Here is a 72,089-nt window from a genome sequence, read left to right as displayed (position 1 = left end):
TTACATATTATGTATATATTGTACATTAACAAAATGCGTTTCCAAGGAAACGTCCCAAGCAGGGCAATATTGCATCAAATCCAGTTCGTAGATATAGGAACTCGAAATTTTATCAAACCAATTCCGTGTCTTTTTGAATAGGGGGAGATATCCTTGTTTGAGTAGGTACTCGTTCCCATGCTGCGGAGCTGTATGACGTATACACATTTTCGACCGGAAATTGTAGATACATACCCGCTAATGGTAGTTCTAGAGAGGCCATGATGACGATAATTAAACTGACGGTAAATCGACCAGAATATCCGAGCAAACATCTTACTGTCATCGTTAACATCGTACACTGGGTTCATCGGATTTACCTTCCTGCTGAAAAATTGCACAAAAACATTATATTCACCTTGCGTAGACAAAAACAACAACAAAACAACATCGATCATTGGAAACGATCATTGAAATCATCAAATCTTTTCTCCGAAGATTCAGAATAACACCCAAAACTGTTGGTAACTATAAAACATGACAAAATACGTAAAACACGAATATTGCCTTATAGTATCGACGAATGTATGATTTGATATATTATCATGGACCAATAATGAAAATTTATCAAATTGAAAATAAGACTGAATTGAAATGAATTTGATTACGATGCGAACCCCAAAATTCACAAATGTCATTGATATTTGAAACAACGAACGCTGATGACGTGGGGCATCTCGACTCGCTCAGTGGACTATAGTGTTATCAACGTGTATAAAAACATTATTGTAGTGGTTTTTACGGCGTCAGTAAGATGATACCTTGTTCTCTTAATAAGCTCGAACGTTCGTGCGAATCCCCAAAAGCCCATCGTAACTACGATAGGCGCTTTTATCTTTCGATAAGGCAACAGTTCATCCAATTACTGAATTTTGGAAAAAAAAGATTCTTCCAGTTTTATAAGAAATACTTGTAATCAGAGATTTATACCGGGTACTGTTAGTTGTTAGTGAATAAAGTCACCACACTTGACTGGTTGCGACTAGTCACTACACAGACCAGACTCAGGTAGTCACTTGGATTCGGTAGCGCGCTGGACTAGCATAATAATGAGTTCCCGTGGATTCGAATCAGCTACGTGGTGCTATTTTCAGCGCGGGAAGAGCAGTGATTCGAGCGATTATTGTTTCATTTGTGTATAAATAGAAAACATTATTGGTGGAAAATGTCCTTTCTCTGTATTTTGAAGTCTCGTTAAAAGCTTGCCTATGATATTGACCTGTTTTAGTCAGTAATCTAAGATTATGTAATACTCCCGCAATATGACATCCAATTGAATATGTAGCGTATAGATATGCCTGGAATAATGTCCATGGTTACATTGATCGTCGATGAGAGGCCGGGGAGATGTTATTGTCTAGTTTAGAGATATATCAATCCCCGAGTCGAGAATATTTGATCTGAAAATAGATTATTCCCAGGTACGGTGGGGCGCGGGGCGGGGAGAGGATGTACTGTGATCCGATTATATACGTAAGGCTCCGATAAAATCACTGCCGTGCGTCGTTCTTTTTGTAAATGTTTAGGAATCATTATCCACAAAAAATCAACACAGTTTGTACAGTGCGTGAAATATCGTCTGGTTTACATCACGAAAACTGTGTTATAAAAATATCAATTTTACGCTATATCGTCAAGAGGTGGATGGATCAGGATTTTGGCTAATGAGCGAGAAAGGATAGCTGGGGTGAAATATGGTTGTGAGGGATATAGCGGTATAGGAATGATATAGAGGGTAACCTGATTATTGAATTCCAATGCGACCATCTGCCATTTAGACAGCAGACCCTACGTATAGAATTATACAACTGTATCTGATTGTATCATGTTTAAATTGAATTCATTCACTTTCATGATTATCGAAGAGACCGATGTCTAACCACTCGCGCTGGTACAGAGACCGAACCCCTGCTTATTCTTCACTTGCAGTGTGGTACAGAAACTGACTTCTAACCTCCATTCGCAGTGGTACAGAGTGGTACACAGTTCTAGGCCTACAGTAGTGCAGGGGTATAGGTCCGTTGGCTAGGGAAACCACTGATACAGGGGGGGGGGGTGGAAGCCTCTTCGACTCTTGACATTTTAACAATCCTGGGCCCTCTCTTAGTATAGTTGGTTCGGTTTACTGGTTTTGAATAGGCTGACCGACTCTTCCATCAGTCACCGTAGTGACATTGATTAGTCCGGGGTATCAAGCCTTCCGGGACGGATAGGTCGAAATTATCCCGTAGTATAATCGCTGATTTTCCATGCCCCCCACCCCCACACCGTCGATACAGAGCTCATACCTTGACCTGCTGTTCACACTCACAAGGGAGATACAGTCAGTTTGTTTATCATCAATCATTTACTAAATTAACCATCGACACATCATTCATTCATTCACGCTGATCTATCCCCATCTACTTTAACAACTCGATTCTCGCATTTCCTCGCCGTTTTCTCCCCCAGCGAGTTTTTGTTCTCAATTATCTCGGGAACTGTTGAAAATCCGCAGTCGTGTTTGTTTTAAACGATGCAGTAATCCACCGGCGTTCAAGGCTGTTGACATTTTGATTGGTTGAAAATGAGAACTATATAAGGGCAATAAACATCAACTCCATCTATATGCGCAGTAGATACTGCGGGGTACGAGATATAGAAATATTGATTGTATGCGATGTGGATCCAATTTCATGAAAAAATAAGGTTAAGCTTGAAACGGTTAAGTTCGAATTCATGTATGTAAATATTGAAAACAGGAAGGAAGCACTCAACACCAAATATACTTTAGTTTTACCCGTAATTAGATTCTATGTTCCGTGACAAGTGTTTAGTCTGGGTGATCTAGTATTTTCGATCAGCTATCCAGTCTTTATTTCAAGTTTGATTACAGAAGTTCTGCATTAATGCATACAATTTGCCAAGTAAAGTATGATTTAGGGAACGATGATAGGATTTTGACGCAAAGCCACATCAAACTATAACAACGCTGGCGACACCCTGAAATTGTGTGTGAATGAAAAACTGTTATTGGATGACCTTTGGTGATTCTTGTTGAAATAGTACTCGATCAGAAGCAGCAGCAGCAGCAGCAGTAGCAGCAGCAGCAGCAGCAGCAGCAGCAGCAGCAGCAGCGGCGGCGGCGGATGCCATTTTATACAGAGCGATAGCGTATAAACTGTGAATGTCTCGTCTATAATATTCACTCATAGATTGTTATCATCACATCAAACAGCGAATAGTCACGGCTTCAATTATTATGAAGTGTCAGCGGAAGTTGAAAGATGATTGTTATTGAATCATGGGTAGATTAACACGCGAGATAAAAAAATGAATTCAATTCAATTCAGATTTTATTAGCCGGTTAAAACTCCCGGGTACAGTGGTTTCCCGACGAAACTTTAAAAACAATAGAATATGTTTTTAAATGATTATTTCATTAGTATATGATATACTAATGAAAAGATTTTTGAGGGTTTTAGTTTTCACTGATGCGCTTACAAATCAGGACGTATCTTGAGATTTGGCCAATTTCGGCACAGCGCTGCATGGCTGACCTTAAAGTTGCACAGAGTCATCATCAGCAAAAAGTATGAAATATCAAATCAATCGTCGATGCAACTTAAGCTTATCTTAAGTCTAGGTCCAGGTTCAAATACCCATGATACAGGGCAGATGCAGCAGGTCCGACCTGTCGACCTTGGTTGGACCAATAATTCGTAATTCCAAAATTCCCAAATCAGTTCCACCCAAACTCGTATTTCCAATTCCCACTCACGCAGAAATGTGCATTTATCGTAAAAATTCCCCTCCCATTACCGAGCGTCGCTCTTTCGGTGCTCGATGATGACACCTCCGACCTTTAAAAAAGAAAGTTCCACTAATCCCCTGGGCCCAGTTGCACAGTCGTGACTTAAGTCCAAAAGTGGTCTTAAATTTCACGACTGATCTTAAGTTGTTACATTGGCTATAGAACTAAAGTTGGTCTTAGATTTTTCTTAAGTCTAAGCCATGACTACGCAAATGGCCCCTGGTCGTACAAATCTCAAGCTGCTTTTGCAGGCGCTGTGCGACGTATCCAGGTATAAGGCCTCATTGTTTGCAGGCCCTACAGCATTGAAGGCACAAAGCCTATTACGGGCTTTTTGGTTTCCCCAAGAAAATATGGGAAAATGACCATTTTCTGACTGACAATCCCAAATAATTTGCAACAGCCCTGTGATAATCAATGGTGATCACAAAATTTAGCGGAATTGGACGCTTGTGTTGTTAGTTAATAGATTTACCCTTACAAAACTGGGTTTAACCAATGAATTTTTGGTTTAACTGATATCTAAAATGGGCTTAGTTCCTCGTCGTTGAAGCGTTTAACCGCGTACTCGATGTGTGACTCTGGTGCAACTATAAATCTGTATGTAAATATATTCTAATCACAATCAGCTGCGGGAAGATTATTGCTGATTTTTACGATCTTATTGGCTTTGATTGTTCGTCGATAGGAATGTTTGATAAAAGCGATATTACATGAAACACGATGTGAATAATAGAAATAGCGTCGATACGAGCGCGGATTGAGCGGCGAACAAGGGCTCACACAGGAGAACAGAGAGGCTGGGGATCGAGAAAGGAGAGAGACGGCTTAGAGGGGCGGCAAGAGAAAGCACTGTGGAGGAACAGCGAGGAGGGGGAGTTAGGGATGGGAGAACAAAGACCGAAATGGTTTGGAGAGAGACTTGTGAGGGGAGAAATAGACGGAGATCCGAGACTGCAATCGACGTACCAAACGCGGGAAGAACTTAGCAGTCTCGCCATACCAAAAACATCTATCAAAAATTCCGTCAGGTATCGATTTGGGTCATCAGATCGCATTACTACGAAATGATCGAAACGTTTTCCACTGAAAATGAATGCCGGCGCAAGAAATGCAATTTCAATCTTACATGTTCGCTTCTTCTGCTCAAAACGCCGCCGTCTCGCTAGCGTTCAACTCTCCTCGGCTGGAGGCTCGAACTCGAGTCGAAAAGGACGTCACTCGGGTGGAACCCGAGCAAGTTTGATTGTCGCTCGAGCTACTCGGGTCGGACTCAAAGTCCGAATCAAACTGAACCAGTTTCGGATCCCTGCGGAGGGAGGCGGTTGTACGTATGCATGAGCGGGGGGGGGGGGTGTTATATGGCTGGAGAATCTGTATTTCTCGTTATCACCGACGACAAATCACAAGAAACATTCCTACAGCGCGGTTATATATGTTTATATGTTTAATATAGCGCGGACACCTGTTTTATATCGATATCGCCTATTTCAGATTATATGATTTATGAGACGCTATTATTGGGTTTCTTCGATATAAATCTATTTGCATAGTGGACGACCAGTCGGTCCGCGCTGTTAGTACACACGATGGTGGATGCCCCGGGCTGCACTGTCAGTACACGATGATGGACGCCCCCGGCTGTGTATATTACTCGATAATCGTTTTCTCCGGTTGTTATAAAATATACTGTGAATCCAGTAGTATAACGCAGTAACGCCTGGAGTAGAGATTAACGCGACCCCCACTAGGGATCGGGTTAATACTATATTTATCCTGTCATTTCGATTCGTCTCCAATATTGACGAGGGAATCACTCGGCTATCATCAGTGGGAGGAATCAACTGGAATCAGCGCTCGAGTGATAACTATAAGAGTTCTATACACGAAAACCATCGTGGTATTGATTTAAAACCGTTAGTGATGGATAGAAACTAGTGCTGATCCCGTTACAAACTACCTATTTAGCTACTCCCTCCCCACACCTACACTCCATCGGGCCTCTGCCTTTTAACCCCTCTCTACACTACAACCTTTTGCACTCTCTCCCAACATGAACATGGTCAGATCTTAGGAATAGGAACTGCAGCCCACGAATATATATGTATTTCATTCCTACGAAATCTGGAACTCAAAGCAAGATTACCGCAATATTATGACCCCCTGCTCAGGGCCGTACCTAGCATTTGAATTTTAGGGGTGGCAAAGAAATCCGAAAAAGATATGATAATACAATAATATGTTCAAAATGGGAACTTTTTCTAACATCTGGGTATAGCAACTGCCGCCCCTCCCCCACCCCTGTCACTTGTTAAATACAGCCCCGCGCTGAGGAAGAGAGCGATGTTGAACACGATGCAACTGATTAAGAAAATTGAAAATTGATGATATCCCAATATGGCAATAAATCACAGCCATCACGTGTCTATAATTTGCACGATATTAAGATTACAGATTTCGTCATAGATGTCGCAGATTTAGCCGTTAAACTCACCGCACTATATTCCGCTGGTGTCATAACTAATTTGCAGCTCTAATAGCTGAGGAAATCCCCGCTGACTTCAGTTTTGATAACCGCAGTTACCGCCGAGAGCCTTAAGAACGTTTTCAATCGGAAAATTGCGTTTTCTGCGGTTGCGACTCGGGTTACAATATCAAAATCAATCTCAACTCAAATTATAAATTATGTATTTCGTTCTAACAGAACGCGATATAGTGATAGTGATAGCCGTGATAGTGATGATCGTGGTGATGATAGTCGTGATACTGATTTTGAAATATCAATTTCGTATTTCAGATAATCTCGATATTTGATAAAGACTTGAATAGTAAAATGAGGATGGGAAGTTTGAACGTCCTGCAACTAGAACTAAATTTTAATACATTTGAATATTTCATCATATCGTGTAAAATGGAATTCATGTTAATTAGTTCATAGATGATAAGTACCACTAATATATATATATATATATATATATATTTTTTCAAATAGCCGGAAAAGAGCTATAACGGGTTTTCTGCATAGCTGCCCCCTTTGAACTGAAGGAGATCAAAGAAATTGAAATAAAATTTTTTGTCGGTGATTTGAACCTGATATGAACATTGTTACAGATACTCACGTCAATCTAATTTAGTTTGAGGTGATTTTCATTTGAAAACTTGTTTTGATTGGAGAATGCGGAATATTTACGTCGGGACCGGACCGATTCAAATTAATCAAACAGTTATATCACTCAAAGCCTCTGCTTCAGATCGACTGAAGCAGAGGCACATCCTGCAAATTGCATTTGAGGCTTCATAACGCATCCTGGAAATAGGCGTGTCCAAAAACCCGACCCGGCGATCTAAAAATTCATGATATCGTTGTTGAATCTCAAGATCGATTGGTACGTACTGTTGCGTAGGTAAATGGAGTTCATTAACACGCCCCAACAAGTCCTACAATCCAGTCGGTGTTATCATTGGAAATGTCTTGTGAGATTAATTCAAAGGTCAGTGCTAAAAAGGTATTCCCGCGTTCAGACGGAACATCATATTTCTTTCAGTACTGGAAGTGCGTTTGTCAAACCTGAATTGTCGAATTTGATTTAATGAACGAGTAAATAGTGGAAAATGACAATGATGATAAGAAATATATTGCTGCAAAGTAACAATAACGGGTTTTCTTCATTAGGATTTTTCTAAGTAACATAAAGATACTTTTTCCGCGATATGTAGGTGACACTTCAACCATTAAAATTACCTGTCGACCGAAATTTGCAGTCAAAATCCATTCATTTTCAATGAAATTTGAACTTGATTTTTATGCGTCCAAATCCAAAAGTTACCAAACAAGTCATCGGATAGACATGAGATTGACCTTCTTACTCAGTGTTTAGTATAGATTTCACTGAAAATTGATTCATTCATGGGAAAAGTCGATTAGAATTTGATTGAAGGAAATTGAGGCGTGGTAACCTAGTGCCACTAGCGATCCTTGCGGATTAACGCCGAATCCTCGCTACGGCACCTAATGACGTCAATTCAAAAGCGGGGTACCCATATTGGACTCCATAGGGCCCGAAGAGAGCGTCAACTTTTAAATGAACTTCGATTTGTTATGAATAACTCCGGTACAACACCATCGCTTGCCAGGGTTTGATTGGGACCCGCTGGAGCTCGCATCAATCTACGAGCAATTATCTAACGTTAGATAATATCTCGTAGCATCAATACAAACCCGGGCCGCAAACCCTTCATTGGTGTATTACGGACGGGTTCCCGCTCAGCGCCCGACAGTCTATATATCTAGCCAATCAAATGCGTTTTTACCGGCACGATGTTTGCCTATAAATGCCACGTATCTGATTGACTAGATATATAGACCGGTGGCGCAGACCGGGAACCCGTCCGCCCAAGACATCTTGGGCGATGTAATAGACCAATGAAGGGTTTGCTGCCAGGGATAGCATCGACGTGAGCTCCAGCGCGCGGCATTCAAACCCTGGCAAGCGAGGATGCCTTCCTAACGCAAAGCTGAAAACTAACAATTTTTGGAAAATTAATTTTTCGTTGCCAAATTTTCGGAAGAATAATTCACGATTCACCCGAGTAAATGAACAGATTAGCCGAGAATAGAAATTCCTGCAAGTTATTTATAAGGTCTTGCATTTGTCTCACGCAACTCGGTATGAGCGGAGGAGGATGAATAGATAACATGTATCAGCTCCGTAAAAGTATGATCGATACAATGATACCCCAACAAAATAGAACCAGCGATTCAAGTGCTCTGATGTGGATATTCTCGGAGCCACCCCCACTCTCGTTCTACCAGTTGAGTTGCAAATTGCGTCTCTGTCGTCACATACGATCGATAATCTCGGACCCTTCGATTCGAATTCTGAAATCTAAGGGTCTGTTATTCGAATATAAGTTGAACAAAATGAAGAAAGAGGGGTAATTTCTATTGATCGCCGGATCGGTACCTGCATATTTTGAATTGGTTCTAATGAGCAGATAACCCTAAAAAGATTCATCTGGCGACATCTGTTGTTATGTCGCTACTGTGAAACTAGCTAGGAGTGCAATTTCAGCATTTCAGGTCTCGCTCTATTCATATTGTCCATCGTACACTAGCTTTTTACACGGCCAAGAATCTCTGAAAAACCTGCTCTCGCGCTCTCCTTCTCTCTCGAGTCTTGTTTGACATTCATGACATTTTTGCGACGACAACGACTAAAGAAAATCAATGACATGTCGCTAAGAATAGACACGTACATATTGGTTGATATGGTTCATGCACTGTTGCTTTCTCCACAAGCTGCTGAATCGCGCGATCAAAAGATGTGTCATTCATCACCGCAACCGCAGCCGTAGCTCAGCAATGTTTGTAGAGGAGCGGGCAGTATAGAATCGCTCCAGGCCGCAGCGACACGCAGGCTTAAATAGAACTGCGTTAATTGACCGCAGTTAATTGAATAGCTTTGTAACGGAATTACATTATCGGATGTGAAGCAGGGAAATTATAGCTGGGTCGAATCAGTGTGACACAATCCAGTCGTGTCTGATACAGACTACACTCCTCACCCTCTGACACTCTTATATTCGATATTTACCGTGTATTATGCGTAGGATGTGTAAGCAACGGATTCACGCACATCCCCTCCCATATACGCATCCCCAACAGTTACGCCCTCCCAAGAAATTTCTGAGATGATGAACTATGTATACCGTATGTCATAAGAACTATTATTAAAATCAAAAATATGTAACAGGTCATTTTATGACTTCATCTCTGCATATACATTTTTTTCTGAAGTGGCTAGAGGGAGAGTGTTATAGCATGTACACGACCATAACTGATCCTAGATCAACATACCCCCTCTCACCTCCCCCTCTCTCCCTCCCTCCCTCCCTCCCTCTCGTCGTCGTCTATCCGTCTCCTCACAAAACTGTTCTGTCAATACTGTACCACGTATATCTGTAATTTTTTTATCAGCTCAGTCTCTTCTTTCTACGGTTTATATTATCGGTAAATAGGGAATTCGCCGGAAACGCCGGAGTTATTTGACGATGTACAGCAGGGATCGTTTTTGATTCCAAGAATCCGCTTTCACTTCACCAGATTAGACCGCCATTCCACATTAAAGGTGAACATCGCGTGAAATGTAGATCTTTCACACAAAAATTAATGCGAAATCGTTTTTATTGTGTTGGTGTTCTTTAATCGAATCGAACAAGAGCATCTTAAAACGGCGGCCATCTTTAATTGCGCAAGATTTGACTACAATCGTTTGCTTCGCTTGATCCGACATTTACCCATCGATATATACTTGTAAAAGTAAACACGAAAACTTATTTGAAAGTTTGGAAAAAACAAATATATATCACGTAATATTGTCGACAAATGAATGATATCATAATTTCATAGTATAAATCATATGTTATAAAGGATCAATGAAGTTACTTTGGATTGAATACGTCGATAATTGAATTGAATTGATGCGCAACCAGTCAAGCCCCTATATATATTGACGACGTTATAGGGGGCATTGTCAAAAATCATTTTAAAGATTGATCAAAAATAAGATAAGAGCTATGAAATGAATTAAATTTAGAAAGAGACGCCAAAATCAATAATCATAATTGCTATTTTGAAACGCTTATATCGATGACGTAGTGCACGTCGACTCACACAGAAATCCTTTCGTAACGCATTAGGTATCAATGTGTCTAAACATCATTGTAACGGTTTTTATGGCGTCAAAAAACTTATGTCCATATTCGTAGTTATCGGTGCATTCGAGTCTCGCATACACACGACAGTGGCTCTGCGTGTAGCTGGGTCTCTAACACGAGAAATAAATAGCGAGAAAATAATAAAACCACCATCATCCTCTCATATAACTCGGTGCGCGCTGGATAATTATGTGAAATTATCCGTCGACAACTTATTCCTGAATATCTCTAGATAATTCTCATACTTTCATCTAAATGCACTTGTCACATGGTTTATTCGTCTGACAGCCGAATCACGCTGCCTACGCAACTCTTTCAGTGTCATTATCTCAGCTGAGGCCACTTAACACACAGGTGACCTTTTACAGATCGTCGTTATACTAACACAGCCTCAGAGTTTCATGGCCATTTTCAAAATCACTACAAAATTGTCGCATTGCTTTGTCAAAGTTCAAATTTATGAGTGTGTATTATCATATTTCTCAGACCTGTCAGGTCAATACGAATTCATTCCTTTCGTTAGAAAAAAGCATCATTTTTAACGTCTTCCAATTGAATGATTTACTCAGTTCAGTTTCAGTGTACGAACTGTATAATAAAATCTACGAGGCTTCTTACTCAAGTTCAAGTCGAAAGATGAAACAAGTAACGATTTAATGGAGATTCATTCAACGACGAATCCAACGCATACCAGAAAAATCTTTAGAAACGTTTTTGAAATTTCAATGAACCAGAGTTCGGGAAAGTGAAATATGCCTTACATATAGTTTCTCTCTGCAGGCTTCAGTTCCATTAAGAAGTTTAAACTTAAAACGGTTTACGTTGTACTTTACAAGCTGTTTCATATTAAGTGGTCATTTTGTATTTTGATGAATGGATAAAACAGTTGACAATTGAAATATGAAACAGGTGCATCGCTTTGTTTTTGCAAATTCGAAATTTCTTATGACAGCTAAACCAAAGTTTTCAGTTTAACCGGGCCCGTTCTACGTTCCGCGATCGTCAACTCTATCCATTCTGTGACGTTCCCTAGATTCATTGCGATCACTAATCAATTCATCATAGACAACTCTGGCTGAATATCGTCCTCTTTCTGTGTGTATAAGTGTGTATAAGAGATAAATAGACTGAATGCGGCTAAAGAACTGAAGCAATTTATAGAAGTTTTTCTGGGATGTTATTTCAGTAAATATTCCTGTAATACCCGCGTGTAGCCGGTGCAGTAATTGGTTTTATCGTCTACTGTTTGATGTGCGTACAAATCAGAAAAGAAACACATTTGTATAAAACCCGGATCCAGTTTCGCAGTTCTGAGTTGAAATAAGTTCATTTCAAATGATTCACCCCGGAGTCAAATTCTAACCGAAAATTGTGGAACTTACCAGGGAAGTCTCAACGCACTTCCCTGTTCAAACTAAGGTCAAAGTTGGTCGAGTTTGTTTTTCTGCACTGGAATGAGGAATTTTGATCGGAAATGCTGTCCCCCACAGTTGAAACTACAGCCCAAATTTAGTCAAATTACTCGACATTTGAAAGATGCTTCTTCCTCAGGCCCAGGTTTCGCCAGGTTCATTGCACTCTAGGGGCTAATAAGTGAAACTCTTGATCGAGCGTAAATCAATAATCATAGATCTATTATACTCGTGGAAGTTGATATGATAACTGGACGAGGTCAACGCTTACTGGTCAACTCAGAAGACCGCGGCACGAATCGATATCAATTTCGGGGAAATTGATATTCTTCTTGGGGAGTTTACAGATATATCTGATCCTCAACTCGACATCCGGTAAAATCGGTGAAATATTTAAAGTCAAGACTCAACCGAGTAGGGTGTTATTGTACACACACTATTCTGACCATGCACCGAGTCCAACATACCCCATCTTCTAACCCCTCTCCGCGATGAAGGCGTTCACACTAGATCCTGGACTCATCTGGTACGGAATAAGCCAGAATAAAGCGACTATTCGGTGCCCACTTTCCGCCGAAGTGAGTAATGTTTTCAAGATTGCGCTTTATGCTCCGAATTCTATGTACCAAATTTGGAACCGGCCTGGATCGGTCTTTTAGGTCGGTCCAAATTGGATCGGTCTAAAATGGAACAGGTTTTTTTTGCCAGTGTGGACGTTTGGTCCGTGCTAAATTGGGTGAACGAAAAGAATGGGCAAGGTATTTACTTAAGAAAAATGGCCACGGATAAAATGGCCAAGGAAAACTGGCCAGGCCAAATTTAGACCGTTCTGAATATAAGCGTAGTGTGAACGCGGCTATAATCTTCGTTATCGTTTATATTTCCAATACATTCTTACCCTGTCCTTCCAAATGGTATTTTAACATGCGTATGCAACTACTATTAAGTTCCTTGCTGACGAGAGCGAAATGCGTTCGTCGCCGCTGTCTAATGGTATCTTCGTTCTATATTTATAGTCGCTGTGTTAAAACAACGGTTTTTTCACGCCGTAAAAACCCTCTAGTATGCGTTGAATAAGGAGTTCCGTGTGAGTCGATGAACACTACGTCATCGATATTGGCGTTTCAAAACAACAATGACAATTGTGAATTTTTGCGTTGATTTTGTGATTTAATATATTTCATAACTCTTATCTTATTTTTTCATAGGTCTTTATGAACAATTTTTGAGATGATGCGCACTACGTCATCAATATATCTGTCCTAGACTGGTTGCCGGTTTATTGAATTCAATTGTTGATACATTTAGATTAAGAATAACTTTATTGATCCTTAATATGATATAATTCATACACGTATTATATCATTTATTGTCGACAATATTAAGCAATAACATATTTTATTTTTTCAAGGCTTCGATAAACGTTCAAGTTAGTCTTCTCGTTGAGTCTTTGACGCACGTGAATAAGCTATACGAATGTAGGTAAAAATTTCCCGGAATATGATGTCCCTGGAAAGATTGTCCCTTAAGGTAGCAGAAATATCCCAGCCTATCATTACCAATTAAGTAAATTTCACATCAAAATAACACAGAACAAACTTGGTAATTGTGTAAATTGCACACTAACCATAAAACCATAAAAGGAAAGAATTCATTGAGTGACCATGAGAATTAAAGGCCTAAAATGTTGCATTGAATAATTTTGCCTACATGAGAATGTAAGCTCATTACAAGATACGTCAAATTTAAGAAGATTTTACGATTGTGCAGTTGCTAAATCGCATATCACTAATCGAGAAAATTATGAAAAGTTATAAAGTAAATGCACAGTTACTTCCCGGGACATTTTTACCGTATACCATAAGCTACAGCCATTTCATTCATTATCGCCATCATGCTTTTGTAACAAACAAGTGTGTATACAGTGTACGTGTTGTGTATATCGTGTTTTCGGTACACACCGTGATTGAGAAAATATGGCGGCGGTTGCGGCGACGACGCGTAATTATTGCCTGCAGTAAGTCCTGCTTGATTTGTGTTATCAGTAACGAAATTAGCGACAAATGACACAAAAGACACTGACCAGCAACGGAGAGTGACCAGCAGCGGAGACTGACCAGAAGCGGAAGGGCGTATTGATACTCGATAGACACACACAGACGGACACTAGACGAGTCTATAATGAAGCCCTCAGGCGCAGTTCCGGTCACTATTAATGGACAATAATCACAGACTCGTGTAAACCGGTTCATTAGTAACAATCACCAGAAACCTTCGCTGTAAAGTGGCCTACTCAACCTTAACTCGTCGACCAAGCGAGTAAGAATCGCATCCGTATCACACAACCAGCATTTGCTCACCACAAATGACAAAGGATCGATACTATATAATAGAATAGAATAGAATAGAATATATTTTATTGCTCACAAAAGTATATTTGCTTAGAGCAAAAAGACAATACAACACAATACAATACAATATCAGAACAATATCAGAAACAAATTCTGTTGTATTTTGGATAGGTGATAACCAAGGCTAATATATATCCAAGATTACACTACACAGTTAATGTGTGACAAGATTAATACAGCAATGTTATTCAAAATATCTGAGACCTCTTCGTAGAAATAAGGCAAGCTTTCGGAGTTTTACATCTGATTTTGCATGTTGAGATATATAAGCAACAAAGAAATACTAAGTTGTATGAATTGATGCATGTAAGGGAGGTAATTCCGAGATTCTCAAGATTCTCTTGAGACTCAATGGTAGTTTATCCTACATTGTATAGCCCCAGGAAGAGTGCAGTATATTTAATCAAATAGTAAGAGATAGAGAGAGGGAGAGAGAGGGGAAGAGGGAGGGGAAAGAGAAGAGAGGACCTTCAGTTCCAATGATACTGAGGCGAACTCGACATAACAGCTAAATTTGGATATAACGCTATTTACACAGAAAATTTTAGTTTAAATATCAAACGACTGAATATCATATATCATCTAAACCTTTCTGTGAACCTGAATCTATTTCCCACCGGTTTTATAGAATTTATAACAGTAATCCGATAGTCTGGAATATTCGATCCTACCCCAGGGTTTAAGATCAGTTTAGAAATTTGAAATAAACGATGTTATTTATACTATAACCTATTCTCACCAGACTAAGATCTAATGATTAATGCCTAATGATTAGAAGTCTAATGGACTTCGTGACACTAAAACATTATAAGCGAAGTCTTAAAACTGACAGAACAATTAGATATATCCGGCCACACTGCGCACGCGCGGGTAATGATACAATCTTTGACTAATGCTCACAATAATTTTTTAAAAAATCATCACAAATATCAAAAATTCGATATGTAATTCAATTAGGGGTTGTCATCAGGGCGAATATTTAGAAATGAGTGCCGAATTATTTTGTAAACTGGACATAACTCGAAGGAATTCGTTTTTCATATTTTGAAGTTAACATCAATGAGTAAAACTGCCTTAAAGGCACTAGGCTGCTGCTGTTGTCGTTGCTCTTATTACTCATAACCTGCGAAGAAGCATCAGGCTGCCGCGATTTACAAGAGTTGACATCAAGAACTCCCAGCAGAGACACATGGATGACATACAGCGTGTCCAGCAGAACTGGACTACACCAGATATCAGCCTTACATTACGCATAGTTGAAAGCCAATCAAATGTGTCTCGTTGATTCAGCAGCAGAGATCAGCAACGCGTAATCTTTACTGTAACTAAATAGAAATCCATGGAGTGCCGTTTAATTGAAGAGTAAGAGTAGACAGTAGTTCGAACAGTCGCACTGTGATTGAATATAGAATAGACAAACCGAACAACACGATATACACCACTGGTCCTGGCGGCCGATATCACGCCATTCGTGGCAAAAATGACACCACCTGGCGGTCGAAATAGTGACTCTCGTCACACCACCTAGTGACTCACATCATGCCATCTGGTGATTGATATCATGCCGCTTGATTGCAGTATATCCTAACATGTAAGATTTTTAGAACTTTTCTAGAAATCGCTAATACGTATATTCAGCCACATACGTATGGCTAGATACGTACGAAACACCTCAATCAGTGAGGTTCCATCATTAGTGAGCTCCGAACAGAAACAGCTCGATCAGTTTTTGAAATGCTCCACGTAGAATGAATAAGGTGTTCAATACAGCAGTAATTACAGCAGCAACCGCAGTTGCCGGGTAAAGAAACGGATTAGAGCGCGTGTAGAGCTAGTTACCTCTCGGGGGTCTTAACCGTAATTTACAAAACCACTACTTATCCTCATCAGGTGAAGTGTTACTTAAAAACACAGACAGGAAATCAGAGAGAGAATCTAGGCGTATAGAACCCCAGGGGACAGTGTGTATTATAGTTAACGTGTAAACCCCCTGAGTGATGAGCGAGCTTCAATTGAATCCTCGCTAATTGGAATTTGAGGCAAACCATTCCACACTTCACAACCACATCGATCAGCGCTCTCTTACCGCGGCACGAATTAAAAACTTCCTCTCGGTGACAAATTACATCTAAATTCATCGTATAAATAATCTGCGTACATACATATATACACGCGTATGAACCATAATACAATATACTGTGAACGTTGTGCTTGATTTTATCATACAGTTATTCGAACTAAAATTATTGTTTTTGGAATATAACAGAAAACAACTGGCTTATTAAATGATTATATCTTAATCAAGCTGTTATCATAGTTTACTTTGATTGCATTTTGTGTGTTAAGGGTTGACTGTGAGCATATTATTTTCTTTATTGCATTTCTCTTTTTTTCTTTTCTCTTTTGAGGGACCTGTTTTATACAAACTATTCCTTAGTTTCTACAGGCCCCTCCAGGTCTAATTTACTGTATTTTGTATTATGCTTTGTACACTATGCTGTAAATTATATTTGAAAAATAAAGTGTTCAAATCAAATCAAACGTGTACATAGATGTATTCATTTTACTTTAAAAATGTGCATATGAATTTATACATTTATATAATTCTACGCATAGTTATGTTAGAATGTCCATATAGATCTAATATGTATACAATTAGATATACAAATGATATGAAGTGCATGAATTTTATACATTTGCATAGGTTCGGACTATTTTTCAATCTGCCAATCACGTAGATCCAACAGCGTTCTCGTCTCTTCTGCCCGGATAATCGTTTGATAATTGTTTCAGAATAAAGACCTCTTGCGCATGTTGTAAGTCGCCAATAATGGAATCGGTTACTTTCTCTTTAGTTTACAGACGGATTTAACGCGGCTGAGACGCTGAGAGGAGGGAGGGTAAACGGTTACATGCCTAGAAACTGTATCAGCAGCACACGCTTCTACCTGACAGTTTACTGACAGTACGTGGCATTTAGTGACATGTCACGGCCAGACTCTCATTATATTGAAATCTGCGAAAACAATTCATTACTAATACAATAATCCCCTGTGACGTCATCGTGAGCCACTTTGCGAGATAATAGGTCGATACAGTATTTATTTAGCAACTCGCCCTTCATTTCGTACCCTTCCTCCCTATTAGGAAGGGGGTGTACGGAATAATCTCACAGCGGAAACCGACCGTCGAGAAAACTTGACCATTTCCTGTAGAAAAATGATTGCAGTTTGTCAGAGAGCGGATGATTGATGTAACTCCGAACACACCGCTACAATAACCCCCGCTACACAGTAACACTGGTACAGTAACCCCGTTACAGTAACCCAACAAACACGGTCACTGTAACCCCAAACACCTGAAGATATATCTAAAATCTTCAGCACGTCAAACACAGCTATATAGAGAGATAGATTGCAGTTTTATGAGGAATACGATTAATCTTAATCGTAGATTAATAGGCATTCCATTCCCTGGCGCAGTAACTGAGGACAATCTATTCACGGCTCTCAAACGGTAATTTATTTGAATTTGTATGACGGGACGCCTATATTTACCTGAGAAATTTTAACCGAAAATGAACTACAGATATCATTAACATTTTATTAGCACATTTTCAAAAACTGATCCAGAATGAGTAGTCTGAACAGGGAGAGGACCCCCTCCCCCACCACCACTGTACCCCAGGTTTAATGAACCGAGTTAGCTGTTAATATAACTGTCAACCCGAACACAATTTCTGGGATATTGTTTTCCTTTGATGTAATATGATATAAGAGATTAATGATGAATTGATGGTTTTGTAAGTCGACGCCCAACCAATATTCCAGTTAGTCACCAATATGTATATATATGTACAATAAACACCGAGCAGTACCTCAGCTCCATAAACTAGCGCAACATTCAGTAATACTCATTTAGTATGAACAGTTTTGGGCGTTAATAAGGTTATAATGTTCGAACGGGTTCGGATGTAATGAAGGTTATAAAGCTATGTAAGAGTTGGCAAAGTGTTGAATTACGGATGAATATTTACCGAGAAGGCGCAAGAGCGACTGGTGTCAATTGAATTAACATGACGTCACAGCGACACTCAGCTAGACTGCTGCGGCCGCCGCGACACGGCGCAGTTCATGACCGACCAAAAGTACATCAATTCTATCACATATATCCGATATATTAACTGATATATCATACATATAAACCGTCAAATATCAATACTTTTACTTAATCGGTTACCGATTCGAACTCGAGCGTGACCTTCTCCCACTGTATATCGATACATTGACACTCGGTTCCGCTTCGATCCGATCAAACCGATGAAATGAATCCGGTTTATGGACGAATCAGGTTTTAATAAATGCACGGACCCCCGCCTAGTTTTCATGTATGAGAAACTACTTTAGTCTTGTTGACGCTTATAAGCTGATGGCGGAATTCGCTATTAAACCTCGCATCACTCGGACAAACTGGGAACGCGTTGGAAATGAGTTCAACGCCAAAGCACTAGTTAGAATCGGAAAATACAGAAAAGTCATGAAATGATATCGTTTTTTCCCGAGTTAGTTGGTTAAAAGTCCGAGTTGGGCGTGTCAGATTCGTGAGGTTTAATGTATCTTCATCCCAGCCCCTTCCTGTTGCAGCAGTTCCATTCGATTTCGATTCACGAATTACAGATATCTTCTTCTTTTCTCTTCAGACAAGCAATTAAAATATTTATGCAAAGGTCTGAAATGACATCCCTAATGACGCCAATAATTGCTTTTGCAAATTCCGGATCGAACGAAGTTAATAATTCTGTCAGCTTATAATTAATCTATGATAGAATCAAACCCCATCAACAGGCATTGATATAAAGAATTACGAATTTATGTTCTAATTTGCTAATGCTTTCTAAACGCAAAATATTGTTCTAAAACGTTGTCCTTGTCATGTGGGATGATCTTTAACCATCTAATAAACTGAGAATACCATGATAGAAGTTTTGTTTCCAGAGATCTCAAACCATTGAATCATCAAATACGGACCACAGGTTTATAAGCGACGATCATTTACTGCGATTTCCCTGAGGCGTAAATACAGTATTATATATGTATATATTTCTAACAGTTTGAACTGTGACTGGCACACCCTAATCCTGGAGTTATAACCGGTAACTGCCAAATAAGACTAATCTTGGAGTTTCTACTTCGTGAATGAAATCATAGTTCATGAACTAGTAATAATCGTTTTCTGATATTCGACTATATATACAGACCCAGAAATATGCTTTCTTAGACAAAGATATCGCTACGCAAAGTTTGTACGCCGAATCTGATTGGAATCATCAATAATAGAACCTGCGCGGATTCAGACTAGATATCCAAATGGAATCAGAAAACTCAGACAAACATTGAATCAGAGCGGAATCTCAATGACATTCCTAACAGAACCTGTTGCCAAGAAAAAAAGCTCAATTTTCAAGAGTTTGCTATGTTCAAGATAAGACATAGTGGATAAGGAGTTCACGGTCTTAAAGTCGATATCACAGCGGCCATTTTATTTTGATCACGTGAGATTATTTGACGCTGTGAAAACCGTTGAAATAATGTCTATATACATTGATACCCGATGCGTTATGCGTATGCGTTATAAGTGGTTCTGGTGCGAGTGGATGTGCACTACGTCATCGATATTGGCGTTACAAAATAACAATTGCAATTGTGAATTTAGGCGCCTATTTTGTAATTAGATACATTTCATATAAATATCATTTTTGATAAATCTTTGAGAGGATGTGCATTACGTCATTAATATATCGGGGCAAGACTGGTTGCCGGTCAATTCAATTCAATTGTCGATATTCAAATCCAAAATACATTATTGTCGTCAATATTTACGCAATATTTTGTTTTCAAGGCGTCAATAAACTTTCAAGTTAGTTTTCTTGGTTACTTATTTTGGATGCGAGATTTGAGGGAAAGATTAATGTAGATAATTTTTTACACAACGCAATACGTCTAAAGTGTAACTACACGTACGTTAGGCCTACCGTAGTAGTTTGTTTCGATTGTATGTAGTGTATCTGAATCAATATAGGCATAATATGCCTACATACGATACTACACGCAGCTTTCCTCTATAATAACAGACAAGGTAGAAGAAAACTGTCATTTTAAACCGCGTTCTTCATGTGTTGGATACATGGCTTCATCGGAATCAAGTAACACCGTAATCAGCAACAGAGGCTACTGACGAGTGCACAGTACATCAGCATGGAAGATTTAAAAACTCATGTAGCGGAACTGAATGCAAACTCGAATAGCATGGGGCTGACTTGGACAATCTGGAACTGCATCCAAACAAAATGAGCGACGCAAGGTCCGAGTCAGATTTAAACCCAGGGTCGAATTAGTAGACCCATTGTGGTAGAGTCCAAATTCAAAGGCGATCCCTCACAACTACTGTGGACTTGGGTTCAGATACAATAAAACGTCGAATTGGGTCCCGAGTTCTACTATACTCAAATAGCTAATTTTGAACCGTTACTTGCAAGTTTACTATAAATATTGATGAGTTTTATAACTCATGAGTTCCATACAACTCATGCGTTGTATGTTGTACGGTAGCTGGTAAACAATGCGTGACCAATATACGACATTCAATTAATCAATACTGTTACATGTATCACACTGTGGTACCACTAGTCAATATTTACCGGCACACAATCTGACATACTTCACTTCCTGTTGACAATCTCATATTTTCAGATGATCAACTAGTATTTCATCTCTCCTCCACGTGGAAAGGGTCCATGAACAAGCGTTTCTGAAGGGATGGATGTCTGGGCGAGGGCTTCGTGAGTGACGGTTCTCAATTGGAAGAAATGAATAAATTCTGAACACAGCAGGCAATTTTTTGAACTCTCAGAACTAACTCGTGCATTCTGTAAATCAGTTAGTGTTTTGTTGCTTTTTCCAAGCCGGTTCCACCGTACTTTTTTCGATTTTATCTATTCAAAAGCGAGTTTAAATTTGAATCAAGATTCTAAGTGTACTGTGAATAACTGAACTATATCAATATTTTACAATATTCGCGTATGCTAGTAAGTTTCTTTTCTTGACGTCACGCGCCGCGCGTGCCTGCAATGATTTTATACAACGGCTTCGGAACTGAATAGTTTCTCTGTGTTTCACGCATAATCACTCGACCTACTCAAACAGTTTCACACACGTCAAATTGTGACAAGTAAAAGTGGATTTTTGACGTCTCGCAGACGAGACGGGTATAATGACGTAATTGCGCTGCCTGCGCAATGGCCGACGGGAACTTAACGGGCGTCGAAGCGGAAGTTGTAAATTACAAATTATTACCGCTTCAGTAAACATTGTGTTGAATGATTTAATCGAATTAGCTCCCGAGTAGCTAACTCCAAATTTCTCAATTCCTCACTCAGTGTTCACTGTGTTCACGCGTTTATCTCACTCACTGAACGCGTTTTGCGAGTCAGTCCTAGGAGAGATATAATCGATGAATGTATTGCACATACGGGGATTATAGTTGCATTTAGTCTGAACTTTGTATTTTGTCTAATTGATTGCTGAAAGACTGATACATGCATGCCAAACCCTGCAGTTCAGTCTCAATCTGACCTAAGCCTAGTGTTTAAGATTGAGAAGTAAAAATGTATGAACCCACAATAGAACTGGGTCAAAAAGTTTGGTCAATATTATTATGTAGCCATCGTAGAAAATGCTGGACTCACAACACGTATGGAGTAGCATTGTGACTTTATTAGAAAAGCTCGAATACCGAAGTAACACCATAAATTTTAAACATATCAGAATACTACCCCAAAAAAAATTGAGATCCCAGTCAGAATGACGAACAAGATATTCATATCCTCTAAATGACTAGCCACAAAGAAATCTTTGTCGGTGATACTTTGGCGATGAAAAACATTTTGAGTATATAAAACAAGAATTTGGTCATTTTGATTAATGATTAAAAGAGAAGACAGGATGTGGGCTGGTCTCCTGTGACGTAGACGCAATTACTAACCAGATACAGAGAACCTCTACCATACGACATTACTACTCGTCTCAAGGGCTGTTTATGATTCATGAGTAAGATTTAACTTATACCCGTCCAGTAAACCTGGATGAGTAATAATATGAAATAGTCCGAGAGTAACCTGTGAGAATTGAAGAGTAAAGTCGTTTTGGAGATTGATATCTCCTAAACGAGCGCGATCTATTTGCAAACCAAACACGTTTAATGTTCACGATTATCGGGCGCAGTAACTGCTCGAGGCCGCTCTGCGCTATTTGTCCGAATAAAGTTGTCTATTATTTGCGTTCCGGTCGTTACTACAGTGCAGTTTGCAGCGCGCTGTAAAAGATAACAGTAGCGTATAATTTGGAACCGAGACTAGGCAGAAACATGGGTGAAACTTATGCATCAGATTGTGCCGAACATCAGGAGCGTCTGTCACACCATGAACGTATAAACTAGTTTATACGTCCATGGTCACACACACAAAATTTAAACTTTTGGAATCAGAATTTTAGGCAAGGCAATGAAGTTAGCTTGACTGATCACCAGGGCTATTAATTGTTGATGATCACACCCGACTGACCAGTATCCAGACTCTATCACTAGTGTGCGTGGTTAGCTTGTTAGGCTGGCATGCTGGAGGTCCCTTTCGGGTCCCACCATGAATGGGACTTTTGTCGAGTTAGTTGTAGTTATGACGGATATTTTGTAGCGTTTAGCTCATTTTGCATCCTTTTTGCACCCGTTGTATGCAAAAATGGCGGATCCAGGGTCAGAGAAGGAGGTGCCCACATTAGAAATTCTAGAGGTTTCACGATTTCATTGCTTACATTGCACAACGGATTTCTTTTTAGATCTTCTTATGAAGAATGATAAAACGGCTCGTTGAATAATGACGGTTTTGATAATTCTTCAGTTGTTCGTGTTTTAGATGTCCGAATCCCAGCGCACAATACTGGATCCTTCCCCGAACTAGAAAACTAACTTGACTAACTTACCAAACGGGTATGTAGTGCATAAGATGTAGGCCTACTGTTAACACTGGCCTGGTATAAGAGGCACTTTTTGGCGGTAATTATACATTATCAAATCAATAAGTAAACTTATTGAATTTCAATATGCCGAGAACCGCATCATTGGAATGCCCTGAATAATACTCGTGATTGAGATTGATTAGCCATATGATGTATAATTCATAGATAGAATAGAAAATATGTACGACTCGTCATTTAATTAATTATACAACATAACAGCTCAATGGTTTACCGTGTCAAAAAGCCCTGCTTTGTATCTCAGACTCGGTTCTAATGACAAACAAAATGCTTCAACTTTCGATTGAAAAAGCAATGATGATTGTTTGGGAGGAATGCGGTGACACGGGGATGCCGGTGGTGACTGCACACAGCTCTCAGACAGCTCGCCACAAGCGGAAGCTGTTCGTATTATACAGTAAACGGTTCAACTCGCAGGTTCAGGAAATGATATCTCGGATATCTCTGATTTACGACGCCGATCAATATTATATCCATCCTAATCAGATTTAAACCGTCGAGCGAGCGAGGTTACGTAACGAGAAAAATGGAGATACTTCGAGATTTCTACTAATCGATAATCAGAGGATTGTAGAGCGATTATTTTCAGATTCGGTTGTCGGTCAATACGTAAATGTTTTTAACGCGTGAACACGTGATTAAAATCGAAATCAGAGTACAATTCTTTGTACAGCTAGATACCCTGCTGATCGATCGACGCATACTAATACCGTATCATTACAAATTCCTACACATTTTATTACACGTACTTTCTTCATTAGGCCTTACCTAAAACGATCGGCTACCCACAATCAGAAGCGGTGGCCATTTTGAATCACGTGAGGTTTGGGTTAGATATTTTGCTTAGCAAATAAATCATTTCACCGAGATTTCGTATCCTCTCGGCAAAATCGTGTGTCTAATATGGTCGCCTTATGAATGCATATATCTGATGATATGGGTCTATTTCAGTTTCCGGTAATGTAAAGAGATTGGATTCTATGTCCATGTTAGCCTGCATGTGACTGGGGCTCAGGACGTCCGGTTATTTTTGTAAAAGTAACCATCTGTCATCAGATACAGAATATTCCGATGTCGGTAGAACCTGAATAGGATAAATAATAGATTAATGTCATATACACTGCATGTATAAAACAGACATATGTATATGTATGTATTAGATAGGCTATATACAATTATCGATCGACGCTTGAATTACACAACAGTCAACATGCGATCAATAATTTCTGCCGTAACTTAGTAACATTGCGGACATCTCTCAGAATTCTTTAATTATTTATTTCACCAACAGTTCGGTTGAGGATATCTGAGCCGCCATTGTTCTGATGACAAAAACTACCTCAATCTCACTCGGCCTCTCTTCTTACATATTGAACTGAACATGGAACAGGAATTCTAATAATGATGGAATTTCCATGTCCTATATTAGATACGCAGTTGAGTCCGATCCAGTATATAAACATCTAAATTATCTAACTAGTTTTAGATTGGTCTTGGATAGCTTAGCAGACCAGTTTTAGATTTCAACCTAGAATGCCCCTTACCTGCATTTTCAGAGAATATTTGCTAGAATTTACGAATAAATGTACATGGTATTTATTCACTGACGTATCGTGTGATCTCATTACATTCGACAGCATGTATTTGATGGGCGCTAAAATTAATTTGTGTGATTAATTTAATAAACTATTGACCACCACTACGCGTACTCCTCTCGAGTATTTGTCGTTTAGAGTTTTATTGGTGTCAGTCGGTTCAACGCTATTAAAAAAGCAATCAAGACCGTACCATCCACATTAATTCACTATCAATTCGTCTCATACGACAGACCTTTCACATAAAAGATGGCTGCCTCTATAAATTCCCCTATGGCATCATCAGCCATCACTTCCAGAAAAGAGCTGATGATGTCATAGGGGAATTTATGAAGGCAGCCATCTTTTATGGAATGGTCTTTAGGTCATGTTGCATTTTGTACACTGTGAGTCCGTAACAGAGAGTGATGTCTGGAGTACATGTAATACGACGTCAGCTGATTATTTACTAAGCTCCGAGGAGAGTGAGAGAGGGAGCTAGGCTTGTTGTCATTTGCAGAGACAAGTGTAAGCGATATCATTCGGGCTTTTGTATAAAAGTCAGCATGCGAAAAATCTCCCTAGTCAATTTCTATTCGTATCTCGTTTCACACGTAAATCATACTTTATAACACATGGAAAAATTCAAAGCAAATCCATGGACCAATCTGCACAGCCAAGGACTCTAAAGCCAGCTAAATCAAGGCTCCCTGGTGGTCCTAATCGTCCTGCCGATTTCAGTGTTTAAGAATTAGGTGGCCAATTGATGCTATATCCATGCAAAGGGCGCGTATGTACCGGGGTACTTTATAAAAGATCCCAAACTAATAGGGTCCAATGTCCATTATAAATTGTCCGGCCCAAAAATTGAAAAGGCCTCCACCCCCAGCCCTCAACCCTAGAATAATCTGTGAGCACCTGTTTTAGTGATACTGTATCTGACACGCGTCACCGTGTACTGTACGTGGTGTAATTGTTTTTCATCGAGGCGCTGTGTATTTAAGAGCGAAAACACTTTCTCTATCAAATATTTATCGACACTAATACGTTCCTAATACGGACAACCGACAATAAATGAAAACTTATTTGATGTTTCTCTAGCGTGTAATGTGACAGAACGGCAGCAGTCGCGCCCCTCGTACTGCGCAGCAAAATCATTCAGCTTAAGGTGCTGATGAGAAAAGTTCGATTTATTTTCTACCGTAAATGCTGTTCGACTGTTTGTTTTATGGCGTTAACGTTATTTGTAACGTTTCAAAGGAAATCATTAGTACTTAAAGTAGGTAAAACGACTGAAGCATATCAAGAAATTAACCCAGAGTGGCTCTCGCGCGTACCCCTCACTAATGCAAACTTCAAAATAACCCGATTATTGATTGCTGCAACAATCGTCGCTGCTCGACAAGACTTACAGTTAATGTTGGAAATTACTTTCGGTAAATTGATTAAAAACTAAATTGAAAGCAAATTACTTATTCGCACTAAATCACGACGACTCGTGAGTTTGGAAAGAGCGCACTCGTGCGGTGTGCATAGCAAGGCGAACTGAGATGAGATAAGAGAACTCCACTGTTACCCAGTAGCCTAAAAGCATCAGAGGCCTGGCAGTTTACACCAATGGTCAACCCAAACACATCAGTTCATTGACGTTTCAATATTGTATAGACTCAGTCATGGAACGATTTGAAAGTCGAGAGACCCTTCTTCCAGCAATGACCCATAGATTCAGTCTGCTGCTTGTCCGACCTTCGACCCACGATAGCGAAGACCAAAAACCTTTTCACTCGTGGTTTGGTGGAGGGTGACCAACCCTCAATTGGCTGAGAATGTGGTTGCAAATGCAAAGGACCATCCTGGTGAAGTCTGGGTGGTAAAGTAAGCCTGGTGGACCAACACCTGGTGCAGTTTGTAAAGGAAACTTATGGGGCAGTCTAAGTATGGTCCTGGGTTGTAGGCCTCCCCTTGGTAGACTGATTGACTGGTCCAACAATGTTCAATTTGTTCAGTTTTGATGATATTTGCGTGATTAACACTACTTGATAGTAAGGTAGTATTAATAAATTGCACTTACAGCGCACTTCGATGGATGTTTTTTATGTACGTTTCAAACACTCTTCACGACTGCGCTAAAAACTTCACAATTATTGATTCCGACTTCACTTCAGTATTCACATTGTGACGTCATAATCACACACAATAATCACACACTTGGAATAATGTATTCGACAGATACTACAGGATGGCAAGTATAGTAACAAATATTCTTCGGAGTTGAATTCAAAAACGAGCCAGGTTAGTATTTTCTGCGAAATGTGAGCGATTTGTCGAAAATACGAAGTTAGCGTTTGTACTGAGAAGTATTAAAAACTGCTCGTGTGGTTAAATTTATAAAGAAGCCTGGCGTTTAAAAGAGCCATGCAGTTCTTCCACGTTCCAGAGTCGTGTAGTCAGTACAGTTCGATATTCCTTAACATAGTCGGTGGTAGTACTAAGCAGATCCAGTCAGTCGACCTCTAGTTAAACGCGAAAAGGATTTGTCGATGGGCTGGGATAGTGTTTACGGTTGCATGGACTTAGTTAGACTGGAATACTTGGATAACTACGTACATGTAGGCCTATGACTCTGAAACCCGGGAACGAAAATAGAAGGGGGTAGGTGTGTTGCATCGGAAATTATCGCGGATGTTGTACCATCATGTTCGTTTTTCAGGAATTGGTCGCTGATAATCGCAAGATGCAGTCAGAGAAATGTATCATGTTTTTGTAAAATGTTTGGGACCCAGAATAAAACATTTGTGTGGGGGTAAAAGCACGAAACGACGAAATTACAAAATATGAAACGAAATAACGAAATACGAAGCGAAATTACGAAACTACGAAATGCGAAACGAAAAAAGGGTAGATTTTTCACACCGTCTGCTATTGAATATCTCAAGATGATAGCAGGTAGTGCTAAAGTACGAAACAAAATTAGAAACAGAATGGTCATATTTCAAACACGACAATACTATAGTCCAAACTCGTCGTAACACCAAGGGACTGTCAAAATTTTGGTGGCACATGTAAATGATCTTTTGAAAGAATTTTATGTTCTTAAAATGGCCGCTGGAAGGTTTTTAGCTGACGTTTCGAGACGGTCCCAAAGTTGATATGATAAACATCCATCGGAATCTGTAGTGTGTGGTCGTTATTTTATTTCTTCCATCGAGGATAAAACAACACGATTCTTTAAGGAACCAGAAAGTCACCTAATCAGCGTAAATTCATAGTGAGGGTTTCCAGGAAACCAATGATGAAGCCAAAGGCTAAATAATGAATACCGTGTATCTCCGCAGCGGCCGGGCCATTTTGTATTCCAATAGAATCTTTTGATCTGGTCATTTCTATAGATGCCGGGTCTGTTATTGTATGCCTGATCTAAAAAAAAGTAATGTACATGGCAGTTAGGTGGCCTGATGACATTGCTAAACTCGGCCACAGCCTGGAACCCTGCTACACTAGACTGGGTGCGTACGTTTAAGCCAGCTCCACAAGTCGGCTGCTGTTGCAAAAAAAATTACAATTTCGTTTCGTAATGTATCTATTTTCATACTTTAGCAGTACACGCGAAAGAATGGCCATTTTGTTTCGTAGTTTAGCATTTCGTTACGTATTTCGTTTCGTACTTTAGCATTTCGTAGTTTCGTTTCATATTTCGTAATTTCGTCGTTTCGTACTTTAGAAGTAACCATTCGTGTATATGTTATCAATCAAGTCTTATTATTATAACATCATTTGGAAATTTACTAGCGGAGGCCTAACGATTCATGCCGATTTCATTTAGCAACATGTAATAAATAATGCGTCTCGGTTGCGTAATGCGTCGCCATAATGTATTCTCTCAATGTATCTTTCTCTTTTTCTCATTTGTCTTGTAAGGTTATATAGGCTGGCATGTGTATAAAAGATGACTATAAACTTACTAATATCAAGAAAGGTACGATTCGAGTGATGGCCTATGTCCAATTTGGCCTCGCCGTAAACGCGGTAACATAGTAATAATGTCAATATGTTGATACATGCAATACATGCAATGCATGATTCAGGTTTTAAAAAAAGTTTTTATCATTACAAATCAATTTATTTTGATTGATGCTACCCCATACTTTATTCATTGCAGATCCAAGCCACACATAGGCTGTCATTCGAGGCAACCGTATAAAAAACACAATCCAAGCCCGATCGACAAAGCCTGTACTGGTCAAATGAATGTCTATGTAAGCCTATGGTCATCTGCCTTTTAGCTGCCAACGGTACCGGTATCTATTTGTGCTGTCCATCCGTCTCTTTCCATGGTTTATCAGTCTATGGTTTGGTTATTCTGTCTAATAATCCTGTCTAATCCATCTACAGTTTTGTGGCCACTTCGTTCGAGTAAAAATATGTCCGACTTGAGTGACAAAGTATACGAGTTGGATGTTATGTATATTTCATAATAGTCATAACAATTCGCTCCCGGCAGGTGTGGTAGGTCCGTAAGGGACACTCCATCAAAAAATCTAACTGAATTTACCACCAAAATAAATAACAGGGACAATCCCTATTTTAAGATTTTGAAAAATCGTCCGAGTTGGCGAGTTATCCACCGAGTTGATCGGATCCGCATTGGACGGAGTCTACTTTTATGGTTTATTCGTCTAGATCATACATTAAAGGCATGAATCTCTCGATATCTAGAGGTTGGGTCTGGATACGTCTTATCCAACACGGACTATAACAAACTGGACCGCAGTCTTGCGTGTGTGCAGCCTACAGCCGTACCAACTAGCCGGAAGTAAGCCTGCATGGCGCCTCATAAAAAAAAACGATCCAAACACATCACCGATCTATAATTAGACGTTCGAGTGAATTAGTCTCTGGTACTCCTCGATAAATGAAACCGTACTATTCGACTACGTCTGATGTCCCCATATTTGCACCACTATCGTATACTGTTTTATTTCGCTTTAACGACAGGCTTTAATTTTTCAATAATCATCGCTTATTTACGCAAGTTATGTTTACGTAGATCAACAGCTGAAGAGTTCGCAGTGAATTCATATTACATCTATTATTGATAATTTGTGGTTCTTAGTTTAAGGCATCTGCGCACGCAACTTTGCCATCTGAAATAAAAACGTCATATGTAAGCCGCTGGACGTAGGCCCGCGTAAGCTGAACTTAAGTAACAAGTCAGGGTGGCTGCCGTTTTGACGACCAATATGACGCATGCGAGCGATACGTGTGACGTCCAAGCGTAAAAATAGAGACTTGCGGTGCCGAAACTCTTATCTCTCCGACCCGAACACGGTAAAGAATCATTGTCCTGTGTACCCGAGTGATTCAAAGTGTAGGCCTATTAAAGAGCAACAACAAATTCAACAATTCTGACTCATGGTGCGAACCGCGTGAAAAGCTCATCATCATTAGATCGTGTGAAGACTTGTTGAATTCAAGGTTTTACCACTTTAGCGTCCGTGGAAAACTTGAATATATTTTCCGATGACGATTTGAATTTCAATAGTATACATGTATGTCAAACAGCAGGGAATAGAGGCTACCAACTACTACAGGGATTTGATCATTTACGGATTGTACTTTTGAAGGTAACATTTGACAATTTTAGTAACTTCAATACTATGCTATGCATTGAATTCAGTGAATTCTAGTTAAAACTTATCGGTATGGAAAAGCTAGACACGCCATTATCCCCTGAGGAATTTGTCCCAAATCATTTCGTAATTTATCAGTGGCCGATAATGTCGCAATGATACAAAATGTCAAAGCGGCAAACAGGATTAGTGAATCTGTTTCGTAAATTATGAAACCATATCATCGTTGTCGTAATTGTTGACCAGAAATGCAATCTTAAACTGTTCCTTACCTACCTGTGTCTATAATAAAGCAAACGACGGTGGCTTCATTGAATTATAGTTATCCTTGTACACGTATTCATATATCCATCCGACGCGTGTGTGTATATGAAACTCTGCTCATAGAGATTCCGCGATGAATCAATAAAACTGTAGGTTTTCAGCTGTCGCGGACCTCCCCTCTCTCTCCCTCTCTCATTTGTTTGTAATTATATATTGCCTTTTCTATAAAACACATTCAGCAAAACGCGTCGAAGCACAATGAATTATTTTTCTCGCGCATAACCATCCGATAAATTTAATAATTACGGTCGCTACGCAGACTGTGTTCGTAATACAAAACTGTATCATCGCGAGACTGTAACTGAGAGACTGTGGGGAAGAGTTCGACACGGTTGAATAGACAATCTGAACGTCACATACTCAGACTATCTGTTCTCTTCAGTTTATCCGACTCGACAGGTTGGGGGAATATGAACGTGAATATCACTATCCTATTGGGAGTTTGACTATCTCTCTCTCCGCCTCGATCTCTATACTATCCCCGTGTCGCAGACCGAGTTAACTTTATCTCCCTATCATCAGCATGCGTCCCTTCTCTTCCTGTATCCTGTCTGTCTCTCTCTCCCTCTCTCTCTCTTTCTTTCTTCTCTCGCTCGACACAGATGGTGATTATCTGCCCGTGGATTTTCTGATCGACAAAGTCGTACTTTTTATCTTGTTCCACAAACTCGAATATATATCGCGCGGTTCACTAGCTCTCCTGCGACCATTAAACACGAAGAAATTCCTCTCTCGAAATTTTGAAATTATCGTAAAACAGTTTTTTTTAAATTGAAAAGAATGCAATTGGAAAAAAGTATATATGTCCTCGTGTAGTATCCCGCCTCCTGGGATGAGCTGCCGGAGGTGTCCATAAATTATCGTAGTTAAAATTCCTCTCTCCGAACAATGTCGAATTTATCGAATTTGCTTCGCAACGCGAGCACGAGTTCGTAGATATAAATCAGCGAAATTAATCCAATTGTTATTAGTGTCTAGGTATGTGCGAACTATACGCTCCAGAACCGGCGATGATACTGAATCGAGCGCGCGAGTGACACGACACACACCGCGGAGACAGACCCAACGCGGCTCGAGCTCTGAATGCCACACAGCCTGATGCACGCGTTCATTCGTTGTCAACGATTAACTACGTTTCAATCGATTAATGTTTGGTTCGCGATCCTCCAGTTCTGCCTCTGCCGCGAGATGCCGGTGGTATTCATGAATTTGAATTATGCTGTTTGTTTATGTGCGTGGCATGTGACAGCGTGCATTGCGTCATGGTCGAGTGCTTCCGGTTTTAGCATCGCTATTGCGCACGAGATCTGCACGAACCGCTCCGAGGCCGGTTCTCAGCAGCAGCACGCGTTAGGCCACTGGTCTTCCTCTAGAGTCCGCGATCCCTTCCCCATCCGTCTGCCCGTTTGCCCGGTTTGCCGCTCGCTATCTATCTCGTATCACATAGTTTAAGGCAGGTTGTAAAAAGTCACGATCCTTCTAGATATTTTCATCTTTCAATGATAAGCAGCGCTGGACGTCTCGGCCACGAACGAAGCCTAGCTAAATATAGTTAATTGCTGATTCTAATTAGTATCACGTCGATTGGTATTTGCCAACCCGCGCCCCTTCCCCTTAAACTAACGATTAACTGTTAATATAAATTCATTGACTTTTCCCGCGGCCTCGAGAACATTTACTGACTCATCGTTCAAACTCGATGATAACGTTCATCAATTAATTCAGAGTCAGTCAGGGTGGAACTATGCACAGAGTGGAACTATCAACAATGGACGGTGGAAAGAACTGTGACAAATGAATTTGTCAGACAATGGATGTGAAAGTTTTTGTTATACAGACCCTAACCACAGCTTATTCGGTGTTTCAGGACAGTTCTTTATACATCGCTGAACCCCCCTGGGGACGATCTCTAAATCTTTTTCTCATTCTCATTCATTGTTTCTACATGATCTATTTTAGTCATGGGAATTATTGGAATTTGAAGACGATCCCTGTTGAATTAAAGTAACTGTCTCTATGAATTGATAGATGTTTTTGACCGGGACACGTGATCATGTTTTACTCGTCATGTTGAATCTGAGTTTTAAAAGATGCTGCGTATATTGCAGTAACGGGTCGTGCTGCTACACGATCACATAAACGTCGCTTCTCTCAAATTAATTTCATCAATTCTTATGTCGTTGCTACTCAACAGTGAACTCACAGTGTATTTATATTGACAGTTTCTGACAGATTTATCGAGGTTATTCTGTCGTATAGCGGAGGGTTATTGTGGCGTATAGCGCGGACTATATATTACTACAACTGCTTTAATTAATAAATTCGTCAGACACAAGTCGTCAAACAGTCGTCGAATATAAGACAATAAATAAAACTACAGTAGTAAGGACTGGTAGAGGCTGACTGACGTATACAGGAAGCTATAAAATGGCTCTAGTTCTAATCGAGAAGTGAAATAGCCAATCAGTGAACTCAGCCGTTAACCGGGTTCACTGTAGTGTGACTAATCGTGTATAGTAAAAATAAATCATTCAACCAATCGGCGCCCGTTTTCAGATGTACACGCAAGGCGCTGAAGTTGTTATACCTTAAAACATAGAGAAAACGGAGAGGCGATCCGGGCAAATATCAGCCACGAGCCAAATTTGGCCCGTGGCTTATTGGAGAGCGCGTCACGTGATGCAAACAACTCACGCGATACTAAACAACGCTCAAACAAAGTGAGTCATTTCTGGAACCAGTTAGTTCAAACGCAAACGTTTGTCCCGTGCTAAAATTTGGCACGAGCCTGGTCTGACATTTGGTCAGTCCTTGGAGTAATCAGACTGATTACTCCAAGGTCAGTCCCAGGCCAAAAACGCTCGTGTGATCGCGGCTACCTTGCGGTGGTAGATGCGTAATATTTCAAACTCGTGCCTGCGCGACCCTGACTGGATCCACGCGCGTGCCTGCCGGTTTTATCGCGTCAATTCTATTTCTAGTTTCTATTTTAAAAAAAAACGGTGTTAAATTAGCGATGACACTAATGACTAATAATATTCAATAATCCAGTAGTAACAGCAGCGTACACAGGCGACCATACTCCGGGAATAATTGCCTGGGTAATCTACGACACGCTATATACGTCGCTCAGAGAGAAAATCTTCGATTTCTGAGTTAACGTACCCAGCTTCCTCGCTCTTCTCTCTTGTACTCTCTCTTCTCTCTCTTTCTCTCTATCTTCGCTCTTCTCATAGAAGAGGTTTTCGGATACTCTGTCACGAGAGTGGTGACATGTGCTACCATTCACAGCATACTGCGCGTGATGTAGGATGTACTGTGACGTCATGAGCATAGGACTTCTCTTGTTTTCACTCATATAACACGTGACAAACACATTGAGAGACTGATAGCAATATTGTGTCTTGTCGTTAAAAATCAGCGAGTCACGAGGGAACAACATGGACTAAATTTAGGAATTCATCGATTGGGGGTATTATAGTAAATTTTCCTGATAGTGAAATTTCCTGATAGAAGCCGTTCTTCTTGAAATAGATTCGAAGGTGAATAAGTTTAAAACCCACTATACAGGATCTAAAAGATTAACATCGAATCTTATTTATCAAGAACTAAAATAAATGCGCGACGTTTCGATCGTCAGGTGAGACACCTGACTAGATTTCTAGTGATACCCTGACGATGATTATCAGTGAAAATTCGAAACGCGGTGTATTTGGATTCTAATTCTTGATTGATAGAATTCGATTTCAATCTTTTAAACTGGTCTTTTAAACTTATTTTCTCCCCCCCCCCCCCCTCAGAATGCGGCTTATTCTACCAAGGTGCAAGAGATTTTGATATTTCTCAATTTATCAACTTCAGCCCAACGTTGTTTCCAATTTTAGTTGCTCTATGGCGTATTGAAGGAAGCCAGGCGTCAGATGCTCGACTCGGGCACCTTGGGCTGCTGATTTGCCTCCTTTAGGTGTCGCTAGAGGGTGTTGATATGTGATATGGAAGTCACGTGCGTGACGTGTATCGCTGCACAAGGTTGATTAGTGGCCGTTTTGATTTGATTAGGTTGTAAGGAGGATGTTGACTAGCTACTAGTCATACACGGCCGCCCCGAACCGCGTCGCACTGCACCACACTGCACTGCATCACCCCGAACCGCACCGAAATGTACCGCCCCGCACGGTACGCCGAACTGCACAACACCGTAACACACCGTACCCCGAACCGCATCGCACTGCACCACACTGCACTGCATCACCCCGAACCGCACCGAAATGTACCGCACCACACCGTACGCCTAACTGCACCACACCGTAACACACCGTACCCCAAACCGCACCGCACTGCACCACACGGTGACACACCATATCCCAAACCAATAGGCATTGAACCGCGCCGCTTCGTACCCCGAACTGCACCGCATTGCAGCGCACCGCATCCCCGAACCGCATCGTCATCGCAGACCGGCAGAGATGTGACCCCGATGAAAACCATGACTTCGAGAATGACATACACGAATCTAAGTATCATATCTTGACAACTGCATCATTCTTTTCCCTATTGATTTATTGGTTCCATACTGTGCTGGGTAGAATGTTGCACCCACACATCCAGTCCGTCTGCATGTCCAACTGTCTGTCCGTCTGTCTTACCGTGCATCTGTAACTTTATAATATACCGTACCCTCAAAACTATACTCATGATAACCATATATAACCTCATACAATATGTCAACTGAGAGGCCATTCCGAGACAGTTTTGGCGGCTATGTTCTTTTTAAAAATTGTTACGCAAAAAATGAAATACCACAATACTATTTCAACAAGGTACTTAAAGAGTACCTCGCTATATTATTATTTCGTTTTCTCGATTAGGTCATCACGGCCATAATTAGTTTGTGGATTGTATTATGTATATCGAACGAGTTTTGAGTTGTAATTCATTTATTCATAAACTCGTCTTGTACCTTATTAGTGAAGTGTAACGCTGTTCGAATGATATATCGCAAGAAATTAAATGTAGATTTAGACACGTATTTGTATAGATTTTTGTGGGATCTTTGACAGCGTTAAACATTGATTTGTATTAATCATCTGGAAACCGTTAAACGTTGAATATAATATGCTGTAGTATGGGGACAGCCTGAATGTCGTTGATGCATCTTCCAATGGAACATTATCGAACTCGGAATAAACGAAATCGTCACCGAAAAAAATATCATGAATTATATATCACAAGTGATATTTCCCTCCCTAACGTCTATATATTATTCATTCCCTTCCATCCATTAAGTACGCTACTCATATAGTTTCCAATAAACAGATATAGATCGTGTCAATATGAAAAACAGGGAGTGAGTAGAATTTTTCATCATCGAATATACAAGTTTAATTCAAGAGCCCAATTCAGGGTAGATTTTTCCATGACACGAGTGGCTGTGACCCGCCCCGCTTCTCCACCGGATATCGGATAGTTCGGGAATGAGTCGATAGATGGCGAATGGTACAAAAACTTGCCACGTTGAATATGAATAGAAAAGACTGTAGAACAACAAATAAAATAGAATTCATTTTAGTTAATTTGAGTTTTTTTTTTATACAAAATGATGATTTTTTAGCACATATCGGTGGTAATTATATTTTACAGGTGAATTCTCTAGCTTCGTGAATCCCGGGAACATTGTCTAAAACGAATACCTCCCGCGACGCCCGAATTTCGGTGTTTTTTCCTGAATTAACTGCGACATTATTTTCGTGAACGATTTCACTTTTTCTTCGATTTCGTCCGAGAAATCCATGTGATGGCTTAAACTCGGAGACGGACTGCGTAAACTGGGCATTGACCGTGTTTTAGCGGATGCGTTTTCCGTGTAAGCCCGGTATAAACTTTGAAAAACGTTCTTGCAGTCCGTCGATGATTCTCTGACACTGATCTCGTGAAAGTCTGTGTTCCCGGCGCATTGAGCGACTCTCCGCCCATCAGACACCGACACTTGTCGATATTCTACTAAATCGCTTTTATTCGCAACTAGAGACAGACCGTAGTTCCATAACGACGTACTACGCCTAGATCCGTGACGTATCTGACGTATTGCGGCGATCGCGTTCACGCTTTCCTCGAAACTGATGACGTCATCGACCGAATACATGACGATGAACGCATGACTACGTTTTACCATAGTTTTAAATTCGGATGAAACTTCGGTATCCGTCGACAACTGAAATCGAAATTGAACAAGATTTTTAAAGATGTTACCTCAAACTAGGAAAATGCTCGGGAGTTATTACGGTACTAACCTGCTGGCGCGTGACGTCATTGATTTCATATGTCATATTCTCGCCAAAATCGTCAGTGGAATTATAATGATAAACGTGATCTGTAAATACATCAATAAACGATAAATGAATGACCCCTCTAGAAACAGTTCCCTATTCAGATCGGTAACAATGACTTGCGACGTGGAACTGTAGTTTTACCTGTAGTCGAATCGTATTCGCCAATAAAACGTTTAGTCACGAACCGAACCGCTAAAGCTACAAAATGATATTAAAATATGCAACCTAATTAAATGTGCATAGTTCTACGCTAACGAAGTAGATTGTTTCTTTTCTCGAGTAGAATATTTGCGATGATTTCGTGTGTTAAGTGACGCAGACATTTAAAAATTCATTTTCGTTTATCACTTTTGAACTTCGTTAATGAACCGTGAATGAATATGTAAATACCTGATTTCCCTACAGAATTTGATCCTAGAATCATCACCCGAAATGGACGAGATTTAGTAAATGATCGATTGCGTTTAACCGGAGTGAAAGTGCCTTTCATTGTATACGTCGTTAGCGAGATGGAATCACGAATGATATCTGACGATTACCCCGCTCCTTATTTATACGCGGATAATGTCTATCTAATGTTTGAGAGTTTCTCCACAGACGGCTCCCCCTCAATCCAATGCTCTCCGCACCCGTTAGAATTTTGTTGTTAATTGCTTGTTTGCGCCGAGTCTCGAGACTGGAGCACAGGACAATTAATTACTCTAATTAATGATGATTCAAAATATTGTAAATGATATCAGTTTCTTTTAATACCACAATACGCAGTGACTGCTAGACGCCGGACCTGGTCTGTACACATATCAAACCTAGGCCGCCCTTAGTCTGATTGTGAAGTTTGTGCAAACTGCATTGTTAGCAACTGAGAGAGTCACGTCTCTCTCTTTCCCGCCTGGACATTAGATTATGTTTATGTGTCTCTAGCCGCTAAAGATTTGTTCGGTTAGGGAAGCAAAGTTCCCTTGTTTTTGTGAAGATGCCTCGTCTCTGGTAAGGGTTCATTTTTGCAAAGCTGTTGCCTCAATGTGGCGGGGAGAGGAGGTGCTTTCGATCGTACAACATTCTCCTTCTGACGAGTGATGACAGATCCATCGCCCCATAAATAAATGACAGTTAGGAAAGATATGGAACATAAGTCGATTGTTTATCAATCCGTGAATAATTAATTTATTGATTAAATACGTTGATTACATCGGTTGTAACAGTCTATAGTTTGAGCCTCATCCGGTACGAACTGGTAGCATTGTTTCATGCATTTCACAGCTACGATACATTTTTGTAAACATTCCTGATCTTCCGGGTGATTATTACATAGGAAACATTGAGGAGGAATTGTAGGCGTTCCTTGGACTATTACACCGACCAATATTAACGTATAACCTACAAAATAATGACCGTTTATTCTTGATTAGACTCTAGGCTATATTACTGTGGGGTAGGGATGCATATTCGACGATAGCTTCTTAACGATAACCCGTAGTAAGGATAACCCGTAGTAAGGATAACCAGTATTAGTAAAGATAACCTAATCACCGTTGGCGGTAGACGAACGAACGTGAAACATTTCAAAAGTTAGGTTACTGCTACTGAGATTGCGACTTATAATGTATATATCATGGGTAGATTTGCTTCACACGAGGCAATCAAAAATCTGAGATGCACTTCTCAAACATACAAAAAACGACTTCGAAAACTTTTGAAATTTTAGGTGAGAGAAAATTTTCTGAAACTGGTAAAAACTGAGAATTTGGGGTTGCTTCATACAGTGGAAGCTCGTTGATACGTACGAGATCTGTATACTAGAGCTCTTAGCATTTTAATTGCTGGATCAAACTTACCAAATATAAGAAGATATTTCATTCTATAATCTCTATGTACCGTTAATGAAGTATCGTTTCAATATGTTGATTTATACAACACGATATTCATATCTGATATTTACATTATATATCAGATAATTCATTATTTGAACAGTAATGTAGATACCACGTTTAACCCATGCCAACTGTTCCTTATTTCTATATCCTCCGGATGTACATGTCTTCTCTATTATAGGCTTGAAAGATAGGAGGGATTTGTAAGTCTGCAGCCTGATGCTTCATCAGCTGACTCTGCAATCTCCTCAGCCTGGGCCTAGCATCCCCGAGGCGAGCTTTTTAGCTGGCACAATTTCACCGCAATGAAAGGGGCACTTTTCTACTGAAAAAATAACCGATCTTGAATATGATTTTGTTTTGATAAGTAACTTAAACAGCGTCTCATTTATAATTCTTAGGACGTTAGATTTATGATATTTGTCTCCAATAATCAACAATAACAATAACAATATAACATAATTTCAAGTAATTGAACACTTTTACGGAATGATTAAACAACACAGTTTCACCATTCAACAAAAGATTTTCCTAAAATTTAAAAGTTATCATTGAACTTAACCACATCAAAATTGATACGATTATCATAAAGTCATATATGCATGCATGGTCAGGTGGCAAGTTTTATCGACTGTGAGGATCACTTACTTGCCAAAAGAGGCACTTTTAAAATATTCGTAACAATAAACAGTGGTGATACAGAGGAAGTATGTAATAATTGTCATTAGGATTACTATCATTATTATTATGAATATATGTTTAGTTACTTATCTAATATTTCGATATTTTCAACAGAACACTGGTCAGTCCATTTGAGGTATTTGACCTTTTATCAGTGCCGAACTGGCCAGTGTCTTATCAGTAGCTATCTAAGCACATGTATTCTATTTTCTGACTCTCTTTCTCTCTTTCTTCTTCGGCAAGCCGTGGTTACTTACTCAGCTCTCGCCTTGAGTACTGCAATAAAGTCGCATTTTCTTACTAATAATCGTAGTCTTTATTTGCGAGCTAGGACTCTGTATCAGTGGCCACTTTTGATTCCCGTACCTTTGCTGCTGGATCAATGCCTTTCAACAGATGCAACGATGGCAACAAAAATTTACAGGGCGCATATTGCATTCGACTTTCGTTTTAACACATTTTACGATTTTCTAAGAATTTACTTTTTTCGACTGAATTTAACATGAATGGCTCAAATGGTATCCGATCGATAGGGGCGAGTTGATGGGATACCGACAACACCAGGTGGCGCAAAAAACACTGAGTTATTCGTAGTGAAAATCAGTTCACTTTCAATGAAACATTGTGTTTAGGCTTCCAAATCCGGAAGCGAGTCATCGAATAGATATATAAAATTTCCCATCTCTCTGTGTATGGTATTGATTTCACCTAAAATTGATTGACTAATCGGAAAAGTTGACTCGAATTTAATCGAAATGTAGAAGAAATTGAAGCGTGGTAACCCAGTGCCACTAGCGATCCTGGCGGATTATCGCTGAATCCCCGCTTTCCCCAGTAGGCTTGCCGGTATCCCGCATTCAACCATTATCCGGAGGAGCGCATTTGAGCTTTTTCCACATGGAAAACTTTTATAAACTACATACGACTATTGTTACTAGTATTATTAAGTAAAATTCACGTGGACGAGTTGGCCGCTGGTCGATCCGCGTCGGTGTAGATTGGATCCAACGTCTCAAACCTAAAAACCAGAAACTGAAATACACAATGTCCGACCATACACACAATATAAAGTTTGTTTGAAGCAATGTCATAGTTTATTGTCTATTTTATCTATTTCAAAAGCTATTATTTCAACGGTATTTCGTTGTTATATAGTAATTGAAATGTACGTTTACATATAATTATGAATAACACATAAACCTATAAACCGACAGATTTACCACTGGCAGCAGCAGTTGCTTGCACAGGAAATGCCGAAACTTGTGAAAGCCCGAAAATTCATTCCACCGATAACGATTAATCTAAAATAGTGATATATACAATAGCAGATATAGACACAGTACCCAGCCCTTATTCGGACCTATAACTCACTTTATATGAAATTATTACTAACGCCACGAATACATATGAAAATAATGTTTATGGAGAATCTTTAGTTACAAAATTGGATATATTAAGGTGATTTTAACCACGCTAAAAGTTGGAAAGTAAAATTTGACGACTACATGATTCGCATGAATTGAAACAGTTTGTCAAGGTTTTTAAAAGGAGGGTCAATAATATCTTTTCCTTTACTCAGTAAAACAGATCGGTTTCAAATTGAGGACATTCCATGGAAAATGAAATTCACTTTCTACCTCGTTTTCGCTACGAAAATGATATTCTATTCTCGAGCCTTATATTGAGATATCATCCAATTTCGATCTTTTAGATCACCAGGGTTCCGTTCCTGATTTGAGCGAGTAACGATCTCTCAAATCTGGATATGTTGGATGCAATATAAGGCACGGGAGAAAAATTCTAGTGATATCCCCCAAGAATCCTTTAATACAGTTAAAATGGCACCTACTGTCATCTGCTGTTATATGCATCTGATCAAGGAAGTTATTTTCAAAATTTAATGGTGTACCTATCTAATAGAAAAATCGTTTGCAACTGTATCAACATTGTTATCTTATCTTATCTGACGTTTGAAATGTTTATACATGTATTGTAGCCACCCCATATCACCAGACACAAAGGGCAAAACTATGTTAACAGATTTATTCCTAAAAAGCCCTGCCCAACCCGAGCTTTTTTTAAGAAAAGGCACCTTTTCGCCGTGAAAAGGGGCACTTTTCTATTGAAAAAGGACAGATCTTAGCTAATAGATTTTAGCTCTTAGATCTGTTTTTCGATAACATAAACTTAAGCATCATTTCATTTAGAAATATGAAGAAATATCTGAATATATCATTTGAGAATTCACTTTTCATTTTCCAATTAATTGCCCATGGGCAAAATGTGGTCTACCTTGAAAGCTAGAGGTTGTTTGGGGTAAGGGCATTGCTTGAAAAATCTTTTTAATTCGTGATTTCAAAGTTCTACAAGTTTAAATGTTATATTTTATCTTTCTTAAAGGATTATTTTGTAGTCAAATAAGACAAAAGATATAAATTTGTTTACGGTCCACATCCAAAATTTCGTAGGGTATAGGTAGGCGCGGCATGGAAACTATTTTATATATTCAAAGAGATATTTTTCATAATATGAAAAAATATTCAAATAAAATTCATATGATGTCACATATCAGAGGGTGGCTGAACGTATGGCCGCGGAAGCTAAAATGCCGGTGCAGTAAGAAATCGGCATATTATATCGTTTTAAATCCTGGAATTTACCACTACAATATTCAGACCTCGACCTATACCTATAGTTTGCTGCTTAGTATTTTCTGGTCACAAGAAATTACAATTTATTACAAATTCTATCAAACAGAAAACAGCGCTCATGTTCTGCTGATGAAATGTCAAACGCGCCAGCAAGCAGCGTTACAGTATCAGTCCATTGAAACGTTCGCCATTCTATGGCTTTCCCAGCGCCGGAATTCCCCGCATATCCCAAAAACAGCCAATCACATTCGTTCGTAGAGACAACGCCCCCCCCCCCCATCGAGTTAATTGCAATTTTACACGCGAGAGCTAAGGATTTCCCGCCAAAAACAATTTTTCGTAGAATTTTAACAATGTTGACCATGTCATCGACGGAGGTTCGCCATGTCTTCAATCGCATCGATTATTCGTGCCGAACCAATGAAACAAATGCTCACATAGAAAAACGTACCGCCATTTTACATGAATAAGCTCAATGCCAACTTCATATCGCTGACAAAGGTAAACCAAAAATCATGAAAATTGTATCTAAATTTCGAAAACCAAGGCCCGAATATTTCGAACTGAATTTCTGAAAGCAAAATTTCAGGGGGTTTGTTCGCTGATTAAAATATGGTGGCTCTCATCTGCCGTAAATTCTGCTGATAACAGTATCAAAATCGTTGTATACAAGTTAATAAGGAAGAATTGGAAATTTCAACTAGCATTATGCTAAACAACAACAAGAGTAGAAATGAATGGCCAATTATAATTTTGACTGCAGTTCCCCTTTAATAGATCGACAGTCGTCCCGTTTGATGAAAATGATTAAATAAGTAACAAATGATGAATTCATTATGAGAATCTTAAGAAAGTTTAGATGTTATTAATTGCCTTCCGATCTAATATGCAGAGTGTGGTACATCCAAATTCTGGTATGGTTTCAAATAAAATGTGAACAGTTCATAATCTTATAGGATTGTTAGAAATCTTAAATGCGAACTATCAATTATCCAATGCCTTGAATGATCGTCAAGGTCGAGGGTTCGATCAATTTTTCTGTTCATTGACCATGGGGTAACAAACAAACGAAAGATTGAAGCGACTTCAGATTTCCCATGTAATTTAACGATGTCTCGAAGAACTGATTTCGGCGAACAACCATGGCTGCCAGTTGGCTATCTGGATTCCGACTGGTCCAGTTTTTGGGCTGCAAGTGTGTTTAAGGTAGAAACGTATAAACCAAAATGTACGTATAAAGACAATCCTCCTTAACACTTCCCAATATATCTGGATTACGTCTACGGACAAATGCACGGAGGAAAAGTGAACACCATACCCGCTGGGACTTAAGTGGTCTAAAAGGGCACTAGGCGTACAAGTCCCTCTGGGTACAAATGTTGAAAGAGTCCTCAGCGATCCTCAAAACTAGACAAAAACACAAATAATCAATGATAATTTATACTTTTCTTTAACATTTTAATTACGAATCACGTGGTACATATATCACTTAAAACTGAATCGTTTATTGAATTATCTAAATTATTTTTTGAATTTATTGTCTTATCACCATCAGTTTCCTTCCGCTCCTCCAGTTGCTGCTCCTGCGTTACTTTCTGCTCCTCGGGTCGCTGCTCCTGCTCCTCAGATTCTCCTTCATTCTGATCAGTACTATTCATAATTGATTTCAATGTTGCTCTTTTACGTTTAGGTAAAACTTTAAAAAATGCTTCCTCCCAGTTTTTAGTTTCCTCGAAACGCAATAAAATCTCAAACACTGAAACGATATAGTCATTTCATATAAACAGGGAATATAACCCCGGACAATGTTTCACAAACCTAAATATTAATTGAAGATTACTTGAATAATGAAGTGGAATCGATAATAAAGTTAGGGGCTGTCCATAAAAGATGGCTTAACCCCTTTCCTTCTTGTACATCGGACAAAAAAGCAATAAGACATCGGATATCCAGTCATGCAAAATAATGTTTCTTTCCTTCACTTAATCATTGATCATAACATATACATATACATATACATATACATATACATATATATATATATATATATATATATATATATATATATATATATATATATATATATATATATATATATATATATATATGTATATATATATGCATATGTATATATATGAACTATTATTTTGAGTCGTTAATTAATGTTTGGCTTCACTCATTACCGTGGTCAATCGTTAAGACTTTTCTAGTTTTCATCTCGATGAATTCACTAATTGGAAGCTGTGCGTGTGATAATCCTTTCTCTACTGCCAATTTATAACACAATCCCTTGAGAAAATAAATTCAATCACGCATACAATCCAATTGAAATTCTGGTTAGGTACTTGATCAGCGGCTTTTGTTAGAATTGAATATTGACCTTCTCTTTATTATGATCGACTAAACCTCCAATGATATACACTTTATTTACATCTAGTTCAGTGATGATATTCTCAGATTCACTGGTTAAATAAACTATTTCATCTGAGTGGAAACAGTCAGTATATGGTTCGCTTTTAAAATAGACCTGCAACAAATACACTATATTGTAGTTACACATGGAATATCAATCACAAGTTTGTAATTCACTAAACTAGGGGTCCAGGGACACCATGCCCACTTAGGAAGTGGTTTCAAATACTCAACAATCTAACAATTTCAATATTCAATGCCCCTGGTGACCATACACAAAAGCCAATGGCCTTGAAACTCACCACAATCATAGAACATGTCAGCAGCTACGACTTTGTAATTGATTATGATAATAAAATATGCCTCGTTACCAATTTAATATGGAAATACTAAGTTATTCTACTATTCAATGCCCCCTGGCCCCTGGGGACCATATGCAAAACCCAATGACCTTGAAACTCGCCACAATCGTAGAACATGTCATGAACTACAACTTTGCAATCGATCCTGGAAACAAAATACGCAAAGGTACCAATATAATAATGAAATACTAAGTTATTCTACTAGAGGCCTATTCAACGCCCCCTGGTGACCATATAAAATAACTTCCTTAAATGTCCTTAAAACTCACCACAATCATAGACAATGTCATGAGCTACAACTTTGTAATTGATTGTGGTAACAAATTTTGCAAAGGTACAAGTATTATATAGAAATAATAAGTTATTGTATCATTCAACGCCCCCTGGTGGCCATATACAAAACCAATGACCTTGAAACTCACCATAATGTGGAAAAACTTTTTCCCCACCTACGAATGAGTACTGATGACACAAGATGGCCACCAATTGCGTGATAATTGGCAGATCAAAAACACGTGTGTCAGGTTTAAAACATCCCTTTCCAAAGAATACCCATCACAAATTGCAATGAGAAACAGCGAACATAGGAAGCTACAGGACTCAGAATTTGGGCCAAAATTGATATTTTTGGGCACTAATAAGTTCATAGGACGTCCATCTTGAGTCCGATCGACCCAATTTTTGTTATGTTGATGAGCCCTTTGGGGCTTCAAATATATACGAAAGATCAAGGTAATTGATCAAAAAACGTCTTCAAAATTTCCCTCAAAATGTTAAAAAATGTGTAAAAAGTGCTGATTTTGGCAAACAACAATGGCTGCCATCTTGATTCTGAAAGGGCCAGTTTTTGGTGTGTCTAGGGTAGATACATGCGTAACCTAAATATCAAGATATTACATTGAAGCGTCTTCAAAACACCCAAAATAACTGGATTCTGTCTACAGACGGACGACAGACGAAAAGTGAACACAATAGCCCGCTGGGGCTAAAGTCCCAAAGTGGGCAAAAAAATCAAGCCCATGTGGTCAGTTTCTCAAAGCGTTATAACCTTTTTGATCATATTCTAGATTAGGGGCAATTCCAGATGGTATTTGAAGTAAAGATAAGGGCATTTCTACATTTAAACCATGCCTTGCGAGTGTCAAATTATTAGTAAAAACACATTGTTTGAGAATACCTTTTTTTGCTTTAAATCTGGGTTTTTTTAAAGAATCAGGCTTGATATTTTTGATAGAATTGCCAGAGAAACTAGTAATTTTTCTTGCAATTAAGCCTTTTTCAATGGAATTTCTAGCCAACTTTCAGAAGGGCACAGAAAAAGTTTCCTTAATCATTGAATTTAGGTCACAGTTACACAGGAGCAAGCTACACCATGGAACTACCGTCAACCCCCGGTATATCGGAGATAGGCTAATTACAAAACTGTGGTACCGGCCCAGCATCTGATAACTACATGTATATCTTGAATTGAGGAACTTGCTGAACTTGATGAATAGTGGAACTGCAGCTCAGGGAACCGAAAACTATATCCTGAATTGAGGAAGTGGCTCTAGAAAGTGTAGAACTGTGCAACTAGCTCCAGTACATACATCCCAGTTCACATAATCACCAATCGACTCCATACGATCTTTCGTTTTACCATCAACTCCACAAACATGAAACTGAAAATACAAAAATGAAGTCTATTTTCACTATCTGGAAAGCGCTTCCTTCCCCAGTGTCAGTCGACTCACGAGAGGGTTAAATAATTTTACAGACCTGTAAAGGATCTTGTGCTCTTCTATTTATTGAATAGCATCTTTGTATTTGTTGAGTTAAAGAATTTATTGCCTGAAAAAATTGGAATATATCGCATATTATACCGGGTACCTGTGTACTATAATGCCAACATGGCATTATTCCTGTAAACGCAATATATCCTATAGCTCATTGCGACTGGTAACTGACATTGCACATGCACACTAAGGCGCTACCTTAAAAACTTTCAAGAAAGTATCGAAGAAGAAAATTAGTCATCCATCCCCAAAAAGATTCATTTACAAACTAGAGTTTTAATGTCAAATAAGCGTAAATAGAAATTTATGCGATGAATCAATTCCAAATTTGTTTACCTTGTCTGTCATGAAACAATCGAAACTACAATCTATGACCACCCGTAATTGACACTGAGAATCTTTCATTGTGTTCGATTTAAGAGTTTTTCTAGTCGGACCCAATATTTCACCCCTCTCTCTCGCCTCTGCTCTTCTCTGTTTTAGACGCTCTTTCTCCTCTTTCCTACAAGTGAAATTAATCTTTAATTCGTTATTTCTGACGAATGTTTGGAGTCTCATTGACCGTCCTGGTGGACTGAACGAACCTTTTAATCGGCCGCAACCTTTCGATTTTTTCTCTCTTCTTCAATTTTCTCAGTTGTTTTTTTGATAAATGTTGATTATTATCAGTCGGGTTTATCTGTGCCGTATTTTTTGGTTCGATGCCAGTGATATTTTCACTGGAGTCTGCTTCACACAACATAATTAGGCCTAATTGCTAATAAAACATGTCAAACAGAAAGAACTAAATTTAAATTGGACTTTTCGAATCAAATTAATTAAATTTAGGTGTTGATTTGTTCATAACTCTTGTCTCTCTTTTTTACACCAGAAAATGTTGAATACAAATCGAACGACAACACTACAACTATTTAATCTACTAACTTGTAGCGATTTCGTGTAAAATTTCACAAAGCAAAGTTGTCTAACTGCGGAGATAGTAAATATTGCAGTCGTAATAACAATCGACAGAAACCGACTGACAATCTCGCTTCCCTGTGAACACTTTAACTCGCTTCCCTGTGAATAAATCAACTCGATTTCCATCTGTTAAATTCACCATGAGTCATTAGCCGATGGCATCGGCAAATAGGCACAATTAGGTCAGTATCTCGTTTTTTTTAAGATTAGGGCAGGACCTCTAACTAATTGAAAAAAGTCCCATAAACGATGTCATCTGCAAGGGAAGGTGACGGAATTTATATGATATCCATTGTCCTGAGAGAGAGAGGGTATTCCATAGTGCAAAGCCGGAGTCAGTGTCCAATTAGGTCAGTATCTCATTTTTTCAAGATTAGGGCAGGACCTCCAACTAATTGGAAAAAGTCCCATAAACGGTGTCATCAGCTAGGGATAGGTGACGGAATTTCGGTTATATGAAATCCATTGTTCTGAGAGAGAGGGTATTCCACAGTGCGGAGGTCAGTGTCCCCGGCAAGATTCAAAGTATCAATTCGGTTCCCGATCTGTTGGAAAATATGACAATTTCAAACCTTCAATGGCTCTGGATAGTGCCTTCAGAACAAAATGAAAAATAAATCCCCAAATCAGTGAATTTGTTTGCCTGGTTTGTCAATTAGTGAAATAACTTGTTTATGTTACTCTGAATTACGCATGTGTTTTGTATGTTGTTTTTTTTTATTTTGAAAATTGTAACTTGTGTTTTGTAAATTGTATTTTCTTATTTTGAAATTTGTTACTTTATCAAATTTGGGAATTTTATATGTAACGTTGAACATGAGGATCAATAAAGAATTAAATTGAATTATCACCTGATACGCATGCCATCAGGGGACGCGGAGCCGTATACGACAGCGATGGTATTATAAATTGCTAATCGATATAAATCTTATAAAACCTGCATACCCCTAATACCGACCACATATTTTCTAAAACATTTGAATATTGAAATCATATGTTTACACATTTTAATATTGACCGCTTGTAGCCGCCGATAAGATTCACACCGGCCCTACACAGATGTAGATAGCTTCGTCAATCCACCAACATCCCCATGTCAGGGTCTTACTTTTATATCAGACGCATCGCGTACATACATCCACCATTTTGACCGAACAATCCGATTTACTTTTACTGGTAACGTTTTATATGGAGTCAAAAAATGATACAGTACACGTGTGATACTGCCAATCACATGTATCGATTCTTAACCGAAAGACTGGAAACGTCGTTGAGGAAAGATCGTTGGCGGTATGACGAATGTTTCTTCTATGGGTTTGAATAGGACTACGTTGCATTGGCGTTATTGCAGAGAGTGAGAGGAAGTATAACGAGAGCTATGTACATACGTTAGCTACCAAATGAACTGTGCACAAGGAAATTCTTGGCGATAGGTGAATTTGGCGGTATCATGGATGGCGGTATTACGAGCTTTGACTGTAAATTCGAAGCGAAATAAGTTTAAAATCCACTATATACAGGATTTGAAAGCTTAATATCGAATATTATTTATTAAGAATTAAAATCAAAATGCACGATGTTACGATCGTCAGGTGTGACACCTGCCGAGATCTAGTGACACCCTGACGATGATCTTTTATACTGAAAGTTCGAAACGTGGTGTATTTCTATTCTAATTCTTGATAAAAAGAATTCGATTTGAATCCTTGAAATTGAGTTTTTAAACTTATTTTCTTTTCTCCCCGTCAGAGTGCGGATATTCTACCAAGATACCAAACATTTCAATATTTTTTCATTCATCAACTTCAGCCCAGCGTTGTTTCCGATTTTAGTTGCTCTTTGCCGTATTGAAGGAAGCCAGGCGTCAGATTCTCGACTCGGGCACCTTGGGCTGCTGATTTGCTACCTTTAGGTGTCGCTAGAGGGTGTTGATATTGAAGTCGCGAGCGTGACGTGTAGCGCTGCGTGACGCACAAGGTTGATAAGTGGCCGTTTTGATTTGATTAGGTTAATTGTTAGGAGAATGTTGACTAGCTACTAGTCATACACGACCGCCCCGAACCGCGTCGCACTGCACCACACTGCACTGCATCACCCCGAACCGCACCGAAATGTACCGCCCCACACGGTACGCCGAACTGCACAACACCGTAACACACCGTACCCCGAACCGCACCGCACTGCACCACACGGTGACACACCGTATCCCAAACCACTAGGCGTTGAATCGCACTGCACTGTATTCTGAACTGCACCGCAATGCAACGTCAGCGCAGACCGGCAGAAATGTGGATATACTTAAATAACGAGACCGCGATGAAAACTATGACGTCGAGAATGACATACACGAATCTAGGTATCATCTCTTGACGACTGCAACATTCTTTTCCCTATTGATTTATTGGTTCCATACTAAGCTGGGTAGAATGTGGCAACCACACATCCAGTCCGTTTGCCTGTCTTGCCGTGCGTCTGTAACGTCCTAATAATACCGTACCCTCAAAACTATACTCATATTACCATATATAACCCCATAAAGTCTGTATCAACTGAGAGGCAATTCTGAGACAGTTTGGGCGGCGATGTTCTTTTTAAAAATTGTTACGCAAAAAAATGAAATACCGTAAAGGTACTTAAAGAGTACCTTGCTGAATTGATATTGTGGCATTTCGTTTTCTCGATTAAGGTCATGGCGGCCATAAGGTTGTGGATGATATTCTATATATCGAACGAGTATTGAGTTCTGATTCATTTATTCATAAACTTGTCTTGTATCTCAATAGTGATGTGTAGCGTTGTTCGATTGATATATCGCAAGAAATTAAATGTGAATTTGACACGTATTTGTATAGATTTCTGTGAGATGTTTGAGAGCGTTAAAGATTGATTTTCATTAATCATTTGTTGGAAACCGTTAAACGCTGAGTATATGCTAGATGTAGTATTGGGACGGCCTGGATGTCACTTATGCATCTGTCAATTGAAATATTTCAAACTCGGAATAATCTAAATCGTCACCGAACTAGATATTATATATATCATATAAATATAATATTCGCCTCCCGAAAGTCTATGTATTATGTATTACCCTCCATCCATAAAGTGCGCTAGTTTCCAGTAAACAGATACAGATAGCGTCAATATAAACAAGCAAATTAATTTTAATAAATTATTTGACGCCTGCGAAAAAAATGTAGAATTTCTCGGATAAGCTAATGTGGAATTGCGAATTTGAAATCGAAGTATTAAAAAATTTGGGGAATTATGAGTTTTGGCGATTGGGTAGATGATACAGGTCTTCGACTCCAGTAGTGGTTTAATTTTTTTTATCGAAAATTGTCAATAATTGATAACTTGCGACCGACTTCATTTACTTTTGCCTCTAAGGTGGTCATCAACTTCATTGCCTCCATGGTTGAGGAAAGAGTTCTTCTGATGTCTGCTTCATCATGACTTCGAGCATATCGTGTGGCCTAGCCAGCCGGTCCGGTCCCCGGGCCACACGGGTTTGGCTGTCACTCGATATCCTAGTCTTGAGTCTGGGTTGAAGTAGACATTGTCATTTAAAATAACTTGTTTTTGTTATTCTGTATGAATTACCCGTGTGTCTTGTATGTTGTATTTTCTTATTTTAAAATTTGTATTTATTGAATTTGGGAATTTTATCCCGGAATTTCAATGTAATAAAAATCAATAAAGAATTGAATTGAATTTTCACCTATACACTTGCCATCAGAGAACGCGGAGCCGTATAACAACAGATGCTATCATAAATTGCTAATCTCATGAAACCTGCATACTTCTAATATCGAACATTTTTTCTAAAACATTTGAATATTGAAATTATATGTTTACAAATTTTCATATTGACCGCTTGTAGCCGCTGATGAAATTCACGCCGGCCCTACACACATCGTATATAGCTTCGTCATTCCACCAGCATCCCCACGTCTGGGTCTGACTTTTTAAACTGATAATTATAGGGGGTTCGTTCATTACACCGAAAACTTCCTCTTAGCATGGGCCTGAAAGAATACATATAAAAATAATGTTTCTGAAGAATTTATACAGACCGATTTCAGTACTATCTTTCAAAGCTTATCCATTTTAATTGCAAACATGAACGTGAAGGGGCGGAACCGGCAATTTTAGCAGATGCGAGTCAAGCGGTTTCTTCTGTATTTCAATGAAAAATACATTCTCCTGTATCAAAAACTGAATTTGAAATTGAGAATGTTTAGCAATCATTCATAAAAATTAATGCACCACCTACAGTAATTTCTGGCAGACTCCAAAACAGCAATCGATACAGTGAGATTTGAATTGTGATTAGTTTCATCATTGATACGATCGATATCACAATCAGAAATTCGAACATGGAGCAGGGTTTTCAACAAAAAATTTACAAGTCCCTTTGAAAAACAGGAGGTTCCCATGTCACAGTCTTTGAAAGGAAAGCGGGTTGGAAAAAAACAGGCGGGTCGTTTACAAACGACAGACGGGTCTGGGACGTGAGACCTAGCTCTTATTGAAAACACTGGGAATCCCCCAAACCTCCCTTGGATCCACCTCTGATGTGGTCTACTGCGGACCGAGAAAGCTCAAAGATTCACTGCCACGCTATTTGATCTTGTCTGTGTACATTTTCACCACGTAGACCAGTTGCTTTATGTTCTCAATCGGGGAACACATTTCAGTAGCAGAGCACATACTCAGCACTAAGTACAATTCTCCTGGAATCACAATTATACCGAATGATTTATGCTTTAAGGAACATCACCGGGATGCTGTCATTCTCTCCATTACCTAAATAAACATGAGCAATGAAATGTTGTTAATCCCGACATCGTAAGATTAAAACTAGACCTTTATATGCAAATAAGTACCCGTTTCCTTAACATCTTGTCGAATTGTGCGTTCGGGATTTTTCTCAACCATCGGCGTCTTCTCTTTCTTCGTTTGTCCAGACGCATGGAGCAGTTGGCTGTTATTTTTTTCCAGATTTTCATTTCCTTCAGTTGCCCGTGCAGTACGGTAGATTAACAAACCTATGATGCAAAATCCCACCGATAAACAATACCACAGTGAATCGTAGCTAGCTGAAAATAAATGGAAATTGTAGCTACTTAATCAAATCAGAGCGTTTTATCATTTTCATGTTGATTTGGTTATTACATCTTCTTGTTTACGAACTCAATTATTGTTTCAGCTTTACCAATAACAGCTTTTCCCTTTTCTTATTCAATTTGTTTTCTGTATCATGACTCTTCACAACAACTCTCTGAAAATGTATTCACATGACATTCATTGTGCAAATTGTACTGAATGCATTGGTGTCGTAAATTCACACATCCGTTCACAGTTTCTGGTTAGCTTTGTATCTGTCATTCCAGAGAGCTCTTTTCTCGTCATCATGAAGCTTATGTTGAGCTTCCACATGGATATGATGAAATAATAGTCTTATCGTTTTCATTTTAGGATTTAAATACGTCACTTACTGTACTAACCATATCGCGAAGTCCGTCAATCTTAATTCGACAATGTGGAAGATCACGCCACTTATATACCGTACTAACCATATCGCGAAATCCGTCAATCAGTTTTCGACAATGTTGAAGATCACGCATCAAAGGTTCGCAGCTTTCAAATAACCATCCACCAACGGAACAGCCCACTGTGAGCTTGAAAACTAATACCCGTAGAAACCTGAAAATGATTTATACCCGAGATAAATACCATTATCTGACATAGGAATGAAGGGTCGAGTCTGCTGTCCCGCTACAGGCCTGTACGAAAATTTTGTTAAGCGCGCCGGGTGCAAATGACCGAGAAGTTCGGACGAAGCCCCCTTTGGGGAAATACCCCTTTTAAAACTTTCGATGTCCAAACAATGTCCTCCCGCAATTATGAATCCGTATAGTCTGGCAGACCCATACCATACGTGACGTAGCATGCCATAAGTTCGTTGACGTCTTATTTATAACCCAAGTCAATTAGAATACCGTCAAAAAGCGGTTTGTACACAAAAGCAGACGTAAAGAGTGTTCAAGCTAAAGTGTCCATAAAAACATCTTGAGAAGCAACAATTTCATGCCTTTTCTTTTTTTTCATCCCCAAAGTAAACAGCCATATGACATCGCCCCAAAAGTAGAAAGTGGCAAATACTTTTCAACAACAAAAAGGGACACCATTCTTTCATCTTTATTGGTCCATCCATGGTTTGGCGTTACAGGGAAAGAAAATGAGACTTGTTTTGTTTTGAGTTTCGCAGGGACCATTGAGTCCATGTTCAGAGTTTAGTTAAGAATTTTAGATTTTGTATTCCAGACATATACGAGATATACGAGATTTTTACCTCATTTTAGGGTCAGATACCAGATATTGATATCGATGCAGTGCTAATTAGGATTTGGTCGACACCAAACACAACCTACACGTGTATGTCGTATAGAGTAGGTTGAACTGCGGCATCATCTACTCCTACGGATAGAAACTTATACTCTATCTGAATCTCTTGAAAATGTCTCACCGAAATTATCCTCGTGTTAATTGTAAGTTTGCATAATTCTGCGCAACTTTCAGGAAAACTTCAAGTCTGGTTAGAACTGCTCATCATAAAAACTAGATCGCCGAGATAATTGTGTGGCCTCGATTCAGCCTCAAAACGTGGACTCAACATTGAATTTACTCTTCACTACTTTTGAACAGTCTCACTCAGATTTTATGCTGCTGCAATGTTTGATAACATTTCTAATGTCAATATAACAATGAGTGGTCCGGCACTGCGGCTCAGGTGTCAGAACATTCAAACTCAACCGGTCAAATTCGTGGCCAAAGTTCAGTGTTTTAATCTGATTCGGATGTTATCTACCCGCGTCTGTACTGGGTTTTACATCAACGCCTTCACGCTGTTTGTTCTAAAACAATTTACACCGTTTGGGGGATATGCTGTTTCAGGGAAACGAAAGGAATTTCGGTTGGATTTCTATTTAAATATCCTTGCCGTTTTTTCTATATATTTCAGATGACACGTAACTGGTGCACTTTACTGCTCAGTCTAGAGTGGTAAATCGTCGTATTGTTACCAATAAAATCTCGTAAAATTCCGAAAAAGTTAATCTTGAAAAATGCGATATTGTTTATTTCAATGCTTGGTTTTTGCGGACATTTTGGTCCATTTTTACCTAAACTTTTTGTATCCCATCTTGTATTCCTGAACATCACGTACCGTTCCAGGCAGATCCGGTACAGTTACATTGATATTGGATACTGGATTTACCAGGGTTCGGAGAAATTTTTTTTCCTGTATCTTACTGCTACGATTCCAATGTGCCTTTTAGTTTTCATCAATTCAGTCCTTATTTTTTCTGTGACATCTCATCTTCGGGTTACTCGACGTTCAAAGCTCGGTGTAACTGATGAATCGTCTAGACGGGAAATGAGGGTTTTAACGATGGTTTCATCGGTAGTTTTGTTGTTTATTATTTGCGAAGGTTTAGGTTTTGTAGATCGTTTACAAGGTGTTGTTGGTTTCCGCATACGATCCGTGCATGGATTTAGACAAATCGCTTTGGCATTTTCTATCATCGATTCTTCCGTTAATTCTATTATCTTGTGTGACAAATGAACCATTCAGAAAGACATCCGTTGATATTTTGATTAAAACTTGCCGTTCTTAATGAGTTTCTTGATGAATTACCGGTATGAAGTTGAGGTGAAATGAAAATTCTGCGTTTAGTCATAAAATATTTACTCACGTGGTCTATAGAAATATCCACCATTAACTGATGACTCTTCATTTTCCGAACCCAGCTTAGCACCGATACTGCGAGATATGATCCCGATAATGTATAGAGGATGCGGTACATCCATCAAACCATCAAGCCTGGCTATATTATAAAGCCTAGTGTTTTGGTAAACTCATAAAAATGGTCACAACCGTCAACAAAAGATACGATTTTGTTGATGAGTGATGAACATAGAAATTTGAATTTGTTTATGAAAAATCATCAGTTATCGTATTTTTCCAAACCACATTTTCCATTGAATCATAGTCGCTTTCACAGAATCGAATACAACTTATGATCTATAAATCGTTTATTTTCAATCACATTTTAACATCAACGTAAATACGAGATATGAACTTTGACTTACAAGCACTAGATAACGCCGTGACCGATCGTGATCAATTCAATACGACTATGATATCTTTTTTAAAATCATCCAAACATGTATGGGTTGAAATTAGGGGAGACCGGGGAACATTGACTACCCGTTTACATTGAGCCACAATTAGCGAAATTTTGTATTTTGTTGCCACTGTTTAGCACCATTGCTGATAATCGGTAGCAAAGAAGGGGAGAGGGAGTGTTGTTGTAGCTGTAGCGGAGGATTTTAATCTCCGGAGGTGATTTGATAATGATAACAATTTATTTATTTTCGTAATCCATAATGCATACAGTCACATGAACAGTAAATACTTAATACGGTTACGAGGGATCCAGTGCAAGCCAACAGACTCGATGGGATTTAAAGATATTCCCATCAACTGATCGTTTTAGTATCGGGTTTGAACAAATCGTCAAATTCGTCTTGTTGTACGAATCTGATTTGATTAGATGACACGTGACTAGCAAATTACGATTACGGAAATCAAAACTGATTTCTTCGAAGGATAAATTCGCCTTAAACGTGGTTTTATTCAATGGAGTTTGAAGACATTCTTTATTTAGTAAACTAAATAGTGTTTTATTCATTTTCAAAGCGGCCTCAGTAGCTCAGTGGAATAAGGTGTGATGCTTTTCCATTCACTATCAGGGCTGATTGACATGTGGGTTCGAGTCCTACTGGTTGCTAACAGTGTGTGGGTGACACTTCACTTAGTCTTGTGGACAGTTGTCTGTTTCTTAGTTAAGACTTGAGCAATCGATCGCTAGGCGTCTCCCGTGTGCTATTACTGGAGACGAAGAGGCGATTATCATTCCAAGCAAACACCTGCATCATTCATGTGACTTGTCAAGATGGTACGCTGCTGCCTCGAAACTTGTCGAATTTGGAAGTATATCATGCTAATTATTCGCGTTGATTGGTTGCTTGTCGCTTGTCTTCCCCAGCTGCCGCGCACACAGCAACTACGAGCAATCGATGAGCAATTTCATAGCGACGAGCGCTTTTCCGACGCCCAATATGAAACATGTTTGATATGAGGCGACTCGAAGCAAATCCTTCCGACAACGAGCAATTTCTGTATTCTGTTATCGCAGACGAGCGGTCTTCTCGTTCCACATCGAGCATATCCGGCAGGCGAAATTTTACAGGCAACCCGAGTATATCAGACAGGGAACCAAGATCTAAATGTCGTTAAGCAAAAACAAACTAACTCACAAAATATGAGCTATTTCATACCATTTTGGTTGATCTTGGTAAATACTCTGCTCTCAGTAATAAGTACGACCGCTTCCGTTTTTTCACTTTCCCATTTGACTGGTTCTGTTGGGTGGTAGTTTAGCAGTTTAGATTAATGTACGGAAGCTGGAGTTTATGGCCAGAGCGTTGCTCTTATCAAACTACCTGTGTTGATATTTGCGCCACACATAAAAACAATTACTAGTTATGTAAATAGACATGTCTGGCAATGACGTAAGTATCCGCGTAGGTAAACCTGAATTTTGTGCGGCAATGAGCTCTGGCGAGTACAAGTATTTTTAGAATATTATGACGAGTGTGGAATGTAAACACTCCATACATGGGGCGGTGGAATGTTGTAACGTATGAATGCGTCACAATCCGTAAATACCAAACCATGTGTGGTAAAGGGGCTGCACACACTTAACAGTAAAACGATATCAAAAGAAAGAGTTTTTAGTTTAGTTAGGTTCAACGGTTTTAGAGAGACAGGAGACCCAGTTTAGCTTTGGGAAGAGATTATAGTCGAATGAAAAGAATAGCAAAGGTTTTAGAGATAGAATGCATAAATCCGACTAAGAGGAAAAAAGATGGATATATAGACTTAGTAATAAGTTGTTCGAGTCGTTTTGAAAAGCGTATTACAAGCGGGTGTGATCTAAACAAACAACACAAGTAAGATGATTTACCAACACTGCACACAACAATGGTGGACATTCAACAACCATAACAATCGCTGGAGAACCATATTATTTCCCGTGTGCAATTGCGTGATGCGGTGGCAAAACTATCCTCACTGATTCTTCGGAATCTAAAGCAATCTTTGAGTTGGTTCTAATGATAAAAAGTGGATGGCTATTTTATTCCCATTGCAGTTTAATTTTGTCTGCGGCTTGAAATCGACGATGGGAAACCATTGGGCTACACGGAGTGGTTTAAACCTACCAATAACGACACGATACCAGAAGTTTCAAGGATTGATACCTCCAAGAAAACAACCGATAAATGACGCCGATAGCGTACAGCGATGATACTAAATAATCCACGAGAATCAGCGAACTGGTTTCGATTCCCCAGTGAAATACACCAGTTTTATGTGAGAAATGGATAGAATCGACCTTGTAAATTTGAACCAATGAAAATGTAAAGCTTAATACAAATCACAATGAAACATTTCTGATTAGACAAAATGTATTTAAAGATACTGATTTAAATGAATCGAGCTGTACGATTTGTTGGGTAAGTATAAACAAACAATGCTATCAAATGCTTACAGATTGAGACAAGCAACTAAGATAAAAAAAACTGCGACAGCGATATGTCAAAACATCCACGGTGGAAAAGGCTCTGTGATAACCACTAACACAGAAAAATAGACTATAAACTCAATACAAATATTTAGCTACCAACATCAATATGGCTCTAGATCAACGATGACTCCCAATGACAGACTGCTGGTTATAATCCAAATAGCACAGGGATGACATTACATTTATTCAATCAGTTAAATTTATGATAAAACCGTTTGATTATACATTGGATATGGCGCATTCTGTTTTCTGTTCATACAATGTAACAAGTGTAGAATTAGCTTCAAATCGGTGAAATAAACCTGACCATGTACTTGTCAGTCTATCACCATTCTTATTGGTCCGTTTTTTCGACGGTCTGACCAATTAGAATTGGGATCATCTTTTCTTTAACACCTGAGAGAGGATCATCCCTACATAATTGATGCTCAAAGCCGCAGCGACTAGGATTCAATTAATGTTAAGGTTAGTGCAGTATCTAGGGTTAAGGATGTGTTATATCCCAGTTAGATTTGACTCATTAGAAAACGTGTTAAGATTATCAAGGTCTGACTCATTGAAAACGAACTGGTTTTAACTCGGAGTTAACTCCAGCTCACAACTGTGGAACCGCAATCTGGTCCCGGTTCCTCAGCTGTGGGTTAACCCATTGACAATTATTAACTCAGAGTTAACTCCCTCCTCTAGCTAACTCTACAAACTGGTTCTTGGATCCTGTAAAACAAAACAAAAATTGCTTAGAAAGAAATTGCGAATGCTAAGCTTCATTTAGGAATAATTACTTGCAACACCAGGAGCCCGTTAGTAAGGAATGTGTTGGTTGGTTCGTTTCTATTTTTTAATTTTTTGGTTGGGACTCTGATTTGAAGTAGATATGTCCTCTGGGTGATTCCCGTTGATATAACCGAAGGTAAAATTAAAGATGTCTACTGCTTTGAAATCCAGAGAATTATCAATCGAAAACGTATTACACAACTATTACAACGTAATACACGTATGTAGTGAGTTTGTACGTTTATTTCTAAATAGTTGTGTAATGCGTTTTCGTTCGATAATTCTTGGATTTTAAAGTAATGGACATCTTTTATTTTTGAGCCTGAACCGCGCTGTAAAATATATCAGTGCAGGCGTGAAAATTGGATGATATATCATTTTCAACTATCGTTACATCAAGTAATTTTGTTTTGTTGTTTGGATCCACAGTGTTTTTCTTTTATTGGTAGTTTCATTCACGTTGCAAGGGATATCAATGTCTGTAACAAATAACTCGTCTATTAATGACAGATATAGATATAATGGATGTGAACTTTTTATGGCTCGTGAAAGTTTATAAAACCATTATCACCACTGTACCATAAACCCTATTTGATGGACGTGCGGTTACAATTGATATATTCTACAAATCCCTTACTTGGTATTTGACACCAACTCGGGGTAGAATTTTCAACCAGTCTTAACTTGACCGCAGTAAATAGAGACGAGTCCACTGTATTCACACACTCTTACTCAGTATATTCGACACCAACTCGGGGTAGTGTTTTACCAGTCTCAACTTTACTGCTGTAATAGAGACAGAGTCTACTGTATCTCAAAACTATTATACTCCAACTTGAGGTAGAATTTTACCAGTCTTAACATTACCGCACCAAGAGACAGAGTCTACTGTATTTTTCTAACTCTCATCCAGGAAGAAAGACACTCTAAATATTTGGATGGATATATGAAAGCTGTGGGTACTGGAGTGTGTAATGGGTAGTGTAGTGTGATCTGTGTGCATTTATGGCCAGTACACAGATCACATTGTTCAATGGGGTTTGGTCCAGGACTCGCGAGATTTTCAACAACACGGAAGTAACGTGTAATAAATGATGACTTGAATCGCATGACTACCTACCACCCCTCATTATTGTTGGAAAACTAAACGTTCGGCACTGACTAAAAATTAGTAATAACATTTTAGAAATGGCCAGAATTTTAACTTAGGTTCTATCTCATTTTTATTTTACAATTGCGATTGGTATAATTTTTTTAAAACGGCCGTTAAGGCTTCATGTTTCGTCTGCAATTCACTGCAAATAGTTACGCAACTACGCACATTTAGTGTTTTTGGCAGCTGTACACTAAATCGGCACCGTTCGTGACTAGCTTCACTGCGGAATTATCATTAATTAACATCGCCATATCACATCATCAACTTATATTGTGCCTTAAAACCCTAACAGCCGAAATAATTGAAATGCACACACGATTTCTATCATTGAAAATTGAGAGAGTGGCCATGTTTGCGTTTGCTGCTTCGCGTAAATCCCGCGCGGTAGCGCCACCGCGCAGAGTGGGGCCGATACGTCCAGTATTTAACACCAACTCGGAGTAGAATTTTACCGGTCTCAACTTTTACCGCATTAAGAGACAGATTCTTCTGTATTTCACGAACTCTTACCGAGTGTTTGACACTAACTCCAAGTCCGTATGGCAAGATAATCCTCAAAATGGCACTTACTTTGTGTCGCATCAAAAGGTTTTCTTCTATCAAGCAAATGGCTCTACTAATTGAATCTAAAAGGGGGCTTTATGAATACTTAATAGCATTAAATCAGCTTAATGTCATTGCAACGTATAACGGGGCTTGCGCAGATGAACCGGTGTAATAGACAGTGTTATAACCCGGGGGCTAACTCAAATGGCAAAAAAATGAGCTAACCTAAAACACAGAACCCGTTATGTGACGGTGGTACATATGATCACATACTAATGATGACGCCAATAAGGGTGACTACATAATGATGTATTCGAAACTACTTTTGTAGCTCAAACGTAACATTTCGGACCTTTTTGATAATTTTTCAATAATGGTTACAATGGAGTTTTCGCTTATGTTACTACCACCGTGGCATGTATGTTCAACTTCGTGAATAATTCGGTCCGACACCTTTCTCTTGAACACATTGTGCCGATCGAATATCTCTTCTAGTTGATGGAGGTGTTCATACTTTAGTAAGAAAACTATGGTGGCTGATAAGGGCCATAGCGTAAAATTCCTGGTATGTAAATGAGGGCGCCAGAACGCCAGAACGCCAGAACGCCAGAACGCCAGAACGCCAGAACGCCAAAACGAAAAGAAAACGTCCAATTTTCTCTGAAAGTTCGTTTTGGCGCGACAATACAAAGAAAATTCCGTTTGGCGCCCCCACCAAAACAACGAAAAACGTCGAAATTTCTCTAAAAGTTCGTTTTGGCGGGGGCGCCAAAACAAAGAAAATTCTGTTTTGCCACCCCCGTCAATACAACGAAAAACGTCCAATTTTCTCTGAAAGTTCGTTTTGGTGGGGGCACCAATTTTCTTTGTTTTGGCGCCCCGCCAAAACGAACTTTCGTTTTGGTGCCCCCACCAAAACAACGAAAAACGTCGAAATTTCTCTTAAAGTTCGTTTAGGCGCACCAAAACAAAGAATATTCCGTTTTGGCGCCCCCGCCAAAACGAACTTTCATTTTGGCACCCCCGCCAAAACAACGAAAAACGTCCAATTTTCTCTGAAAGTTCGTTTTGGCGCGCCAAAACAAAGATTATTTCGTTTTGGCGCGCCAAAACAAAGATTATTTCGTTTAGGCACGGTTATTTCCGTATAACAAGCATTCAACGACAATAAAATTATTTTTCAATTTGGCGCGTTGATCCTGTGTGTGATTTGCATAAATTTGCATATATAGAATTATTTTACGTGGTTGAAAGTTCGTGGTTGAAAGTTTGTTTTGGCGGGGACGCCAAAACGGAATATTCTTTGTTTTGGCGCGCCAAAACGAACTTTTAGAGAAATTTCGACGTTTTTCGTTGTTTTGGCGGGGACGCCAAAACGGAATTTTCTTTGTTTTGGCGCGCCAAAACGAGCTTTCAGGGAAAATTGGACGTTTTTTTTTGTTTTGGCGTTCTGGCGCCCTGATTTGCAAACCAGTAATTTTTCGCTTTGGCCCTTATCAGCCACCATAGAAAACTGATTTGCATTGACCGTTTTTCGTTGTGAAAATGCCAGTACCGTTCCATTCCTTATTCTAGGAACTCATATAGCTGCAATCACTTGGAGATGATTTGGCCCGCGCCAAATTCAAGTCCAGTTCCAAATTGACACGGATCAGGCCTGAGTTAATTTAGGCCTTGGTATAACGAGTTCGAAAGACCTTTTACATTAGAGCCATTTAGAAGATATAGGGACCCTGTGTCGTTTTGTTCCGTTCCGTTCCATAAGTTGTTTAACATTGGGTCAAAGTTGACACCAATTCATGAAACTCAATGCATGCCTACGTATCAAAGTCGTTTTATTTCTCATTCGTTCAGAATAAAGCGCCATGATGGGTTGCTCGATGTTGCTGTACGTCACGTGGGTGTTGGGTGTTTACGGAGACGTTAGTCGCCAACGACTTTTCAGGGCTTCTCCAAGTTGCGCGCAAATGAAACCGGTGAATTCCGGGATATTTCAACAAAAGGAAATCTTCGAAGATTCTCGATACCTGGACTGTTTTAGACGATGCGCCGCAGACGATCGCTGTCAATCAGTCTCATACTCGAGAACAAACCGGATATGCCACCATTACTCGCGCACTTCCGATTCGAATTGCACGGGACTCGAACCCGCCACGGATGATACGATTTTCTACGAGCAACGAACGGTAAGAACACAGACTATATAGGCAATTCCATGTGACCAACTGTTTATACGTTTTTTTAATACGGAATATATTTGGCGTGCGCGGTTCGCGTCCTCGAGCGCGCCCACGATAAAATTGGCATTCCATGATATCGGCTTCGTCGATTTCACTTCAGTCAAATATATAGTACATGACAATTTTAACTGATCTGTCACTATAACGATGTTTTATTTCTGTTTTTTTTCATGTTTAGGAGAATATTGTACATGGTCGGTACGTGTGCACGAATAGTTTCATCGGACCGGATTGTCAGTATTACACTAACGGTTAGTTTCAAATAAAAGCGGCCCTCTGGGGTCACGCGCGAGTCTGATCAGATTTAACGGCCTCTATAGTCCAATGAGATAAAGCGCGATGCTGTTGCATTCACCATCAGTACTGAGTGACAAGCGCGGTGGCCGAGTGGTTTAAGCCGCCAGTCACTGGTCTCCTCAATCCAGGGCTTATGGGTTCGAACCCTGGTGGCGACGGAGTTCCATGGTCGAAGGTTCTTCTCAGGTCTCCTCATTGGGTGAATGAAACATCGAACCCGCTTATAAAGCCCTGCGTGGCGCTTAGCGGGTTGAGTTTGTTAAAAAAACTGAGTGACAAGCGGATTCGATTAAAAATTTCAAAGATCGTGGTCCGTCCTATACGACCTCTCAATTGCCATTCCTCTTTATTCATCCCTAACCACTCAACTCGAAAGTTTGGACTGTGACCAGCGTGTCGAAAATCTTGGATTCGAAGCAAACAGAAAATTTCATTAAATTTGAATATGCAAATCTATTCATGAACGTATTAATTTTCAGACGCGTCGCAATATTTCTCGATGGACGCTATAGAAGACGATATACTCATAGGCGCTAAATTGAATGGCACGTTCATCGGTTCAAACTACGGTCTGGTCCCCGGAGCATACTCCAAATACGCGCTACATATCCGGAAAACTGGATACCTGAATTTCGGAGACGTGCGTTATCTAGGTTGTTTCGGCGGATATCTTATGGAATGTGGCACGGGTTTTACGATGATGTTCTGGTTGTATGTGATGGATAAGAACCCGATTTTTAAGGACCCGCTATGTCACAGCTGTTATACGGCGTATTATCTTGGTAACGGCGGCCATACAATCAGATCTTACGGTTATGCGGTATTCCATCAAGCCGGTTATATCCAGATGAGTGTACGCCATTTTCTCGGTGTCAAAAACGGAACGCAAAGACAGATTCGAGTCGCCAGTCGAACACATGTCGGGATAGGCTGGGTGCACGTGACTGCCACGTGGAATCGTCAGCAGGGGGCGCGTTTGTACACCAACGGAACTTTAGGTAACGTTAATGAGATTCATACCCACCATGAAAATTGAAAATGAAAATCAAAAATAAAAAGATACGACGTCGCGGGGTCTCTTAAATAAGAAACCAGCAAGCATAGGGGAACTAGTTATTTGAGTAACTTATTGATATAACCGTGCAACTTGTTACTCTTGACCAAGACACTGATGCCCCCTCCCCGTCTTAGTCCGAAACGCCCAGTTTTTTTTATTATCAGATTATTTCTATTTTCATTATTCAATTCTTGATATTCGAATTTCGTTTTCAATCGTGGTTACATTTGAAATTTATACTTGACGTTTGAGTAAGTGCAGGGCTTTTTTACTTTCAGGTATCGTGGCAAAGGATGAAGATGTACCCGTAAACTGCAGCTCTACAGTCAATGATTACACAATCGGAGCTCTGTCTGAGGAGACATACAAACGATACCCGCTCATTATAGATGATCTACTATTCTGGGACGGCGTGAAAAACACCGAGTTCTTGCCAAACATTTGGGATTATTACCAACTAGCCTAGGCTGCTAGTTCCTCGTCCTAGCGGCCAGTAAACAAACAGTCATTCGATTTCAATAGGGAACTTCGTGTGCACTTTGTAGTGATAACCGACATGATTCCATTGACTCCCCTGGCGGTCGGTACCACCACCTCCCCTCACAATGATGATTTCCTGCGTTATTCGATGCATCTTCTTTTAGAGCGCTTTAATCAACACAACGGCTAAACCTACAGGGAACAAGCAAGGGGTGATGTTTCCACCCTACAGCTTGGGCGGGTTGATACATGTATAAGTCCTCGTTGACTCCGTGTTTTGATGCCTCGAGCCTTAGCCTCTCTAACGAATCAGGTTCAACGAAGCCTATGCCAACAATCAGAAACCAAAAAGAACAATAAGGTGGTAGTTTTGCAGAAAATCTTATTTTTCAAATTTAGTGAATAAGATTTGACTTCTCAAGGCATAATGTAAATCACTTTGATAAATCGAGCTGGAAGTAAAAGAAAAAAGTACAATAATGTAGTATTCAGTATAGACTCGTTGTTTCATCTCCTGTAGGAAACATACCTTTAAACAGTCGATAATTTTGATCGTCTGCAGCAATGTAGGACCTGAAACTGCTGCCAACAGTTCCGACAAATTTCAGCTAGAAGGAGAAAATGGGAAACCTTTGAATCTTTTCTTTAAGTAAACTGGATTTGATCATGAACATATATAGCGACGCCACCTCGATGATCTTGACCTTTGGTTCCACCTGTACATCAGAAAATGAAATTTTCACGGAAGCGTCCTGTGATGCGTATCAAATGGCAACGCGAAATGGAACATCTAATCGCATCTTCCATAGCTCAAACACTTAGGTTTGATTGCACAAACGCCCGGGTAAAGATTGGACTCTCGTTACGGTGGATAAATTGATTCAATATATGTATCTCTATACAGTTGAATCCGTAAAGGCTGGCTTATGTCGACAAGCGACGCGATGCCTACCGACTCCTACCGACGCAACTGAGAGCGACCGCGATCGCAGCCCAGCTTATGTCGACTGCGCTCCGATTCCCAGCAACTGAGGCCGACTAGCGAGATACGAGATCCGCCAGTTTGCTTCCCTGCTTATGTCGGTACGATTACTGGCAACTGAACCGACCGCCGATGATCACGTGATAAGCATTTTGACAATAGATTTGAATCATTTTTGATTATTGGGAAGTATAATTCCAGTACATAAGCTATTTCTTTAAGATCTTATTCTTTCTGATTCTCTTTTGAATACTATGTGCTAGCGACATCATATAAAGATGGCCGCTCACACCATAATTCTACCAATTTCGTTTTTAGATCTTCAGTCAATCATCTGCCGTGCTGAAGGTTTGGTTTACGTATGGAACTGCTTGAATTTTGAAAGTTAATGACTAATTACTAATGACGCTAACTAGCAGTCATTATCTGTACTATGTATATGCGGTCTCTCATTGGCTGGAATTGCTGCGCTCAGTTCCATCGCGTCGCAGATGAGCTTATGTCGGTTGCGATCGAAAGCAACTGTCCGCCTACCGTAGGCCGGAGTAGAACATGGGCAACTAGTCGGATACGGCTTGCGACGAGTCGGTAGGCGTCGGTAGGCGTCGCGTTGCCGTCGCAAGCCGGCTTATGTCGAACCGATTGAGGAGCAACTGGCGGCCTCTCGTAGGCCGCTAGTTGCCGCTAATCGGCGATAAACCCAGTTGCGTCGGTAGGCGTCGCGTTGCTTGTCGACATAAGCCAGCCTTAATTCATCCGGTTTACGGGACATTAGATTCAAAATGGATTTTCTTGTACTTTGATGAACAAATGGACTGCAAACGTTGCCCGGATTAGATCAAAATCCATAAAAAAGATATGCCGTTATAACGAAAAGTTTAAGTTCGAATTACATTCGACCAGTTTGATTATAACAAATATCAACATCGTATACCATACAAGGGGTTCCCCAGAAATATATCCCCCAAGTTTCTTCGACTTGCACATAAGTTTCATGAATAAGAGGACATTGTAGAGGAAATAGTTATAGGGTTTTATGTGTATGGGAAAAGATAGTGTGTGTGCAGTGTGCACGATATCGCACACTAGATGTTAGTCTAGTACCTAGCCGTTGTTCCTGAAACAACGTCTAGGGCGAAAGTGCTCATATAAGGTTAATTTTAGTCCCTCATTTTGAGGGACGAGGCTTTGAGCGTCTATTTCACCCCTTAAAACACCATCAACTTACCTCAAACTGACTGTTCTGTAATCAGATGGAAGTTAATTATTGTTTGTGCATAAATTTGTAATCCTAAGTAGCTTTTGACGATCGTAGTAGCTCAAAACTTTTGACTAGTCGCCTCAAAAAACAGTTGAAGTGAAGCAACATAACAAATATGGCGGCTTTTCGTGGTGCATGATGGGAGTGTAAATTACGGATTCGAACTTAAACTTGGTGCCAATTCAGATATTATTCTTGTTTCAAATTATTAAGGTTAAAATTGACCAAAATTAATGCGTTTTATCAACAAAAAATAACATTTAGAGTAATTTTAGAGAGACATATTGAATTTTCACATTTTATTAATTTAGTCCGTATTGGAAATCCCGATAGTGGCAATCAATTCAATTCAAATCAAATCAATAAATTCCCCGGTTCGCGATTTAAATCATCAAAAATTTTATAATAAAACACGTTTTCAAAGTCAACAAGGTAATTTATTTATTTATTTTAGTACAAAGGTTTGATTTGACACTAAAATCAGTTGTTGCATTGCAATTATCAGGAGTTAACCTCTATATGATACTTTAGCGTCAGAAGTTGTACAGAACCGTAACAACGACTGGTATTCAGACTAACTAGATGTGTGCTGGTGCGCACACCGAAGGTACAATATTTGGGTGATAAATTAGTTATTTACATAATGGGAAAGGAAGCCAGAGCTCAGGGCAGGGCTGCGGTTAGTAAACAACCTACGTAAATGCTTACGTTGCACAAAAGACATTGAAAAGAAGATAGATGAGAGCTACGAGCAATCATTGCTCGTAGGTGAGAGTGACGTGGGTATCTGCGTAGGGAGGCTGGATAAAGCTACGAGCAATTAATTGCTTGTGGGATATGGCAAAGTTCAAATAGTAAACTTAGCGCTCGTGACGTATAACATACGTACAAACCCTTAATATAGCTCGTTGGAATGTGACGAGAGAATACGTCACAGGCTATGATACCGGGCTATATGGAAGTATACGTCGCGAGAAACATTATAAAAATGGTATAAAAAGGGAGGGTTTCAGTACAGTAGGGAATCTAGAGTTTGGAGAAGCTAAAGATAAGAGTCTGTAGGTTGAATGAAGAAAGAATTGTATAGAAAGGCTATGGTAGTATAAAGAACGAAACATTAGATCCACGAGAAGTAGTGATTGATCTAGAGTCAGTGGAATTCCACGAATCGGATCGAACACACTAATACGGATTAAACCCTAATCATCGGTGGAAACAACAAACACAATAACTAGTTGATAACCCAAACCCACACCACAACAAAGGCAAATGGATCAGATTACAAGAAGGGAGTATGTTGAGGAGATAGAACAGCATTTAGCTGCTATATTTTAATGTAAGAATTTTTGAGGGATGGTTAGTGTAGTACAGGAGTGAGTAGAATGGAAGTAGCAGGGATTGATCATACCAAATAGGGTAAGGTTAGAAGCAGGTGAGGTCATGGTTTAGGAATCTGAAAAAAATGTACATATGTTTGAAATGTATATATTATAATATGTATATACGCAATTTATATATATATATATATATATATATATATATATATATATATATATATATATATATATATATATATATATATATATATATATATATATATATATATATATATGTGTGTGTGTGTGTGTGTTAGCTATAAGTGATGTTTTAGGGGCTAGCAGCTACTTAGTTACGTAATTGTTCATAAATTTGATATTTTTAGATTATCCGTGGCGGTTTTCAATTTGACTCCTAGGGGCCAACGTACGTCTTATAGTGTTCATCAGATCCAAGTGGCATTAAGTATAAATGTTCTGCAGTCCAGCAGCTCCTAATTTACATCGCCTTTCTTAGACTTAATCCCTTCAGGTGGTGAGACTAAAGATTGCTAGTTTATAAAACACTCATCAGCCAACTTCCTATAGTAGTTTTGACCGATAACGTAATTGACTTAATTTTCAGGAGATCGGATTAAGTGAGGGATGGCATGCGTGTGCAATGGCGAGACAGTAAATGTTGCCAAGCAGGATCGTGGGGAAAATGTTGGCCGAACCCAAGAAAATATATGGATGTAATTTTTAAGAAAATTACAGGTTAAAAGATAACACATTCGTGAGGTTGAAACACCAGGCATAGCTTAGTTGGGATAGAGCCTACGTACTATGAATTTTGACGAATAGAGATTAGATATATGTCGATGTCATAAATAAAATATACATCTTATTTCAACTGGACTCGGACAGACGGGACTTCTACGACAAGATATAGCCAAATCCCTCAAGTAGTATCGCCGGGGGTTAGTGTTATGTTACCAGGGCCATACCCAGCATTTAATCATAATTTTTTTGTGGGGGAGGGGTGTGAGAGGTGGAGCAATGTTTCGGCTAAGGCTGATAGTATTTTAACCAAACCGTGCTCGTAATGTATACCTGTATTATAGAACTTTTCATTTTTGGCTGAATCTATTGTGGGATTTCTCTCCTGATTCATCGTTTGTGTATCTTCTTGGCTTACAAAGAACATGCGTCATTATCAGAGCGAAATTCCATATCAATTACTAGATAAGCCTCAAGCTATCTTACATTGTCCAATATTTCTAGAATATCACGAGCAAATGAAACTAATTGATAATCGATGAACAAACACACTCGAATTTTGTCAATACGCAGATGAATAAAAGCTTTTGAATGGATATACTTTTATTTCGAAAAAGGAAATACACTATACATGCGTCATTATCAGAGCGAAATTCAATACCAATTCTATCAGAAAACTTCATCTGCCCGCTGTACATGGAAAGAGTGATTAGTCACAGAAATTAAGTATCAATATGAACCTACGTAAGAGACTCGACCTGGAGTTGAATTTAGTTCATTTTAAATGGAAAGTCGGGATCGACTTTCTGATTTTCTATGTATGGCGATGAGGTGTCTATATTTCCGTGGGGTCAGGCCCCTGTGTGGATGCTGCAGACAGGAACAGGAGACCCGGTGAAGTGTTAACGAGGGGAGAGGAGAAAGGGTGGGGCACAGTTACTAAATTCATCGCTATGTACATACGATTGAATCAGGGGTTGCAGCCGGTTACATCGAAAACGAAGCCGTTCATAGCGGGGGCAGTTGTCCCCAATAAGTTTTGATAACGCGCCCTTTTGCTAGGTGCTAACAGATTCGGTAGATAATTTCGTCCCACCACTGAATCGATGATGTCCATTCATAAGGAACGGCTTAAAGTTTCACAGATTTTAACAGTATTAGTTACAATTACAGTTAAAAGATGGCTTTATACATACAATACAACATACATACATATATACATACAAAAATGTATCTCCAACACTACGGCTCCCAGATATACATGTACACTGCACCTTCAATTGAAACATGGCTGAAAGGACCCGATCGGGTTTCCGTACAAACAAATGAATAATTGTCACTGCTTATCTTAAATGTTCAATCTAGCTAGGCCGCTTTAGGTGTTTATTGAATTGTGCTACTTCTAGGCCTACGTGCTTTACTGTTTCAAACAAACACAGTATAATTGCTGTGATTATTTACGGACACATGGATTGAACTTCAAACAACATTTGCAATAGAAAATCCGGCAAAATTGCTGTGTCGCGTAGTACGAAATATTTGATCTTCATAATCCGAAAAATTAAATTGATTTTACGAATCAATACACCAAGGGACCTACCCCTGTTAAATAAGGTGCAGGAATACGATGTTTAGGAGGGTTGAATAGCAATAGGCCTAAGCGCCTTCTGTCAGGCCTACGCGCATACGTAGGCCTACTATGAAGATTTTCTTTTTTAAAGCTGTTAGCATTCGTCTGAGCAGGCAGCTTTATAAACCAGAGTTTCCATTTGAGTTTTTTCATCATTAATGAAACTGGTATTTTATTAATTCCTGAAGACGTTAGTTACGAAAAAGATCCTTTCTTCGTTTGAACATCTTTTCAAAATGTTTTTCGTTCGAACCAAAAATATTAAGTTCGATCGATCAAAATTGATGTCCGTCGAACAATAATTTTTTTTTCAATTCATTGGAACGAAATTGTTTTCGCTCAAAAATGTTTTTGTTGGAACAAAATGTTTTTTCTTTCGTACAAAAGTATATTGCTCGATCAAACAGAATTGTTCTTTTCGGAACATAATATTTTCGTTTGAACAAGTATATTGTTCGATCGAAGTGTTTCCATTGCAAAGAAAAAATCTTTTCTTGGAACTAAATAGTCTTTTCGTGGAATAATCTTCATTCGAACAAAATAATCTTTTTCACCCGAACGTATAATGATATGAATGAGTTTTCTTCGTATATCCATATTATGCCTTTTTCAGGTTGGAGCTCATCTTCCATGTTTCTGACTATGTACAGAACACAGCTTGTTTAGGTCGTTTTGGAAATTCATTAGTCCTGTACATTTTGGATTATTCTGTATATCATTTGCCAGTGAAAAGAGGACGACTTAGGATACTACCTTGCGTTACTCCACTGGTTAGATCTTATTTTCAAGATGAGACAGTTCCGTTGATTTCGGCTATCTTTTTTCGTTCGTAGAAAACTGCTGAGCCAT

At 39.3% G+C, this 72,089-nt stretch overlaps 2 protein-coding genes and 1 long non-coding RNA gene across 3 annotated transcripts; 1 reads left to right on the top strand and 2 right to left on the bottom strand.

Moving 5' to 3' along the window:
* Nucleotides 1–43,985: 43,985 nt before the first annotated feature.
* Nucleotides 43,986–48,026, bottom strand: LOC141904000 (tRNA methyltransferase 10 homolog A-like). Its single transcript, XM_074792428.1, has 8 exons — nucleotides 47,992–48,026; nucleotides 47,652–47,824; nucleotides 47,404–47,569; nucleotides 47,051–47,122; nucleotides 46,882–46,953; nucleotides 44,899–45,045; nucleotides 44,702–44,807; nucleotides 43,986–44,274 (listed from the first exon to the last, which is right to left on the bottom strand). Exons 2-8 carry the CDS (start codon nucleotides 47,807–47,809, stop codon nucleotides 43,988–43,990), a joined length of 1,008 nt encoding a protein of 335 aa, XP_074648529.1. The 5' UTR covers nucleotides 47,810–47,824; nucleotides 47,992–48,026; the 3' UTR covers nucleotides 43,986–43,987.
* Nucleotides 48,027–63,086: 15,060 nt separating this feature from the next.
* Nucleotides 63,087–65,278, top strand: LOC141904402 (uncharacterized). The gene is made up of 4 exons (XM_074792987.1): nucleotides 63,087–63,140; nucleotides 63,637–63,709; nucleotides 64,235–64,753; nucleotides 65,091–65,278. Exons 1-4 carry the CDS (start codon nucleotides 63,087–63,089, stop codon nucleotides 65,276–65,278), a joined length of 834 nt encoding a protein of 277 aa, XP_074649088.1.
* Nucleotides 65,279–65,714: 436 nt separating this feature from the next.
* LOC141903389 (uncharacterized) lies at nucleotides 65,715–70,878 on the bottom strand. The gene is made up of 3 exons (XR_012619067.1): nucleotides 70,823–70,878; nucleotides 65,822–65,900; nucleotides 65,715–65,744 (listed from the first exon to the last, which is right to left on the bottom strand). It is a non-coding gene; the product is annotated as an uncharacterized LOC141903389 (long non-coding RNA).
* Nucleotides 70,879–72,089: the final 1,211 nt, after the last annotated feature.

This window comes from Tubulanus polymorphus, chromosome 4 (genome assembly GCF_964204645.1).
Source record: "Tubulanus polymorphus chromosome 4, tnTubPoly1.2, whole genome shotgun sequence".
Lineage (NCBI taxonomy): Eukaryota > Metazoa > Nemertea > Palaeonemertea > Tubulaniformes > Tubulanidae > Tubulanus > Tubulanus polymorphus.
The sequence above is the reverse complement of the archived record's forward strand: the minus strand, read 5'-3'. Positions and strand labels throughout refer to the sequence as shown.

Coding starts and splice junctions, on each gene's coding strand:
- LOC141904000 (XM_074792428.1), bottom strand. CDS start 47,809: ATGTTGTGTGAAGCAGACTCCAGTGAAAATATCACTGGCATCGAACCA. Junction 47,123..47,403: donor ATTGTTTCATGACAGACAAG/GTAAACAAATTT, acceptor CAATTTTTTCAG/GCAATAAATTCTTTAACTCA. Junction 45,046..46,881: donor GTGATTATGTGAACTGGGAT/GTATGTACTGGA, acceptor TATTTGTTGCAG/GTCTATTTTAAAAGCGAACC.
- LOC141904402 (XM_074792987.1), top strand. CDS start 63,087: ATGGGTTGCTCGATGTTGCTGTACGTCACGTGGGTGTTGGGTGTTTAC. Junction 63,141..63,636: donor TGTTGGGTGTTTACGGAGAC/GTTAGTCGCCAA, acceptor TTTCATGTTTAG/GAGAATATTGTACATGGTCG. Junction 63,710..64,234: donor TTGTCAGTATTACACTAACG/GTTAGTTTCAAA, acceptor ATTAATTTTCAG/ACGCGTCGCAATATTTCTCG.